General features: G+C 38.4%; 4 protein-coding genes and 1 long non-coding RNA gene across 15 annotated transcripts; 3 read left to right on the top strand and 2 right to left on the bottom strand.

The window, feature by feature from the left end:
- Positions 1-11,615: 11,615 nt before the first annotated feature.
- LOC112191347 (ABC transporter G family member 22) lies at positions 11,616-19,243 on the top strand. Of its 5 annotated transcripts, XM_024330657.2 has the most exons (12): positions 11,657-11,768; positions 12,319-12,418; positions 12,503-12,893; positions 14,804-14,874; positions 15,532-15,767; positions 16,024-16,179; positions 16,303-16,486; positions 16,749-17,057; positions 17,456-17,743; positions 18,052-18,336; positions 18,422-18,529; positions 18,660-19,243. In XM_024330657.2, the coding sequence occupies exons 3-12, from the start codon at positions 12,503-12,505 to the stop codon at positions 18,879-18,881; spliced, it is 2,250 nt and encodes a 749-aa protein (XP_024186425.1). In that variant the 5' UTR covers positions 11,657-11,768; positions 12,319-12,418; the 3' UTR covers positions 18,882-19,243. The 5 variants fall into 5 exon arrangements, with proteins under 5 accessions (XP_024186424.1, XP_024186425.1, XP_040371804.1 ...); XM_024330656.2 differs by lacking the exon at positions 12,319-12,418 and having other exon boundaries at positions 11,616-11,768; XM_040515870.1 differs by lacking the exon at positions 11,657-11,768 and having other exon boundaries at positions 11,778-12,418.
- Positions 19,244-19,389: 146 nt separating this feature from the next.
- LOC112191348 (prolycopene isomerase, chloroplastic) lies at positions 19,390-25,456 on the bottom strand. 5 transcript variants are annotated; one of them, XM_040515871.1, is made up of 14 exons: positions 24,762-25,456; positions 24,170-24,376; positions 23,939-24,038; positions 23,413-23,495; positions 23,225-23,281; positions 22,997-23,149; positions 22,795-22,873; positions 22,521-22,669; positions 22,277-22,411; positions 22,034-22,147; positions 20,990-21,118; positions 20,787-20,895; positions 20,437-20,549; positions 19,390-19,859 (listed from the first exon to the last, which is right to left on the bottom strand). In XM_040515871.1, the coding sequence occupies exons 1-14, from the start codon at positions 25,275-25,277 to the stop codon at positions 19,791-19,793; spliced, it is 2,013 nt and encodes a 670-aa protein (XP_040371805.1). In that variant the 5' UTR covers positions 25,278-25,456; the 3' UTR covers positions 19,390-19,790. The 5 variants fall into 5 exon arrangements, with proteins under 5 accessions (XP_040371805.1, XP_040371806.1, XP_040371807.1 ...); XM_040515872.1 differs by having other exon boundaries at positions 20,990-21,100; XM_040515873.1 differs by lacking the exon at positions 20,437-20,549 and having other exon boundaries at positions 24,762-25,455.
- A 16,367-nt stretch (positions 25,457-41,823) lies between these two features.
- On the top strand, positions 41,824-46,054 carry LOC112192942 (sucrose-phosphatase 1). 2 transcript variants are annotated; one of them, XM_024332890.2, is made up of 9 exons: positions 41,824-42,022; positions 42,368-42,434; positions 42,518-42,817; positions 42,973-43,074; positions 43,210-43,404; positions 43,575-43,865; positions 44,526-44,712; positions 45,490-45,536; positions 45,619-46,054. In XM_024332890.2, the coding sequence occupies exons 2-9, from the start codon at positions 42,375-42,377 to the stop codon at positions 45,712-45,714; spliced, it is 1,278 nt and encodes a 425-aa protein (XP_024188658.1). In that variant the 5' UTR covers positions 41,824-42,022; positions 42,368-42,374; the 3' UTR covers positions 45,715-46,054. The 2 variants fall into 2 exon arrangements, with proteins under 2 accessions (XP_024188658.1, XP_024188657.1); XM_024332889.2 differs by having other exon boundaries at positions 41,825-42,000.
- Positions 46,055-59,330: 13,276 nt separating this feature from the next.
- LOC112194761 (G-type lectin S-receptor-like serine/threonine-protein kinase RKS1) lies at positions 59,331-62,734 on the top strand. Its single transcript, XM_024334989.2, has 7 exons — positions 59,331-60,621; positions 60,752-60,880; positions 61,058-61,260; positions 61,412-61,622; positions 61,703-61,940; positions 62,164-62,314; positions 62,426-62,734. Exons 1-7 carry the CDS (start codon positions 59,331-59,333, stop codon positions 62,732-62,734), a joined length of 2,532 nt encoding a protein of 843 aa, XP_024190757.2.
- A 1,885-nt stretch (positions 62,735-64,619) lies between these two features.
- LOC112191745 lies at positions 64,620-68,409 on the bottom strand. 2 transcript variants are annotated; one of them, XR_002933103.2, is made up of 3 exons: positions 65,408-68,409; positions 65,191-65,317; positions 64,620-65,104 (listed from the first exon to the last, which is right to left on the bottom strand). It is a non-coding gene; the product is annotated as an uncharacterized LOC112191745 (long non-coding RNA). The 2 variants fall into 2 exon arrangements; XR_005808938.1 differs by having other exon boundaries at positions 65,191-68,409.
- Between the last annotated feature and the right edge of the window lie 3,003 nt (positions 68,410-71,412).

Here is a 71,412-nt window from a genome sequence, read left to right as displayed (position 1 = left end):
TCTAGGTCGGCGGTGACTTATTTGTTTCGTCAAATGGGCGCTACTGCCTAGTGGCAGGGTGAGACTAAGTGTTGTCGGATTTACTTTTCGGCGGCAACGTAGGAGGCTGTGCTAAAGTAGGTAATTATGCTATGTTGTATACAGGGTACATATCGAGTTTTCTTTCCGCTATGTCACTGCTATGTTAAAGCAAATGGAGTAGCTATTGCACTCTTTGCTAGTTGGTGCTTGTTAGAATACAAGTCTCCTGTAGAGTTTTCTGATATTATTTCGGAAAATATTCTAGATGCTTATGGTAATCAGGGGTTTAGGCTGAATGTCCCCCCTTGTATTCGACAGTTTCATTAATCAAGATTTGAGGACAGCCGCACCAGCCCTTTATTCAAAAAAAAAAAAAAAAAATCCCAATTAACCCTAATCCAATTTGAACCACACTACTAAATGCACTTTTACAAAGATAATCTTAAAAAGATGATCTAAAATATTAATGATTGATTTTGGATCATGAAATTATCATACACAACACTTAAAAATGTTCCTTTTAACTTTTCCAAGCATCGATCAAGACATGTTTTTATCAAAATTAATGTTGGCCCAGAGCACATGATACTTGACCTAACACACGCCTTCTTTTGCTATTACGCGTTTAACTTTTGAGCTTTCTAAACTCTGTATCACAACGACCTTTAATTCATCCTTCACTTTCAAGCCTTCTTTTTATTCGAGGATGGCGAAAAACAAACAAGAGAAAAGAAAAGCTTTAACTCCCTACCATTGACCCAAATTTCCTGCTGTCAATTTCACCTTTGCATTATATGGACCACTGTGTGAACGACTAATTTTTTCTTCTTCTTTGTTCACTATAATTCCTGTCACAAAATAAAACAGATAGGAACGTACAGGCTGGTGGATGAAGGTGTAGTCCCATATGTGATAGCCTAGCTAGCCTTTTGCTTGATTGCTCCTTCATACGGCACATCAAACCCTCGTGGGCACCATGCAATGCATATCATATCACGCTAGCTAGCTTGGTGTACGTGTATCGTGATAGCTAGCTTGCGAGCTTAACTTGTACCTGTATTTTGTTCACTTGTACCTGTATTTTGTTCACAAGTCAGATGCTTATCACTTCCATCTTGTGCAACTGGCATGGCTAACGTGGTTCATTGCTAATTATTCTAAATTCAACCACCAGTTTAAAATGAAGTTTTTATCCAAAAGATCTTGGTGCTGTTGGCAGTGTCGGCAAATTTTCAAATTGTATTTCTCTTCTCGGACTACAGTTAGTATTGGGTAGAGAATAATTCTGAATTTGCTAACTAAACGTACAACAAGGAAGATCCACTTCTGATCGATTATAGGATATAGAAGACTATCCTACAATTATCTACATAGAACATGTCCACACCAACAAGTTTCTCAAATCTTTAATTTTCTATTTTCTTTTGATTAATATGATCTGATCAAGTACCTAATTTAAATATGTTATGAAGGATATAAATAAACAATTGTGAATATTTTGTTTGGACCGAAATATCGCTCTCGCCCGGCGGCGGCCCTAGCATCTAGGCTAGCCTTTTGGCCTCGCCGACACCGCGTGGTATGCTACCGGACAAATGCTAGCGTTAGGGGAGCTCTTATGAGGGGCATTGCTTGGGGTTTTTGCAAGTTGGTTTTGGCTTCAGGTTTCGGCGTGAATTCTCTGAGATGTGGTGGCTACACGGTGTGGGATCAAAGGTCTCGTTTTGCAGCTTCCTGGATTAGCGACCTTCCGGGAATGGTTCATTTTCTATGGTGGCGTGGATAGCCGGCGTTGGATTGGGGCGAGTTCGTGGTGACACTAAATGTGGTGGGGTGGTTCCTAGTGATTTGGGTTGTGGCAGTTTTGAATCGTGGCGGCGGGGACCATGGCAGAGCAGTCGTGGCATGGTCGGCGGAGCAACGCTGGAAATGCTCGCTAGTTAGCGTGTTTGGAGATGGAGGTTGGGCCTGGACCCAGCTAGGCATGATGGGCTTTGAGTGGGCTTCTCCTGTATTTGCCTTGAACTGAATATGTTAGGCCAATTTTCTTTTTTGCCCTAGGCCCATCCCTATGTTAGTTAGTTATGTCTAATTACAATAATTTTCTTTGTCTTAGGAAGTTAAGCACTTATGTGCACTCTATGTACCTCTAGCGCCTCTGGAGTAGTACCAAAGGAGAAGTCTCGTTATGTCTATATATTTGAATGTCTAATGAGTAGGTCTATTGTCTATGTACCATTGTTGGTACTACCACTATCTTCTTGTCTGTTTATAGATGGTAGCAGAAGAGTATGTAACGATCTACTCTGCCTTGTGATGAATATATAACACTCGATTTTGGTTTGATTTAAAAAATCAAGTACCTAATTTACTCTCCAAGTAGTTCGATATTCTGAGAATCTAGGTAAGAAATTCATTTAAAAGATGTCGGTCAATTTTATAATTTCACTGAATATATAGTTATTATTGGAATTCATGTTTCTGTCTTAATTGGTGTTCCATTGCAATAAATGATCGAAGAAGATTGAAACCTTTCACAGTGTCGTGAAGAGTTCAATTTTTTATATTTTTATTTTTTTTATATAGTAGACAATATCTTGGTATAATTTAATAGGGTGCGGCTATTGCCACTCTACCATTTTATTTGTTCACCCTACAAATATTTGAATTATTGAAAGACTATATTACCCAAATGCAAAATGACTAATAAGTACACTAATTTTCTAAAATTTAAATCTTTAAGGAACACTAAATACATAACTAATTAAATATAAAACTACTTAATTTCTCTTCTGATAACATTAATCTTCATCTTCTCCATCCAAATTTCAATTTATTACAATTTTCTTTTTTTTCTTTTTGTTGCATCCTCATCATTAATTTGTTATTCAATTCACAAAACTATTAGTGTTAACTTCATCAAAATCTTTATAATACCTTTATAAACACCAAAAGTAAAAAATTTAAAACATGAAAAAAAAAATCAATTTTTTTCTATTGCTCTTAGTAGCACATACTAACAATGAAACTGAATGGAAAAAATAAAAAAAATAGAAGTAAATCAAATTATGATTTTATTAGGAAACTTTCATATATTTTAGGACGTCTTTTTAATTGATATAAATTAAATGAGAAAATTTCGTTAAACAAAATTTCTTTTTTAATTTGATATGTCATATGATGGAGGATATTCTTGGAAAGATAAATGGGTTGGATAAGTAAATCTAATAATTGAAATTAAAATGTAGGGTGAACAAAGAAAATTATAGGGTGGCAATAGCCTTACCCAATTTAATAATACACTAAAATATTCATTGCCGATTTAAGGCCGTGCATTTTAGTATTAACTTGTGTCAATGTGATCGGGAGACTCTAGAATGTTCCACTAAATAGTTTACTATTGTGGCCACCTGCCTCAGTTATATATATATATATATATATATATATATATTATTTTTAAAATATTTTTTGTTTTTATTGGCAATTTGGCTCAATCAATTGCTTAATTCTGTCTTGTTGTTGGATCCATTGACGTACCAGTCTCTCATATTTTGAGTGAGGATATTTCATTTTAATTTTGATGCTTGTTGTGGTGGTTGTAATTCCTTATTGAGTGCTGTAATTATAATCAATTTATAATTGGGAAAAAAATACAAACAGTACCCAACCTATGGCCGACTCTGAATTTTTGTACCCAAATTTTCAAAACTATCACTTTGGTACCTGAAGTTCGGACCCCGACCCAACTTTAGTACCTAGAACACTGTTGGCCGTTACGGAGTTAGTCAACTGTCAAACTTTGAGGGGTATTTTCGTCCTTTCACTAAATTTCTTCTTCTTCTTCAAGCTCTCTTCATCTTCTTTTTCCTCCTAACTCTGTCATCATCTTCTCCAGACCATTGGCAAAAGAATGAACCTAGAATTGGGGCAAATTAACTTCATTTCTTGGATCTGATCAGACATCACCCATCTTTCTCTCATTTTTTTCTTTTCTTTGGGCTGGATCACAATTTTTTTTTCTTTTTTCTTTTTTTCCACTCTTTCTCTCTTCTTCCTTTTTTCTTTTCTCTCTTCTTCTTCCTTCGCCTGCTGGTAGATCGAGGGTGGGCGCTGGTGGGCAGGCTGTTGGCTTGCTGCGCTGGGTGGGCTGCGCAAGCGCAGGCGCATGCTGGGGCAGTAGCGCGGAGGGAGATGTACGCGCAGAGGGTGAGGCTGGGCAACGCTCGGCCTGGTGTGCTGGTCTAGCCGGTTGTGGGGCTTCGTGGCAGGGGTTGCAGCCGGGGGGGGGGGGGGGGGCTGGGCTGGAGAGCTGCTGGAGGAATTTTTTTTTTTGGTCGTTGATAATGGTTAGAGAGAGAGAGAGAGAGAGAGAGAGAGAGAGAGAGAGAGAGAGAGAGAGAGAGAGAGGAGGTAAAATATATATATATATATATATATATGAAAAGACGAAATTACCCTTCAATATATGCCACCTGTCAGACGCCGTTACTGAGTTAATGGCTTCAGGTACTAAAGTTGGGTCGGGGTCCGAACTTCAGGTATCAAAGTGATAGTTTTGAAAATTTGGGTACAGAAATTCGGAGTCGGCCATAGGTTGGGTACTGTTTGTATGTTTTTCCCTTTATAATTACAGTTTTATTAAAATGAAGGGTTATTATCACAAATGGTACCTGAACTTATCCTTTATTTTATCGATGGTACCTGAACTTCAATTTTGATCACAACCAGTACCCGAACTTTTCGACTTCATTTTAAATGGTACCTAAGGCCACCTTTGCTCACTATTCCGGCCAAAAAAGCCAAATTTAAAAAAAAAAATCAAGTTCAAGGCAAGTCTAATACAAAAAAATCATCACTATATATGATCGCAACCCTTGAAATCATCAAAAATCATCACTATGATCGCCTCACATGCCGTTTTTAGTCGGAATATTGACCGGAGGTGGCTCTAGGTACCATTTAAAATGAAATCGAAAAGTTCGGGTACTGGTTGTGATCAAAATTGAAGTTCAGGTACCATTGATAAGATTGAGGTATAGTTCAGGTATAATTTGTGATAATAACCCTAAAATGAAATTTACTAGCTTTGATGATAAAAAAAAAGATAATTTTTTTAAAAAAAACCTCACAACACACTCCACACAATTGCTTACGAATGTCATATAAGAACAAGTTGATTCTCGGCTTGGACTCATTATGTATTAACAAATTGTAAATTGTGGGTGTTCTTCGTTTCATCAATCATGCACAGTGGTATTACTGCATTAATGCTGTCGTAGGGTACGTGGCGTTGGCTGAAACAAGAGTAGTGGGACTGTGGGAAGTGGAAACCATTTAATCAATAAGAACAAAGATTTGTCACCTCTTAATTAACCAATATTTAGGCTAGCCGACCTATCGATCTAATAAGTAGGGAGGTAGAGCAAATGATGGAAAATAGATGCTATAACCTTTTGCTGTAGTTGTAAGGGAATGAAATTGGGGGCATGCATGTATGTTGAAAATTGAGTGCATTTGAAGTTATAGCAGGGGCCAATTTTTTTAGTAGTCAATAACCACAAGTAGACACGAGCTAGTGCCATTGCCACTTCTATCCCCAATTCACTCATTGCCATTGCTTTTGTCCATTCCCACCATTAATTTCTTCCCTCCCACTGGAGTTGATTGCATTCTACTTCTACTAAATAATAATGGAGCTTTGTATAATTTTTTGGTGCATAAATAGCCACCCGGCCTGATTGCATTCCCCAAAAACTGAAAAAAGGCTGCTTTCTTATCTTATAGTCCCTCAACCCAACGACAACGAAAGTGTGAGTGTACTTGAAGAGCAGTGAATTTAAATGGTTTAATTTCCAACTTTTCCATGGATACAAGAACAAAATCCTATTTACTTCATATGAGTTGGTAATGAACAAAATTACATTTTTATATGACTTAGGCTAAGGTTTTTTTTTTTTTTTTGTCAAGTATGACTTAGGCTAAAGTTGTAAGGGGCATGCTGAAAAGGATGTAAAAGAAGTTAAATTGGGGAATAGATAGGTTAGTGAAAGAACAAACTCGTAATAAAAGTTCATTGTTGGTGTATTTACAAATGATTGCACGTATTTATTTATTTTAGATTTTGTGTTATCAGATATCATATCATATTCGATTATTTTTTTCCGTTGACAAACAAAAGATAAGAAAAATGAATTCCAGCTGTGTTTTTTTTTCTATCCAATTCCTTTTGTGCTGGCTTTGTTTCAGCGGAAGTGCCTTAAATTAGCAAAACATCTCACCAAAAAATAAAAAATAAAAAAGGTTTTCTGTGCCTTGATGTTGAACTTCATAATTCTTTTCTTTCTTCTTCTTCTTTGCATGTGCATTGCACCTGCTGGGGAGCCGAAAGGACCAAAAAGGATGAAAAAGATTTGCTTGCGATATACGTGATCTAGAACCCCACGTGGCATTAGCTCAAGAAAAGCTGCATGGCAGTTTGGGTAAACGTGTCATGGCATTGTGGTTAGTCCCCTTCGTGGCCCTACACGTGGCAAATGATATTCACAGCTGCTGGATGTGGTTAGTCGTAATAGTTCCATGCCAGTGAAACCCTACCTGCCAAAAATTGCTAGCTAATAGCCTAATACGAACAGAAGCATCGTCGAAGCTTCAGATGGATCACTGTAAGTCTGTAATGGCTAAGCTCACAGTCACGTCTTTCTCACATGGATTTCCCTGTCCGGGAGGGCACCGCCCATGCCATTTGGGCGCTGGCTACCTAGCTGCTGTATATAAGGATCTATCTATTATCCGACGAATTATTCCTTAATTTATCTGATATCATTATCAGATCTATAAAGATCCATTCATGTATCTTGATTAATTAGGCTGCTAGAGGAGTACGTCATAATCTCGATTCAAACATGCGACGGAGCTAGGTTATATTAAGACGAGCTAAATTGAATTTAGGAAATTCACTAGCACGACGAACTTGAATATAGACTTAGGGTTTAGATTTCAAGGTTATTAAGTAAAATTATATTAACGAGTTTGAATTAGACGAATTTGCATATGGTGATCCGTCTGTGATTCGAACTCCAATTCAAACATCATCCCATAACCACCACCACAATAACAACAACAGCATTTAACCAAGTTTAACTGCATAAACTTCCTGTTTTGAAACCCTAAAACAGTTATGACGCCTAAAATCCTCATTTTCAGGAGTTGGGAATGAAATTGAAGCGAGCAATATACGTTAATTATGCTGGGGCAATTGTTTTGGTTGCCACGAGGCAAGGATTTGGTGGACGAAAGGAGGTGGAGGGTGACCAACCATGGAACAAGCACCTCTAGCCTTAATCCTTATCACCATCGCTTAGTCCACGACACCCCCAAAAATGTCCTTTTGGGGGGACCACTTTTTGTCCACACCTATTTTCTTCACAGCTATAAACCAATGGTCCATCTTCATAACAGAAGCCTTCACTAGGAAATTACTGCCCTAGCCTTCATTCTTACAAAATATATTATTATTTGCTATTATATAATATATCATCCTCAAAAAAAGAAAAGAAAAAAGAACAACCACTCTTCGATTTCTCACTACAAAATTACAAATCACATTTTCATCTATTTAGAAAGCAGGGATAAGGTTATATCCATGTTGTTTGTGGCATGGATTATATTAATTATGTAAGACTTATGTGGACTTCAGTACAATATAAAATTTATTAAGCATATACAAATACAAGAATTAAGGATGGTACAATATTACTTTTTTGATTTGTTTGGATGAGTCGATGAAAACTCTCTCCCAACCTAGCTCTCTCCCTGCTAGGGTTTGTGACCGCCGACCTTCAAGGCTGACGGCTCTACACCTTCTCCACGGCTTGTCCTCGGAGATCTTTGTAGTTTTAGGTTTACTCTTACTTCTTCTCTTCATTGTGGTGGATGGTGCAGCCGTTGGCCCTATCTTGACAGAGGTTAATGGCGATATTCATCGTCATGATGGATTTCAGGCTGGGATTGGATTATTGTTTGGGGATGGAGATCGATATGGGGCAGACTCTGTTCCTAGTTTCTTGAGTTGGGATGTTGGCGACCATGAGTTGCTCTTGGTTTTTCCTTTTAGATTTATGGACTTTAAGGCAGATTGGTTGACGACATCGGTTGATGGTGGTAGTGGCGGCTTGTGGGTTCCAGATATGCTGGGTCGTGACTCTGACGGGGGCAGCTATTTAGGGGTTATAGGCCACAGCGGTGGTTTTGCTGCATCTAGGTGTTGGTCGCAATTCTCTACTCGTGTCGGCGCTGGGAGCAACGATGTAGATTGGGACAAGGCTACCCTGTTAAAAGGTTTGGATCCGCTCGGTGGTGATGGTGGCAGTGATCGTGCTGTGGTGGTGGACGACCAAGTTGTGATAGCGGCACCGGTGACATTGCTGCCGTCGATGGAGATTCTGTGCATGCAAGGGTTTGCCATGGTTTGGAATATTGGGCCTCAAGTGGGCCGGATGGATTGGGTCTCTATGCCTCATAGTGCTGTTTAATTTTTGTTTGGGTTGGAAAAACCAGTACCTTAGTTGGAACCTTTTTATAGAAGCTTCGAGGTTTCTAGGTTTTTGTTAGAATAAAAGTGCATGAATTTTCCAAAAGGTGGGTGTACTAGGGATTTTATTCTTCTACTAGAATAGGGTTTCATGAGGTTTTAAGGAACGATTCTTCCTGTCGACCCCATAGGGGTGTTTCGTTTTTGTATTGCTTGCTGAATTATAATGAAAGGGATGACCTATTTCCATAAAAAAAAAAAAAAAGGATCGTACAATATTGACACTATCCAAAATATATCACAATGAGGATTGCGATTAAGCATCGTAATATATATTAGAAAAACTAAGTATGAGGTACATTAGGAATCTCTAATAAGTGGGATTAATAATGAACATCAGTTTCTATATAAAGTTAGGTCTTTGCCCTCACAATAAATACCAGCATTTATACGTTAAACCTTATTATAGACAACATAAACATATTCCTAGGGTAGATTTCTTCATTGTGAGGGCAGGAGAGTTCATCACCAAGTAAGTGTTAGCTTTTAAACCCTAGCTTTTGTATTAACTTATTAAGCTAGCTTAATATGATGGTTGTGTCTCTTTGATAGTGTGTGTGAATATGTATTGATCTAAAAATTAATCTAACTAGGGTTTTTATTAAAGAAGCAAAAGAATTGGGGAAAGATATTCGTTCTGGACCTTTCTTATTTTATTTTTATTTGCAACAAGCCTAGTACGAAAATCTTTCCTTTTTTGTTGTTGTTGTTGTGTTTCTTTTTACAAAAGCCGTAAGCATGCAATTTAGTTCCATTGATTTCTAGATTAATATGTTATGATGTGATACCACATATAAACATATTCCCTAAATTTATTACGAACACGTAGTAATCAAAGAAGTACAATCATCATACTTAATAATGCCAATACAGGAACCAGGGTCTATAAGCACTTACTTCATGCTATTGCTTGTCGGTGATGAAAACTAAATCTTCTGCCCTCTCCAACTGCCCTATCACATTAGAATAATATATAGTTGGAAAAGGCCTTAGATTACGTACCTCAAAGCTGTTGAAGAAAATATAAGGAGAATGACAAGGCAAAAATAGAAAACCATGATCGAATTCCTTGATGACCCTGAAATGTGATGGAAATGGGAGTTTGAGAGAATATTGCTTGAAGAGTTGAAGAGGAGATAAGTGCTTATGAACCCTAGCCTTTGTGTTGCATTATATATTAAGCATGATGATTGTGAGTCTTTGCTAATATGTTTTCACAAATTTAGGAATATGTTTACAATTTGTTCCCACCTCCAATGCTTTTTGAGGAACAAGCCGTATTCCTGAAAATAAACAGAAAAGTGAGTGTTATATAAAAATCTTCCTTAGAAGAGATTTGTCTTCCTATGGCATTCTTGGATTAGTGGGCACATGGAGGAATAGAGGCATTCTTTAGGCTGAACAAAACGGTACCAAACATGCAAGCACCAAAACGACAACTATATATTATGTGAGCTACATAAAAGCTACGTTAGCTAGGGTTGAGTGGCATATATGCACATATATAATCCCATTTTTGAGGCTCCATTTATATCTATAGCTGACCATGGCATTGTTTTGTTTTACGTCATTGAGCGACTCCTAAGGCTTTAGGTCAAAAGAGCATGAATTAGCTAGGTTTATATGAAAATATATTTCTACCAATGTTAAGGAACAATCAGTATATTCTTACAACAATGTTTGTTAACTAAGATCACTACATTATGATATACAATAGGAGATGTTGTTAACGCTCTCATCAACCTATAGAAAAAGCTTGTTAGTTTCCTACGCGCACATGAAAAGAGCAAAAGGAGTGTGGATTGACGTAAGAGAGTTTACGTTCCCCACACCCTCCTAACAATTCTCTCAATAATACATATGCAGAGCCAAGGCAAATTAAATTTCATCTCCTACTCTTATGATTGACATAAGGAGTCCGATTGAATTGCTTCCACCAACCTGTAAAAGCATCGAATTGTGCCTTAAAATCAAATACCAGAATCGAGCTAAAGACATGCATGATTATTAATTGTGTCTTCTACGGAATTGGCAACAAAGATAGTATCAAATTCGGACATGAGAGCCGTCAAGTTACTCCGCTGGGTTCCATTATTGCATAAGTGATCTAATCTCATAACTACCATTTTACAATATTCAGGTGTGTGCTTCCATCTTAAAAGCATCCATACGACTTCAAGTAAACAGTTCATTAATTTTCTCAGTAACAAATAAGTCAATTGTAATGGTTCAGATATTACAACAATAATCTAAAAATCTAACTCCACTCTTTGACTATCATCTTTCATCTTTGTCTCGCAGTCCATGAGTCCATCCTGTTTCATCACTTGAATTTTTCCCACTAAACTCTACAATTTAAAACTTTGAGAAAAATATGTGTGTGTGTGTGTGTACACATATTGTGCAGATCGAAGAGTTGAACTTTGTAGGCACTAACTGGCCGGAGAGTAAATTCAAATATGTACGTACGTACTCATGACGTACGTATTGAATATCAACGACAATAATGTACTTACTGAAATGAATTCCAATCGAAATGGGAAGAACGTACGTGCAGTGTTTTTGAGCAAAACAACAACAACAAAATAAAAAAAATTAGGGTTCCCTTTGAAACAGGTAACTGAGACTAAACCAGGACCTCATATCAGAGGCCCTCCCAAATTCTAGCAAACAAAATTGATGGCTTTGTCGCATTAGACTACTTGATTAGGCGGCACATACAATCATCAGTCCACCACTTGAGGTTAAACTTCATCAATTTGTATAGCTTTGTTAATTGATTACTCATTGCAATTCTAGCAGAGCTTAAACAGTCTGATCCCACACAGAAAACAATATCAGCAAAATTCCACATAGTACAGCAACAACGAAATCGTCCGGACACGTGTACGACAGTGATGCATCAGTAGGAGTAATTATGAGTATGACTGATGATATTGCTCCATCCATTAATATTTTGGTGAATTATGTGCGGTTGAAGGGGTTGTTGGGTCATTTAGACTCTTCCCTCCTTGATTGCTTTGGTCCTTTATAAGGAGTGGGATGCAACCCACAAGTTGAGATCATGCATTACAACTCCCAGACATATCGAAAAGTAGCTCTCTCTTCTCTTCTAGCTAGTCATTGTCTTCTCTGCTAATTTTCTTCCCCCGTTAAGGTATGGATATATATACCGGATAATACGTACTTCATCTTTTTCCTACCTTCAATCATTTGGTATTGGACTTTGATTTCAATAATTCCTGCCTCACTACTATGTTTAGTATACTATGATGCAAACGCAACTAAACTTTCCCACTATTTGATTGCATTTGGATCATGGATTTCATTTCTTCCCTCTCTTTCAACTTTCTCAAGCTAGTGTTTAATGATGTCAGCCAAGCCAACTATTTGTTTCTCTTCTCAAGTGTTTAATGATGTCAGCCAAGCCAACTATCCTTTGCTTGATTCTATTAGTTAAATCTCTAATGTTTTTCATATATAAGACCTACTTGAGCACATTGTAGAAGATAGTTAGATGAGGTTTCTAGCTTCTACTTGGGAACCACTCCCTCCCTCGTCTTTTTAGTTTCTATGCATTTTAAGAGAAAAGCTCCCAGTAAGTGTTCTCATTCAATTTCTGGTAAGAACATTAGTGATCTGATTGCCTTTTCCATTTTGTGGTCTGGATTCCTTTGCAACTGTACACCATTCAATCTATTTGGTAGCTTCTGCACCTACCCCATCGAAAAGATTTACAAAAGGGTACACAAATAATGTGAAAAAGGACGGGCTGTCAATTTATTATAAGACTCAAGTAGTTAAAAGGTAGTTATTTCGATAAATATTAATATCACATGCATGCACATGAACTTCACTTTTACATTTTTTTTTTTTTTATTGTTGTTGAAGATGGAAAAACTAAATTCATCTGGGTTGGCAAGAACCAAGTCCGATCAACTGGTGGAGTCTGTGGCAGCTGCCTTCAAGTCACCGACGTCAAGTGAAGCCGCTGCTGTGGCGGCAGAGGGCGGCAGCGGAACCCTCTCAAGGAAGTCAAGCAGGCGCATGATGGGAGCTTCGCCAGGGCGTGGCAGTGGCAGTGGCAGTGCCAAAGGTAGCACACACATAAGGAAGACTAGAAGTGCTCAAATGAAGTTTGAGCTGGATGAATTGAGCAGCGGCGCCGCTTTAAGCAGAGCCTCGAGCGCTAGCTTGGGGTTCTCATTCTCCTTCACCGGCTTTACTGTGCCCGCTGATGAAATTGCGGACTCAAAGCCTTTTAGCGACGATGATGAAATTCGTAAGTACTTACCTACTAAGTTAGCACATGCAGTACAATATGCCGCTGGAAGAAAACCACAATTAACCATAAATTGAATCAGATTTATGCCACTACAAGAGCTAGACGACGGCCCAATTCCAATGGCAAATCTTTTTAATTTCACTTCAAGTAAATCATCACATGGATGCACATGTTTTTGTTTTTTGTATTGATCATATATCCATGTTACTCTCCACTCCCAAACTTTTTGTTTCTCATCACGTGAGTCCTTATCAGAAGAGTAACAGAGGATTGTAACTTAATTTACCTCTCCTCTTCATTTTGGGTTTAAATATAAATGACTAGCTTGAATAAACTAAATTTTATCAATGAAACATATATTATAAGTTTTGGCCTTTAGGTCAGAAAGTAATTTACATAAGTTTTTTATTTTTATTTTATTGCTTTCATCCAATGGGACAGTTTATATTTAATTTTTAATATTTTTGGTTTTTTTTTTTTGGTAATAATATTTTTGGTTTTGAACTATGACTTAATAATCCAAATATAACTTTCTTGCTCTGAGAGATCCGAATTTTCTTTGGATGGAGACAAGTAAAGGATAAAGGATATATAGTGAGCTTTCTAGTAAAATGATTGGTTAGAATTACCTGTTCACTTGGTGGGCATTAAGAAAGGCCAAAGTTGCTGACTCTTTGATAGAATGCACTCAATATATGAAGTTGTAAACGGAGAAATGGCAGATTATGACTTTAAAAAAAAGTGAAACAGGGCTTTACAATGACCAGGATGTGTGAAGAAATTGGACCCCAGTGCTCCCATAAAAGAGGAAAACCTTTTGGCTCCTTTCACCCATTGATTATGAAGCTTTCTTTTTTTTTTTCTGATTTTTTTGGTTGATTATGAAGTTTTTTTTTTTTTTGATCGAAGTTGATTATGAAGTTTGAAGGGGAAAAACAAAACCATCTTAATCCATACTTACCAAAAATAACATTTACTCTTATTCACATACACATTTAACAAATGATTGTTTGTTTGTTTTTTTTTTTTTTTAAGAGAGAAAAAGAATGTCTCTCTTTGATTTTTTTAATAATGATATATTTATTTATTTAGTTATTTTAAATATTAATGGATCGGAACAAAACTTTCTTTTATAGACCGTATTGATATACTTCACGTTTTTTTTTACCGGTTGATAAACTGCATAAAACAGTACTAGGCCGGTAGGACATATTTAATTTTTCACCTACCAGTTGCTTTTTTTGGTCCTTTTTCTGAATATCTGTCCTCCTATTTCCTCCTTGGAACGTCAGGATTGGATTGCTTTGAGAGGTTAAGGACGATGTTCATGTCGGCATCGTCAATCAATTAACAACTGTTTTGCTTCACATCATATACTCCCAATCAATATGCATGTGTTGACTCATATGGTTCTTGTAGTCTTTATACGGGCCCCAAATATAGGTGAAACGAATCTAATCTTGAAGACTTAATGATGGGATTACCTAGTTCTTATTAGAAATTAGAAGTTTTAAACCATCTAGTGAATTACTTTCAGACCATAGGCTTACCCCTATACCCAAGTAAGAGTATAAGACCACCAAAAGTCTTTGCTTAACAGTAAAATAGTGATACATAATAATAATAGCACTTGTCGGCGGTTGTTTTGATGGGACTTTCCAATTTTTAAAACTAGAAAACAATTAAATCTGAAAGATGTCATACCAAAGAATTACATATGAAGTTGAAACGTAGATAATTACATGCCACTCATCTTAACAAGTATCATGGCTTTGACATAAGAACTGTTTGTTTTGATCACTTTATATTTGTACTGCTGATAGTGTTTTGATCACTTCATATTTGTACTCCTGATTGTAAAATGGTAGTCTTTAACAAAGAGATATCAATTTCAATGCATGCTGCAGCCGAAGATCTTGAAGCCGGCAACCGAAAACCAAAGTTTCAGACCGAACCCACCATGCCGATTTATCTCAAGGTTTTACTCCCTTACAAGTGCTACTTACAAGTTACCTAGTTGCCATGTATATATGCTTTTCTTGTACTGAATTCCCAAAAAACCATTGAAACATATGCATAATCTACCGGTGTTCAAACCTGTGTGAATTCGTCACTCTCTAGAGCAAAAAAATTGATGTGATACTTACTATCTATTTGGACAGGAAGGGATGGAGATTGAGATGTAGACATCAAGGGCGATCCATAGAACATGGCTAGCAATATTAGCATGGTCAGGTTCAGTCTTGTACAGGGTTATCATTCTATATGTATGACTTTGTATGTACAAGACTTGCCCTTCTTTCCAAGCCAAAAGGTTGCTACATATGTAACATATTCATATAACAGAATCACATAAAAAATTGTCGTAGGGTCACAAAACTAGTTTAGAAACTTGCATTCAGGCTAGGAAGCTATCTTCATTTGTCTATGAACCACTGAGTAGAGGCTCATTTTTGAAACAACCAATAAAAGAAACCCCAAAAGCATCAAAGGAAAGAAGGCTATGGACGCTCATATATCTTCCTGATAAGTAACTGTCTTTCTTCATTTTGCAATAAATTCTAACTAGTATGAGTATCTAGTTCCGTTTGCAATCTATTGAACAAAGGCTAATTGTTGCTTTGGTTTATTTCAGTTCACAGATGTGACATACAAGGTCATTCTCAAAGGAATGAGGACAAATGGAGAGAAGGACATCTTGAATGGGATCACTGGTTCAGTAAACCCCGGCGAAGTTCTTGCCCTGATGGGACCATCAGGAAGTGGAAAGACCACACTCCTTAATCTGCTTGGAGGCAGGATAGCCAGAGGCAATGTCAGTGGTTCAATTAACTACAATGATCAGACATATTCCAAGTACCTAAAGCGCAGGTATTTTATGCATCTAAAACGAAGTTTCGTGCTTTGACCATAATGAATAGAATATATGAGGAGCAATAGCAACTGTGTGGACAGGACTTATAAGCACAAAGGATTTGGTTAGTCTCCTGCAACCAAAATGGTTTTCCATTGAAAACCTGCTTGTACTGTTCACCCAAGCGTGCTACCTCAAAGAACAAGGACAATAAAATAAATTTTTACATGTGAAGTGAATATGTGAATCGGAATGACATGAAACATATGACAGGATAGGATTCGTGACTCAGGATGATGTTCTATTTCCTCACCTGACAGTGAAAGAAACATTAACATATGCAGCCCTCCTACAGCTGCCAAAGACATTGACAAAAGAGCAGAAAAAAAAACGAGCAGTCGACGTCATCTATGAGCTAGGCTTAGAGAGGTAAGTACGTTATCTACTTGCTACTGTAGGTCTAATGCCTATAAGCATATTAGAAACAGATATCATGAAGAACATAATACTGATTTTGAAAGGTAATCAGCAAAATTTCTTCATATTGCACAGGTGCCAAGACACTATGATTGGTGGCTCGTTTGTCCGCGGGGTTTCAGGTGGAGAGAGGAAGAGAGTTTGCATTGGCAATGAGATCATAATCAATCCTTCCCTTCTGTTTCTTGATGAACCAACCTCCGGCTTGGATTCAACAACTGCACTTAGAATTGTTCAGATGTTACAAGACATAGCAGAGGTATGTTAGAATTGACATTCCGAGAGCCACTCCTCAATACACCTCTATTCTACTCCTTGTAATTAACCAAGAGTAAAAAAATTTTAACATTACAAATATAATTTTCGAAAGGATTGAAAAAAGAAAATTTGAAATGCCAATATCCTACAAAAAACCAAGTAAATTATATATCAGGTAGACAAAAGATCTATGGAGTAATCAGTATTATGCAATAAAGATAGCAATGCATACAATGCAAGCAGTAATTACTTTTGTATGGCAGGCTGGAAAAACAGTGGTGACAACAATCCACCAACCATCCAGTAGACTCTTCCACAAATTTGACAAGTTGATTCTTCTTGGGAAAGGAAGCTTGCTCTACTTTGGAAAAGCATCAGAAGCAATGGTTTATTTCTCATCCATAGGATGTTCTCCACTTATTGCCATGAACCCAGCAGAGTTCTTGCTAGACCTTGCAAACGGAAACATTAACGATGTTTCTGTACCATCAGAGTTGGAGGACAAAGTTCAAATGGAAAACTCAGAAGCTGATACAAGAAATGGAAAGCCATCTCCAGCAGTTGTGCATGAGGTATAACCTGATTCATCTTTTAAATTTTTAGAACATAGGAACTCAAAAGGAAAAACTATCCAATGTCCACGTATCAGCACTGGTTACTCCATACCGACTTTGATTCTGGACGACAATGTAACTCCCCACCCCACCCCATCCCTGATGTCAGTGAGATTTGAACTACCGACATATCCAATGTTTGCAAAACTTGGGAACCAATTCACTTTCACAATTAGTATGCATGTAGAATGCACTTAGAGTACATACCAAGTATTTAAGCATACAGTGAGAATTCAAAAATTCAATTTATCATCATTAACTTTCACACAATTGCTATGTGCACTATAAGAAATTTCATATATGGTTTCCAACAGCAGCATCAAAAGTACTTATCTAATGTTTCAATTTGAATGCAGTATCTTGTGGAAGCCTATGAGACACGTGTGGCTGACGAGGAGAAGAAGAAGCTTATGGTTCCTCTTCCCCTTGATGATGAACTGAAGTTGAAGATCTCTTTTGCCAAACGAGAATGGGGAGCAAGCTGGTGGGAACAATTTTCTATCTTATTCTGCAGAGGAATTAAAGAACGGAAGCATGACTATTTCAGCTGGTTGAGAATCACCCAAGTTCTTTCCACTGCAGTTATTTTGGGTTTACTATGGTGGCAGTCAGATAGCCACACTACCAAAGGACTGGAAGATCAGGTAAATCATTGTTTCTCTACATTCATTTTCCCGCAAAAAGCACTATCACTTAACTTTCCACCAAAAGAAACATCACTGGTAATGGAAGGGTTCTAAACTTCTAATACAATGAGAATATTCTAATCAAGACCTTGAAATGGAAAAAACAAAAGCATTATCATGAAGAGAACAGTCGCATAAGATTTCTTCAAACAGGAAGGGGGGTGATTCTGCAGAACATTTCTCAATAGATAAATTTAACCGGAAGATATGCACTTAATGAATATAGAATCAGCTCAAAGCCTCTTATACTTTACCCAAAATTGCAGGCAGGGCTACTTTTCTTCATTGCTGTCTTCTGGGGATTTTTCCCTGTCTTCACAGCAATCTTCACATTTCCTCAAGAAAGAGCTATGCTGACCAAGGAACGAGCAGCCGACATGTACAGATTAAGTGCATATTTTGTGGCTAGGACTACAAGCGACCTCCCACTTGACCTATTGCTTCCTGTACTCTTCCTTGCTATCGTATATTTTATGGCAGGCTTAAGGCTCAGTACTGAAACCTTTTTCCTAAGCATGCTTATAGTTTTCCTATGCATTGTGGCAGCTCAGGTATGCTTTCTTTCATTTACAGGTTGAGAAAACAGTGCTGAATAGAAAAATCATGTTTAACTAATTACAAATGCACACAAAACAGGGACTTGGATTAGCTATTGGAGCTACATTGATGGACTTAAAGAAGGCAACAACTCTGGCTTCAGTAACTGTGATGACATTCATGCTGGCTGGGGGGTTCTTCGTGAAAGTAAGCATCCAAGTTTTTTTGATATGATTTGACTCCAAGAAACAATATATGCAGTGATAGAAATTATAATATGGTTTGACTGGAGTTAAACAAGATAATTTAACACAACACCTAAACTATAATGTTGCAGAACGTTCCGGTGTTCATATCTTGGATCCGCTATATGTCTTTCAACTACCACACATACAAGCTTCTTCTGAAGGTGCAGTTTGAAGACATAATACCCACCATTAATGGGTCCAGCACTGATTGTAGTTTAACAGGAGTTGGTGCTCTTGTAGCCATGGTTTTCGGATACCGATTATTGGCATACCTTTCTTTGAGGAGAATGAAGCTTCAAGCTGGAGCGTAAATTTGATAAAAGAACTCTCCAAGGAAGCCTAGATCTGGACATACTATGTTCCCCGTCCTTTTCTTCTTCCTTAGAAGCTATTTATGAAACATCAGCCTCAAATTAACTGAGGAAAACTTGTGAGGCCATTGATCTGGAACATCTAGTATTGTATGCAGTTTGTCTCATATGTAGGTCAAAGTCAAATAGGTTGTTTATCTGCGGTGTAAGCCAATTCTATACAGGTAGAATTCCAGAGTTTTTTTTGGTGAACTTGCTCTAGTGGTAACAAGTGAATTCAGAAAATAATGTACTTTGTGTATCATGTTTAATTGACAAGAACTCGTATTATAACATCTAATTCATGAATGAACTTTATCAAATTCAGCCTAGACGGAAAGGCAAGGGTACAAAATGAAGGAAAAAGTTCTTTAAAAGCATTTCATAGAGTCACCACTTGCACGTCTATATTTCTTAAGAAATAAGAAATAGTAATAAAAAGAAATATTAGCTACTAAATGAGTAAATATGGCAGGAAAAGATTGAAGATCAAATAGCATGGAGCTCCCTGTATAGTTTTTCCGGAGCAATGTGTATAAACTTCATCTTAATCATGTAAGAACTACAAAAGGTAATTCAACTGTGCCAAAGTTGATAACATGGCTACTGCCATAAAACACTCACTAGGCTCTAAAAAAAAAAAAGTATAAAAAAAAATAGGGAGAGCACATTGAACCTCCTCAACTTACTATATAACAGTGATACTTACAAGTTACAAGCAAGATATGCCTACCATTCCATCCATCAATATGCCCCAAACCTGCTACTTATAATTGTCTTTACAAGCATCAACCCAAGCAACATAATGCTTCTCCAGCCAAATTGTCAAGCTGCACTTCAGATTGTATTCCTGTATGACAAAGTCTCATGCTAATGTCCTAAACCACCCAAGTAGTCCAAGAAGGGCAGCATCCAGTACTGGAGACTTCTTCTCAAGACCTATCAATGAATTATTATTCAAAAGTACTTATTAGCGGTTTTATTTAAATCAAAACCCCAAAACTTTGTACCCTTTATTTCCACACAGAACCAATATATATATATATATATATATATATATATATATATATATGTATGTATATATATATATATATATATATTTTTTTTTTTTCAACTAATTTTTTTTAACAAAAAAGATACAGCCACCCTGATCTAATGCAGCAGCCTCTGACCAGAGAGGAGGAGACACCAGGAGGAGCCCATGATGCCTCTTTATAGTTCAGAAAGAGCAGACTGGAAGCATCCATGGCGCCTCTTTTCCATGCTTTAACGGAAGGGAAGAGATGGGGAGGGGCAGTGGCAGGGAGAGGAAGGGAAAGAAGAAAAATCAGGGGTAAAATAGAATCACTACAATTGCAAACACAAGGGTAACTGAGAAAGTGAGGAATTAAATAGCCTCAACCTAGTATCACGGTATAGAGATAAATGTTCACACTCTTCAAGTATACCAGATTTCACATTGCACCTTATTATTCAAAAGTTCCAATTGATACCAAAGTTAACAAAAGTAACATACCCAAATTGTGAAATGTGGGATCAATGAGATATGAGTGAGGGCGATGTGGTCTTCTACAAAAGGAACCCCACCAAACCCAAATGTTCCTTGTTCCTTTGACGAGGAAACTGAGACTTTTTGAACAATGAGGTGCAATTAGTATATACTTAAGAGGGTGCAAAATGTTATCATCACTCTATGGATTAAAAAGGTTGATTGTTTGTGGTAACATCACTTCTAGTGTTGTCTCATGCTATGAATTCAAAAAAAGTAAACTACTTTCCATCTAAACTCAAAAGTAGTGAAGCTTTTAGTAGAAGACAAGTTGCAAAAGTGATATGATTTCACATGGAACTTAGCCTTGAGAATACCTATATCAGCAGCTACACGATGAGCACACATTACTCCTGAGAAGGATACAGCTATAACACCTTGTCCCGGAAAGCAGCTATCACCAACACAGTAAAGACCATCTATGGCCTGCATTTTTCATCATCACATGGCTCAGTTGGTGCAGTACGCTAAAAAATTCATAACTACTAAACCATTCATTCGAGAGTGTAACCAAACTTACTGTTGTGTTGAATGGCATTCCCAATAAGCCCTTAGGAGTTCTGCGTGGTAATGGTCCATAAGTACCCTGTTCACGAGCCAGGTACCGCCTGTGTGTCTTTGGCGTTCCCACCTGACATGATTGGAGAAACTTCTAATGAATATATCAAAATTTAAAAACTAAAGTATTGACTTATAGAAGGGAATAAAATCAGCTTCGGTAAGCCCATAGACAGTAGGTCCCAGAAAATTAATGCCTGAGGACAAAAATTTTGAAGAAAATAAACACATCATCATCAATCATAAGGAGCTTTATCTCAAAAGAGCCTCAATACCAATGACTCCATCTCAACCCTTTATAATTCTTCTTCACAGGTTGTGAACATGAGAATAATGATGGCTTACTGCCTCCCACAACCATGTACATGCATTCATAAAATCTTATATATGCTCTACAACAACTGGCTAAGTGGAGAGGGAATGGAAGAGAACAGTCAAAACATGCAACAATACCTATCAGGACCCTCTATAAATGTTAAAACCTATATTTCATTTAGGACCTGTTGTTGTTACATTTTCAGACCTGCAAAAATCTTTACAAAATCAAGGAAATAAAATGCACTACCTATAAAAGTTAACAAAGGTAGAACCTTGGATCTCTTACCTATAGATGAATTTCAGATTTCCTGACCAAAGAGGTTATTTTTTCACTTTGTAAACATTTCAAATACAACTCAGCAGCAAAAAAGATTTAGCCTCTCAAACCATTATGTGCTTTTTTCGCTTGTCTCGCTTTCTATTTCCTTACTATCATTTTTTGTTGTGTGAATATTTGCAGGGAAGAATTGGATAAATCTAGAGTCTCTTGTAATCAGACTATGATGAGTGTCTTGGGGGTATCTTTTACTTGTATACATATATAAAAGAACCACTCCAAGAATCAAGCCTCTTAAACCATTTCCTAATCTGTCTCTCCTTTTTATGTTACAACAGTCACAACCTTCACCCTATTGTCATGTATCTGAACGGCTTTGATTTTCTTAGTAGTGCTAGGGTACTGCATTACCTCCTTAAAAACGATAGATGACATGAGCCCTGGAAATAGTTTTTTCTCTAATCTGCTAATGATTTCATCTGCCACACGCTCCTTCTTTGCTTCATAGTCCTTTCGAGAGAGTCCCTATTATAGACATCAGCACCTCATAAGCAATTCAAATTTCACAAACATTGTTACCATGAGGGGTTAGGGAAGAGGGTGGGGAAAGGAATAAAGATCAACCATGTTTAATTTTCAGAAACATATATTTACCTCCCAGTCCTCAATGGAAGAGGTTGTAAATATGTGAAGAATATGCCGCCCTTCTGGGCATAACGATGGATCAAGAATAGTTGGAATGCTTAAAAATATACTTCCGTATGGCTCCTCTAACCTTGCCCAATCATCCTGGAAAAAAAAGAACATGAGGGATGCAAGACAATGAGGAACACATGAATTTATACATGTACAGAAAAGTTCCAAGCAAATGATCTACTGAAAACGAAAACATAAGCACCTCAAGCACAAAATGGTGGCAATCTGTATCTGGTGGCAGAACATCATATTTCACCCCCATGTGTATGGAAAGAAAAGATGGTGCCTTAACATAAAGTTTCTGAAAGTTTTCCTCTTCTTTTGGAAGGTCTTCTTCTTTTAACAGCTTTCCTAAAAATATAGTTTTAGGCAATAAGATTCCTTTTAAAGAGTACAAAAAACAAAATCAAACAGCAGAGCAAACAGCAGAAGATAAGATCACACTAATAAATGCTCAAACTCTTTGCCACACGAACCAAAGGTATCCCATCTTGTAGCATTTGATATTATGGTTTTGGCAAAAAATTCCCTCTTGTCTGAAAGCCTTACTCCAACCTACATGTGAGATGTGACATAACCAAAATCAATTTTTTTCTTTTTATGAATATAAAGACTATATATTACGACATAGCATATATATCTTAGCAATCACTCATCCAAGACTAAATTTGAACTCACAGCTCTACCCTGATCAAGTATGATGCCAGTAACATTGGCCTTGTAAAGTATCTCACTGCCCAGCTGCACCAGACCTTTCGCCAAGGACTTTGCAATTCCCCCAACGCCACCAACAGGGTAGTTAATTCCACCATAATGCCTGTCACACATCACCTATTGAAAACATAAATGAGGAAACAAGAAGAAAATACACAAGATATAGCACAAAAAGCTGCTACAAAAACTAACCATGCTCGCATTGATCATCGGTGTCTGCAAAGCCTTGACCGTGCTCACAATAAAACACTGTAGATACAAAGGTAAAACTATTTCTATGAGATTGAGAGGAAGCCATTTTCGGACCACCACAGTGCCTAAATGAATTAATATAAACTTGTAGATAAGAGGTTCAATAAGATCAAACAACTTCATCCCACCTCCGCATCAATGAAAGACAACAGTTGGGGATCCTGAATGTACCTACGAGCTATGTCCCCAGCATTTTGAGGCAAATAATAGGCTGCAATGGATAAAGTTCCTGTTAGCATTTGTGAATACACATAACTTATTAATACTAGGAACAAAAGGAATTTGATCTGATTAAGTGACTGCAACAGATTCTATTTATGACCGATATCTAAATATATTTCATGTGTAAATAATCTCAACATTCAATGACAACCATCTTGCAGTCAACTGCTCTGCATCCCCATGTTGGAGAGATTACGCTTTTTAAGTTTTGGTAAACTCTCTTTTGAACATCAATAGATTTGCCAGATAGCTGCAAGCATCAGGTGAATCAGGTATGCAACCCTTGATCAAATCCTCACAAAACTCATAAATCCTGTATATCCAAAAGATATTCCAGGTAGAGCGGGAAAACAAATCAAAGGCTAGATATATCTGCACGATGTCTGTCATTAAGTACTCAAAATTTACAGCTATGCGGTAAAACCATATTACCTAGTGTCAAGCATTCAAGAGGCTTCTGAAAGAACTGTCCAAAAAGATAGATAGGCTCTTCAAGTGACTTCAGTTCCAAAGAGTTCAAGGCATTGAAAACCTATCCATACGCAGACAATCTACTATTGTAAGTTTTGAACCACAAATAGGACAAAAAAAAACCCAAAGGAAGAACAAATCAAAACCTAGCAAAAAACAAATCAAAGGAGAAGAAAAGGCAAAGAACAAAACCTTCCAACATTCACCGAAGAATTTTAGGATCCCATTCTTTTCATGGGGAAATTTAGCAGTAAGTTCTGAAATAAATTCACTGTATTCTCTGTGTACTCGAACAGAAAGATTATCCGGTAGATGATAATGGACAGTAGTTGGATCAGGTATCACCTGCATCTCACAACCCACTGCTGCCAATGCTTGTGTTATCAAGTTTAGATTGCCCTGCCCACATATAGGAGTAAAGGCACTAAGAAAATTCCCAATTCAATGATCATGTACAACATGAAAGATAACAAAACTGCCGAAATTTAGGCTTAACAAAACCATGACAACATCTGCAGCATATGATAAATAAGAGCCTAGCAATACAAAATGGCAACAAGATGGAATATGCATCCACTAAAAAAAAAAAAAAATTAGAACCCAATCTCATTACAACTATAGAATTTCCACTTTTACAGTTAAAACATCCAACTGATTTTTCATGCCGCCCACATGTCCAGTCTAACTAACATTACAGGTATGTAATGATCATCTTGAACTCAAATAGCTACAAGTAAACCACATTGCATGTAACGAAATATCAAAACTAAACACAGTAACTGACCTTATCGCTGAAACCGAACATGACAGAAGACCCAACATCGAAAGTATAACCATCCCTCTCATAGTACCCAGAACTCCCACCAGGAATCACATACTTCTCCAAAACCAAAACCTTGGCACCCTTCACAGCCAACTGTGTAGCTGCAACCAACCCTCCAATCCCTGACCCTATAACAATAGCATCATATTTACTCTTCCCACCTGCCTTTCCATCACTCTCCAACACTTTATCTACGCTCAATGTTGAACTGGACCTCACTGCAAAGCTCCTATTTTTCGAATTCGAATATCTCAACCCACTTCCTTGATTCAATTTCCTTTTGGGTGTTTGAGTCTGCAAGTAGTCTTTAACATTGTAACATCCTAAAGTGGAAATCGGAGGTTGTTGACTTCTGGGTCTGGTTTTACCCAAGTGGGGACTCTGAACATGGCCAGATGACTGGCTGTGGTGACTGGGAAACTGAGAAAGGTGCATGGCAGGTGTGGAAGTGAAGCTTAGCAAGTGGGGAAAGTGCATGTTTGATTTGGAAGCAGTGCTTTTGAAGTAGTGGGAGAGGAGGAAGAGGTCGCTGCTGGCCTGCTGCTGTTGGTTAATTAAAATGGTGAGTGCCTGAGTGGGTGGTGATTCCACTTCATGATTCCTACAGAAGATGAGACAATGGGCTTTTTGTTTTTTTTTTTTAGGTAAACGAGGCGCGAGCTGTTTTTATAAGTGAGTGAGTCGGTTACAATGTTACATTGTATATGTTTGGTATCAGTTGGCCGTTACAAACTTCGGAGAATGTAATGTGAAACCCTTTTCTGGTTATGTACTACAAGCTTAGAGAATTTCTCAAATTTGCCAACCGATTAGCCATCAAACCGGAGGGTATTTCAAATTAAGTCCAACAGAGCATTAGGGAATCCAAAGTTTAAGTTATCGAGTAAAATTACATTACAAAGTTAAATACTCAGTCTAGTTTTGAGGTGATTAATTTAAAAGCAGCTTTAACTGTATTGTGAGAATAATCAGCTGTGAGATTAAGTACCCAAGTGTTTGGTAAGTTTTGCTTTTAGAAGTTTTGGGTGCTTCTATAAGCAGTTGCTTTTAAAAGTCATCGAACTCATGTCATACATAACCCTGGTAAGACCATATTTGCAGTTTCTCCTATGAGCATGTGTTTATTTTTAGAGAAGCGAGTGCCCTTAATGCTTTTAATGTCTGACACCTCGAGGTAAAAATGCAATATGGGTTATTGTGGATCGTTTGACTAAATCAGCTCATTTCTTACCAGTGAAAGCTACAGATTCTACAGATACACTTGGCAGTTATATGTTCAAGAGGTGGTTAGATTACATGGAGTTCCTCTCTCAATTGTGGCCTCTTCAGATATCACTATACAGTCAAACCAAGTTCCATTTGTGCAATTTCGTCCAAATCAGCAACCTCAGTTTCGTGCTTCACAACCACAGTTTCACCCTCAGCAGCAGCAGGTTTATGCACTGCAACAATAGTATCGTGCACCTTTTCAACCTCAGTTTTGTGCTCCACAACCACAGTTTCGTCCTCAGCAGCAGCAGGTTTATGCACCGCAACAATAGTATCGTGCACCTTTTCAACCTCAGTTTTGTGCTCCACAACCACAGTTTCGTCCTCAACAGCAGCAGGTTTATGGAGGCCAAATGTTCCTTAACAAGCATGACGACCAAGAAATCCTATTAGACCTAGAGCACCAATTGGCGCACGATGTCCAACACAGGGTCGATTGTATGTTATGAATGACATGGAGGAACAAAATAGATCTCAAGTGGTAGAAGGTACATTCCTCATATCTAATACGACAACTAGAATATTATTTGATCCTGGTGCAACACATTCTTTTATATCATTATCCTTTGCATCTATACTTGAATTGAAACCCGAGAGTATGAAAACTTCATTAATTATTGGGTCTCATTTGGGTAAAGGTGAAATTTTGAGAACATTTGTGTAACGAGTTTTGATATATGGTTGTCAAGCCTAAAGCTCTCAGTTATATTGTCAACCTCAAAGAGATGAAACTTTTGTGTGAAAACCCTTTGCCTAGTAAGTCTCTCTTGATTGATTCAACAAGATACGCTCCATGCATGTCCTTGGGGATCACCCAAATGGGGAAGGGGGTTGAGATCAGGTGTTTGATTCTCTTTAATGTAACAAAAAATTAAAAATTAAAAATAAAAACAAGATATGCTCCATTAGAATGTAGAAAGTTATAATGCGTACAATGCATTTTTGCTTCTTACAGCTGATTTTGACATCGAACAACATAATTGTCACAGAGAATTCATCAACTGCATGGACTTGTCCTTTATAACATGTAACATCAGCAAAGTGACATCTTGGTTCTCCTAGGCAAACCAATTCCTTTGTCTCTGAAGAAGGCTAATCCTAAATCCAAAGACTGTGGCTTGACAAGATAACCTTTGGGACGAAGTGTAAGGGAAATGTTTAAGATAAAAGACAAAAGATAGAAGTATATTTTCCCATTCTTCAGCAGCAGAATCTGAGACATAATCCACAATGAGCTTGGGTGCTTGTAAGTTGTATGTACTAGTAGCTATGTTGCTAGGAATCACAGGACAGGGAATCATTCTAAAAAGTAGGAGGACCTAGCAGCACATAACACCCACCATTAATGGGTTTAGCACAGACAAAGAAAAGACAAGTAAACTACTAAATTTGGGCAGAGCCAGATAGCATATGTCAATTTGCCCACATCAGTATTAATATAACAGTACTATTTACAAGTTACAAGCAAGATATCAGTCTGCCTTTCCAGAGAAATTGATACTGCATCTTATATGATCCTATGAAGATGCCCCAAACCTATTGCTTATTAAGCAACTTCATCCCAGCCAATTAGTCAAGGTGCATGTATATCAATTTTCCTCCCTGACAAAGTCTCACACTAATGTCCTTAGCCATCCATATAGTCAAAGAAGGGCATCATCCAATATTGGGGACTTCTTCTCAAGGCCTGTCAAAGAAATAAATAAATTAAAATTAATCATTAGTGGTCCTATGAATAGAGGGGATAGAATGAGACAAAAAATAGAAAAATCAAGGGTAAATAGGATCACTACAGTTGCAAAAACAAGGAGTAATTGAGAAACAAAGGAACTAAAAGTGTGTAGAGATAAATATTCTTAATATTTTGGCACTGTTTTTGCTATAAACTTCTATTAGAAGTTGAGAGAACTCATTTACAAAGATGTTGGTCACAAGGCAATCTTAAAATAAAGAAATAGGTAAATTGCAATTCACACTCTTCAATTATACAATGAGTTCGCATTGCACCTCATTGTTTAAAAAGTTCCAATCTCATCGCCTTAGTCAAGAAAAGTAGTTACCCCAATTGTGAGATGTGGGATATAACCTAAGACTGTTTGTGGTGATGCTCCAATTCATACATATTTGTTAGGTTGAAATCTATAAGTCATGATGCATGACATATGGAGTAGGAGGATTTAATCTTCTACAGAAAGAAATGGCACCAAAATATTCACATTGGGGTGACATGTTACTTCTTGCTATACTGAAGAAATTGAAACTTGTTGCACAATGCGAGGCAAATGTGAAAAATGGTCTATACCTGGTAGGTATATTAGCCCTAAAAAATTTGATTAGTTGATTTTCAACCTCAGTTTTAGTGTTGTCTCATATTGTGAACTGAAAATAAACAAATTTTTCCCATCTAAACTCCATATGGTTTCAAATTGAGTTGAGCCTTAAGAATACCTATATCAACAGCTACTTGATGAGCATACATTAGTCCTGAGAAGGATACAGCATTAACTCCTTGTCCTGGAAAGTAGCTATCACCAACACAGTAAAGACCTTCTATAGCCTGCATTTTACGTCGTCGCTTGGCTCAGTTTGTGTAGTATGCTATAAAGGTAATAACCAATGAACCATCCATTTGAGAGTATAATTGTACTTACTGTTGTATTCAATGGCAGCCCCAATAAGCCCTTGGGAGTTCTGCGTGATATTGGTCCATAAGTACCTTGTTCACGAGCCCGGTACAGCCTGTGTGTCTTAGGTGTTCCCACCTGACATGATTGGAGAAACTTTTCACGAACAAATCAAATATTAAAAACAGATACTTTGGAATCCTACACATATTAAAGCATTCATCTTGTACATACCTTCAACAATATGGAGGATTTGCTACATTACCAAGCATAAGTAACACACTCTTGGGGGGCCCACAAGCCATGGTGGGGCTCAACCGAGACATGCATCCCGTAGCCCAATGTCCAAGCTACACCACTGTAGTCAGAAGCGGCCAATACCTCGCAGGGAAGCCACCTTCCCGGCCTTGCCAACATGCCTCCACAATATGGCTTTCTAGACTAGAATAGTGGTTTCTTATCCCACATTGGAAAACATGAAAGGAAAGAGTCTCCCTCCCCTATAAAGGGAGACTCCTTCCCACTTACTCAACATCCCATTACATCTCTTGTAATCCCTTTGGGCCGCAAGGCCCAAGCACACTAGTTAAGCTTTCAAGTAGACGTAGTCTCCCGCTAAGGCGGGAGATAAACCACTATACTTCTTGTGTGTGTGTGTCTCTCTCTTTATTTAACGTTAATTGGACCCCTCGATCACTTACATTAACATTGGCGCCGTCTGTGGGAAGCCAACACAAAGGTTTCGCCACGTACCATGAACTTTGGCCCGTTAGCGTCAAGTCAACGCTTGGTCAACGCCCATAAGGGCCGGACAACGCCTATCATGGCTGGTCAACGACTGTTCAACTCGTGGTCAAGGCTGATAGGAGTGGTCAACGTCCGATCAACAAACATTCCCAGCTGGTCAACGCCAACTCCCAATTGGTCAACGCTACACCAATTTTTTTTTTTTTTAAGGTGCCAATTTACTTTGGGCACCCAATCTTCTCATTAGCTCATTGCTCTTGGCTGACAAGGGTACAAAGTTGCACCGCCAGCCTGAGTCCGCTGCTACTCATCCCATCTCTGTCAAAGAGTCACTGCTAGAAGTCTTCTCCTTGGCTCATTACGCTTGGTCAACGCTGATCAGAGCTGGTCAGCGCCAGCTCACAGCTTGCAAACAAAAAAAAAATTACAACTTTGGCTGCCCATTTACTTTGGACACCCATTTGCAAAGAAGCTTGAGGCGCCAGCTTTAGCAATTCACCTCTAGGCAGAGCCTCACTCCCGCTAAAAAGTCTCCGCCGAGCGCTAAGTCGCCGTTGGGTACTAAGTCTCTGCTGAGCACAAAAAAAAAATCAAGCGCTAAGTTACTCAAGACACCCAATAGTCTATTCTGGCCCAACCTTCTCCTTCTTCGTTGCATCAAGCTGCCCAGAAGTCTACTCTTGATCATCCACTGCTAGCAACAATCAGCGGCAATCTAAAAAAAAAAAAAATTGACTAGCTGCCATCTCGCGCTAGCCTTCCTACAGCTAGCATGGACTCCGCCAGCAAAGTCATGTTTTTATCATTCCTCGATCAACGACCACAACCGCTAGCGACAAAGCCAAGCTTTACTGCTGGGAATCATTTGCTAGGCAACCGCTACTGCACGGCCCAACGCCAGCCCACAAGCGACCCCTACCGCTAGTGATCTTACTGCCAAACAACCTCCGCTCAACGGTCAGCTCCGCCAAGTTACCTCGGTCATCATCCCACCGCTGTAACTTATGCTGAAACTTACTACTTTACTTGCATGATCAACCATCAACGGCACTCTCTTCCGTTAAGCTCCATCAAATGCAACCATCGGTCTTCCGAACATTGGTCTTGATGCAGCTTTAGTCTCTTTTGACGCAACGATAGCTAGCTCTGGAAGCAGCATTCAGGTTTCACTCTCACGCTCTTCTCAAAACACCATGAATTTTAAACTCAACCTGGCACTTGACCTTGTGCTGCTGACGAAGCACACTTCAAAGCTTCTGCATAAAAACGAGATAAGCTTTCAAAAATTCAAATCCTTACTCTCCGCTGGGCAAACCCGAAGCATGCGAGATATTGATTACATGCCTAATATTGAAGTACCATAGATGCTAGCTTACCTGCTGCATGTCATGTTTGCCTGCTTTCATGATCTGCTATTCTGCAAGTATTGTGCTACGTATCATATACAGGTCCTAGACTGAGCATCATCGCTACAATCCTCTCTTGCTACACCCACGATTCTATGGTGTTTCATCTTAAATTGAAAAATATACATGTTACCGTTGGGTAGAGCTTGCACACCAACTATTTGATGTTTTGCCTCAGAGAGACTGACCTATTTTGTTGCACACAATCTCATTCAATCACAAACCCTTCATGGTTCTTGAGAAGATTAGTGGTATTGGGTTTGTGTTTTCTTCAATTATGTGGGACACCTAGCATGTCTACAACAATCAAATAACAAACCTCCCACCACAGATAAGTCATCCTATCATTAATGCAATTGAAATTTCAGGCATGCTTTGTCCATGTCTGTGGCTGCTTTATTTCTATGACATGTGTTTGAGGCATGACCAAATGTTGGCTCACTACACCAGTTAGATACTTGAAACATCATGAACCTTACATGTGTACATTTGACTTGCTAGTTTACTGCATATGGGAAATTTGGCCATATTCATATGCAACTCACCGCTCCATACATAGCTCCCAAGCTTATAAACATATGCATGCATGTCTGCTAGCTAGCCATGTCTCAACGATTGGCCCATAGGACACATTAATTTAATTACTTGCTGCCTCGCGGTATAAACATCTCTACTTCATATTCATATGTCTTGATAAAATTCTATCGATCTCAAATGCATAGTTAACTTCATGATATGTATATATGCTCCCACAACTCAGGTTCCACTGAGTATTGTCCGCTTCAATTCAAGCACACATGCATATAATCATATATGTCCATGTATGTGGTCACTTTTCTTTCTTGGTCTATATATGCATGACCTACAGCACAACTGCAATACATATATACTTAATTGATGATAAGCTAGTCAACTATACAAGCTAGCTTTTAACTTATCAACTCGTTCCAAATATTCAATCATGGTTGCAATTAAGCATCAATGCCAAATTCTAAATAGCTTTGCTGTGAGTTTGCTATCTATCCTTCCTGATCCTTGACCACATATATGTCACATAGCTACATTATTATGTCTTTTTATGTCAATCCAAGCTCAACATTACATGACCACAAAATGGGTCAGTTCTCACTTTTGGATTGAAATGAGATATAAATTGGCACTTGCTCATACTTGCAAAGTTTAGACATATGGTTGTTATGTAGTCATAATAGCACAATACTTCAACACAATTACATGAAGTCTCAAATACATTAGTCTCAAATAGTTGCTAATCCTTTATATTATGTTAAGGACTCAATCACAAAGTATCATTTCAATCAATGAAATCATTGGTCATCTCCTATGGTGCTTCACTGATGCAAGGGAGCGTCATGCTTGGACAACTCCAAACATGATTTGGGTACTTATGCCAATGCCAACTCCATCCTACTCCAAATCGGCATAAGATAAGTAAAATGTCATATCTCAATATATGCTCTTTCAATTAGAGCTATTGCCATGCCCTGACATGCTTTTAAATAACTTTTAAAGCATGCTTATAACACATTATATATTTTAGTAGCACACCTACTATCTTACATACTATTGCCATGCCTTAACATGTCTCTATGATCTTTAAGCATGCCTACAAAAATACAAAAATATAATTAGCATCCACATTACAAGTACATGCTACACATACAATGTTTCTATTTAATTACAATTTAATTAAATAAACATGTGACCATCAAACAAACTATGCTATGTATAGAAGCTTGTGACACCTACGACTTAATTAAACATGGTCAGATAAACGACTTGCTTGGGTATCGAGCATGGCCACGACTTGCTTGGGCCACGCCCCGCATGCTTGCAGCCCCCTACCCGCTCAACTACACCCAACTTGCTCGAAAACAACCTAACTCACTCAAACACATCCAACATACTTTAGTTAAGCTCCAAGTTCACAATGCTTTATAGCTTTCATCGGAAGCTACTCCCAAAATTTTATATGGACACCCATCACACTTGCAATTATCTATTGTGCATGTTACATGACCATAAGATCCACATATTATTTCTTGCTATACTTATTCATAATTGTTCATACAATTACAAACATTACATATACTCGACATATAAACATATTGTCTAGCCTCCGGGCACCATACTTTGTCAAACTCTCCCCACAGGAAAGAAACCTAAACAGGTCTAGACTTGACGAGTCTATGGTCTACGATCAACTGCCAAGCGATAAGGCAACGCCTCATAATGACAATGATCGCTACGCGGCATTGCAATCAAGTTTTTCTCCTCTGGAAAAGAGTAAAGCGACCGGTTAACGCAGCCCACGGCATCTATTGATCCTACAGTTAACCCCCGACGCTTGGGTATCAAAGATTAGGTTCGCTACCTAACACCCACTGCTTAAACGCAACTCCCCTCATCAAACAATTTTCCAACCATATAAAGGTCTATAGCCAGGAGTGGGGGACTCCTCGGAGGGCCTAGCAGGGCCCTACCTGAAAGGGCATAAGCGTTCGCTCCGACCAATTCTAGATGGACGACGCACTTGCACTAATTATGCTCATAATAAGGCACAAAGCCAGGTTTTGGTATCAACCACACAAGAAAACCTCCTTGATTGGGGACTTGTACATATAGCCTAGCATAATTAGCAATGGTTACGTTTACGCCTCAGGGTATCACATTCGAGCTTCCCGCTCACGAGCTCTAACGCTCACGCCTCCGCGGCACCACCGAGCTTTCACGCTCTTGCCTCAGCGGCGCCGTAGAGCTTTCAGGCTCTTGCCTCAGTGGCACCCCCCGAGCTTTCGCAGTACCCTCGAGCTTCCGCTCACGCCTTCGCGGCACCCCCAGCTTCCTGCTCACGCCTTCCTGGCAACCCCGAGTTTTCCTCTCACACCTTCCCGGCACCCCCGAGCTTTCACGCTCTTGTCTTCCGGCATCCCCAAGTTTTACACTCAGATCCCCTCGACATAATACACATTAATGGAACATTAACTTCTTCTACCATTTGTTGTTTGCAACAAATCAAATTCTTTTCGCGTTCCATTAATACGAGCGAAAACCAAACAAACACAGGCGTTAGCTTATTCATCGTTCACGAATTACAAACGCTTGCTTTCATGGCACTCATACAACTTACACCGAGTGTAAACTTGTCAACTCCATCTCATTCGTTCTCTTTTGAGCACCATGTGCATCATATATATGCAATTCATATGCTTATTCGTAATATGTTCACACAACAATACACGTTCTTGAGTTTATACGTTATAAACTTATAATCGATCGTACTCGACGCCATTCACATGTATACATCAACATATGTATCATGCACCTCATACATTCGTATATGCCAATGCATATCAATGCAACTCACATATGTTGCCCAATACAACAAGCATTCTAGCTACATGTGCGCGCTTTTGTCTTTGTTATGCAGGTTAACGAGTCCATTCTTACTTACGGAGTTTGGGGACTTGTAGGGGCTAGGCGCCTCTCGGACGTTACTTGTGCTTGATGACATCATGTGTATAATTCCCCAACCAAGAAGCTCCTTTTACTTGGGGACTTCGGGGACTTATACATACCTCCAACAATATGGAGGATTTGCTACATCACCAAGCATAAGCAACACCCGATGTCCAAGCTACGTCACGATAGTCGGAAGCGGCCAATACCTCGCCGGGAAGGTGGCTTCCTGGCCTTGCCAACATGCCTCCACAATATGGCTTTCTAGACTAGAATAGTGGTTTCTTATCCCACATTGGAAAACATGTAAAGGAATGAGTCTCCCTCCCCTATAAAAGGAGACTCCTTGCCACTTACTTAACATCTCATTATATCTCTTGTAATCCCTTTGGGCTGCAAGGCCTAAGTGCACTAGTTAAGCTTTCAAGTGGACGTAGTCTCACGCTAAGGCGAGAGACTGAACCACTATACTAATTGTGTGTGTGTGTGTGTGTGTCTCTCTCTCTCTCTCCCTCTCTTTCTTTAACGTTAATTAGACCCCTCGGTCACTTAACACATCCATAGAATGGAATAAAATCAGCTTTAGTAAGCATATAGACAGCAGAAGGACTAAAATTCAAATATCAGATGAGACATTGACAAAGTTGAAGAATTTGGCTACTAGTTATTGGAAATATTTATACTTGAGTGTGTAGACTTTTTATTTACAATGATACGAGTAATATTGGCCTTATAAAGTATTAGCAAGCTATGGTACAGGACTTGGGATCCTAAATGAACCTATGAACTATGTCTCCACCATTTTGAGGTGCATAATAGGCTACAATGGATTAAAGAACTCCATTCCTTCCAAACGACAGTAAAACGAACATGGTCAGTGGGTTTAGAAGGATCAAAAGACAACCTGTAGAGGAACATTTGCCCATCCTGCAGCACAATAACCAGTATACCAACAAGCCATATTTTGATTGCCACAACAAGACATACCATCAATCTAGTAAGTTAGACGACCTAATTGGCGCCAAACAATCCTACTAAGAAATAGAAACTTAGCTAAATAACATTCTCATCCAAATCTCAATTCAACATCAACTAAACTAATTCTTAATAAGTTTTATCCCTTGTGTAGGTTGCCTTATCTGGAAAACTCATCTTTGTTTATCTTTATTTTCCTTTAATTGATTTTGTTAGTTTTTGATTTTTTAATTTCTTTGAAATTGATACAAGTTCTTTCGGTAAGTAGAAAGTATTTGTGGTAGTAATTAATTATTGGACTAGTTTGAGCATGTTGTACTTGTGAGAACTTGTCTCAGCTATTCATCTACTTTTTGCTTATAACTTGTTACAATTTCACCTTGTAGCTTACTATTTTGTTTTGTTTCTTTTTTTTTATTAGTTACTAATATTTTGGAAAGTTATAGGTACATATACAATTTCTTTGAGTCATGGATGAAACTAAATTAAGATGGAATGATCCATAGGAGCTTGAGCAACGGGGCTATTATAGGGAAGCTTGTCAATGATGAGAGTATTTTCATAAGCAACAAAGTTTTAATAGTGGAGGTTATCAATAGTGGAATATCCATGCTGAGGGTTCTATGTCTTCTTACAATGAATTTTGTGCCTTTGTGTAATTCTTTGTGGCATTTACCTTTTGAGTGCTCATTGAGATTTGAGTATCCGGATTTTATACAAGAGTATGAATACAAGATAGGCATGAAACAAGAGACTATAACACCCTAAGCATATTCTCAATAAAAAGAAGATGAGTCTCAAATATCTCTACTTGAAGAACTCAGTAATAGAACTTGACATTAAACATAAAAGATGATAGAAAGACAGAGAATAATGGATTGAAAATTTCACTATGTTCCTTATTTTTGCTGTATGATGTGTATATATTGCCTTTTATACAAGTATGGATGAGTCTAAAACTCTATAATGAAAGATTTACATTGTGCCACATATCAAATGTAAAATGTATGAAGCCTAGATAGGTAGTACAAGATATTTTGATGAGTTTGAATTGATGTAGTGTAGGTTAGACTAGGCTGCTCCTATCTTGATTATTCTGGCAGTATTCCATGTTTGAATCACTTTGATCATTAATTGTGTTAAGTGGTAACAATGTTGTCTCCTTGTAGTAGCTGCTTTGTGGCATTTACTGAGCTATGGTTAACAAGACCCCTCAAGTTAATGCTTGAGATTGAAGCTATCAGTTTGGAACTGAGTTGTTGAAAGTGTGGAATAGGAAGAGATTTGGTGAAGATATCGGCAAGTTGACGATGAGAGGGAATATGCTGAATGTGGATGAATTTCTTCATCACAAACTCCCGAATGCATTGATAATCCATCTTATTTGGCTCAATGTGTGAAGTGGTAGCAGTGTTGTCTCCTTGCAGTAGATGCTTTGTGGCATTTATTGAGCTATGGTTAACATAACCCCTCAAGCTGATGCTTGGGCTTGAAGTAATCAAGTCACGCATCAGCTCGGACTGATATGTTGAAATTGTGGAATAGAAAGAGATTTGGTGAAGATATGGGCAAGTTGACGATGAGAGGGAATGTGAATGAATTTCTTCATAACAAACTCCTAAATAGTGATAATTCATCTCAACTTGTTTTGTTCCGTTGTGAAAGATGAGATTTGTAGGTAAAGCAATTGCGTTTATGGTATCACTGTAAAACTAAGTTGGAGCACGAAAGAAAACTTGTAATTCTTAGAGAAGAGAACGAATCTAGATTGTATTAGCAATGACATAGGTAAGGCACAATACTTAGCCTAAATGGAGGATCTGGCTACTATGAGCTGCTTCTTTACACTCCGTGAAATTAAATTGTTACAAAAAAAGATGCAGTAGCATGTTGTAGACATTTTGTCTATGCGACAACAACCTAATTTGCATCAAAGTAAATGGTAAGGATTGGGATGCCCTTTTTGAGTTGGAAACCATGATCTGGAGTTTGAGATACCTTAAAATCCTCTTTACTGCGGTGAAGTAAGGAGTGCATGGATTATGCATGTGTTGACAGAATTTGTTCACTGCAAATGCAATATCAAACTTCGTCTATGTGAGATATTGTAATGCACCTGCAAGTAGGATCTAGAAAAGGATCACCACTGGTGGTATCAAGTTTATAGGAATTAGTTGTGGTAGAATATGGTTTGGCATTGAGCATGGCTATTTTGTCTAAAAGATCATGGATGTCTTTGCTTTATGAGAAACATAAGCCAGAAAGTGTTCTGGTGGCTTCGATGAAGAGGAAAAAAAATGGAGAAAGCTAAGATCTTTAATGACAAATTGTTACCTTAATTGATTGATCAGTTCTTGACAATGAGGAAGAGATGTGCCCATGATGAGATTGTTATTGACATAGACAAAAAATGAAGGTGATGGTTGCATCAAATTTGAAAAAGAGAGAGAAGTCCAATGTGGAAGCAATGAAACCCAATGAGAAAAGATGATAGTTCAATTCAAAATACCAAGTCCTTGGAGATTGTTTGAGGTCATAGAGGGATCAATGTAGCTTGCAGACATGATAAGGTTTTTGGGATCTACAAACCCAGGAGGTTTGATCATATACACATCTTGTTGAAGATGACCGTGAAGAAAAATATTGGAAACATCAACTTGCTTAATGAACTAGTCATGTTGGATAGCAAAAGAGATAATTAGCCGAATTGTGGATGGTTGAAAGTCGATGCCTTGTTGTTGATGGAAGCTACAAGCTAGCTTTTATATATTTCGATAGAGCTATCTTGTTTCTCCTTAATCCTAAAGACCCATTCAGCCCATGAAGTTTATATGTGGAGAGAATGGTATAAGGCTCCATGTTTTAGTGTCCTACAAAGCTTTAATTTTTTTATCCATAACCTGCATCCCACAACTATGTTTAGCAGACTGTTTGAAAGTGGTATGAATAGTTGGAGGTGTTTGGGGACCGGTGATAGACTTGAAAAAATGATTTGGTTTTGAAAATGTTATTTTTGGACCTTGTTTTCATGCGATGTGGGATGAGAATATGTTTAGTTTTTGGCTTAGGTAATGGAGACTGTTCGATGGGTTAAATGGGTGTGGAAAGAGACAGATTAGGTTAAGGAAATTGTGGTAAAGATGGTGGAGAAAGCCAAGAGGAAGGAAAAGATGGTGGAGGTTAAGGAATTGGGTGTGGAGAGATTATAGAGGTAAAGAAAGACAGGTCAAGGTAGAGGATGGAGGTGTTGGTGGAGGTTGAGTGTAAGGAAAGACAGTTTCATCAAAATATTATGTCTAGATATATACTCTTTGTTGGTGTTGGCATCTAGAGCAGTAGCCTTTGTGCTCGGTTGCGTAGCCAATGAAGATGCATTTGACACTTCTTAAAGCCAATTTTTTAGTTGTATAGGGACAGAGCCAAGGATAGCATGCACAACCATGTGTTTGAGAAAATGGTAGTCTAGTGGCAATGAAGAAGTTTTTGGAGGAGATTGATGTTGCCGAGAGTTTTTGAAGGTAAACAGTTGATTAGATAACAGGCTCTGTGAACAACTTCAGCTAGAAGTGTGGAGGTAGATTGGATTGAGAAAAGAAAGTTCAAGTAAGTTTGATCAAATGCCGATGTTCCTGTTTGGCCAAACAGTTTTGTTCTGGGGTATGGGGATATGAGAATTGACAATATGTGCGTAGACTATGACTAGAATTGAAACTAAGCTTGCTAGTAGGAGACTGAAAGAAAGACAAAATATTTTGTAGGATTTGAGCTGAATGATGACTAGTACGCTTATGCCAAAGATTGATGGATGTGGAGATACTGAGGAAGGTGAAGGGTGGATGACAATGGTGGCAAAGGTAGAGAGGATATAAATTTTCATTAATACGGCTTTGAACAAGAACCTTCCTCATGGTAGATTCCTTGACAATGCAACCATTTTCAGTTAGAATGAAGTGACATCTATTGTCTTTAGTGAAATTAGAGATGGAAAGGAGATTATGAGAGACATTAGGAACATATAAAATATTGTTGAGTTTAAGAGGTGAACCCAAAAGGGTGGAAGAACCGAGTATGAATGGTGACGCTACGAGTGTTGCAATGAAAGAGCCACAACTGGCAATGGGCATTGTGTCCCCATTGGCTGTTGCAATTTGATCACCACCAGTATAGGGAGTGAGAGAAGAGATGATGCTAGGATGATTGGTGCTATCACATTTAGGTCAATTGGTAGAGATAGGAGAGGGAGATATGGTGGTGAAGTGGTTGCTATAGCAGTGAATCGAGGTGGAGGAGCACGGCCTTGAAAGACATAATCCATTATGTGGAAGCAAGTGATAGTGGTGTGGTTATTCCAACCACAAATTTGGCAATGGATGCTAGAGTTAGGAGCAGAGGGTCACTGGAGTTATAGTGTTGATCGGAAAAAAGGTTAAGCTTGGAAATTAGTGGTTCACGGCTGGAATGGACGATTGGGATTGTAGTTTAGGTTTGAGCTTCTAGGTTGATGTGGTGGAGCATTAGGCCGGGTTAGGTTTAGTGAGGTGGAGTATTGAAGGATGCTAAAATCTTATTTTGAGAATTATGATGGAGGTTGAGAATCAACTCTTATTGCCTTCGTAGATATTCCACTTCCTCGCTGAGGATGTACCCATGGAGCTCTTTTAGCATGATTGGCTCAACACAGACGCGAATTGATGTAGCAAAGGCATCATCGTTTGCTGGTAAGCCTTGGAGAGTGTGAGCGACTAAATTAAAATCATCCAGCTTTTCTCCTGCATAAGCAAGTGTCAGTGAGTTCTTTGAGTTGTTGGACGTAGGAGTTCATGGTCATATTGCTCTTTTGGAGACTTTGAAGATGTCGCTTGAGTTAAAGTACATGGCATCTGGTGAGAAATTCAAGACAATGCTCCAAGGTGGTCTAGAGGGCATTGGTTGTCAGCGCGCTCACCTAGAAAGGAAGAATAGCTTCAGAGAGAGCTGTTGTGAGCCATATGCAATAGATAAGGTCTCTCTTTTACCAATAGATGTAGTCAAGAATGATGTTTGTGGTGTTGGATATAAGCATAGGAGGGCAAGACCTAGATATATTAGTAATACTTAGAAGATAGTATTGTTGAAAGACTGGAGTGATGAGTAACCTCCAAAAGACATGGTTGTTGGTTGGGAGTTTGATGGGAACAAGAGTTGAAATTTGTTGAGGAGAAAGAGACGGGTTAAGGATTTCAGCTGAAATCTCATGTGAAAGTTGAATAATGGGTGGTTAGGGAATGTTTTCAACCATGATTGTGTGCTAGAAATGATAAATAAAAGGGAAAGGTAGGGACTTTTGAATCAATGATTTTGATTGTGTGCTGGAAGAGGATAAGAGAATTTGATGATTAAGATAGATAATTTGATGATTAAGACAAGCCTATATTTTAATCGTTAGATGGAGGCCTCTGATACCACAATGAAACTTGACATTAAACATAAAAGATGATGCAAAGACAGAGAATAATGGATTGAAAATTGGTATTGTGTTCCCTTATTTTTACTTTATGATGTGTATGTTGCCTTTTATACAAGTATGGATGAATTTAGAGCTCTACAATGAATGGTTTACATTGTGCCACATATCAACCTTAAAATGTATGGAGCCTAGTGACTAAATAGGTAGTACAAGATATTTTGATGGGTTTGGAATGATGTAGTGTACGTTAGACCAAGCTGCTCCTATCTTGATCATTCTGGTAGTATTCCATGTTTGAGTCGCTTTGATCATTTAATGTATGGAGTGATAGTAGTGTTGTCTCCTTATAGTAGCTGCTTTGTGACATTTACTGAGCTACTGTTAACACTCAATGCCAAGATGGAAGCCTTCAATAAGAAATGAAGGCAAAGATTGATGGTTTTGCACAATTTTAGATAGACAAAAGGGCTTACTATTGAAGATAATCTTGAAGAAGATGATGAAAACTTTAAGGAGGCAGATGCAACATTTGAAGCTGTGCACCATAATTCCTCCACCAAAGAGACCGAAACTCAAAAAGAGCACCAAAAAAAAAAAAAACTATTTACACACATCAATTTGGGTTGCCACAAATTAAACAATGCTGTATAGTGAGGTTCGTACTAGGGCAGCAGGTCCATTTGGAAGGCGATTCTCACGCAGACAAAGCCTAATATTCCTACTGCTGCTTCGATAGAAAGCTATTACTGTTTGTTTCTGAAGCCTTTAGGGATTGGATTTGACACCAATAAGGTCATTCAGTTAGGTTGTGCTTGATTCGTGACTCTCAGAGATTGGCTCCATCTGGGTTCTGAGGAAGAGAGCATATGCTCACCTCCTTATCTCCCTCACAAATTCGTTACCCTTCAAATCAAACTCTCTTTTTTCCCTTATTTAATCAGATCAACGGTCATCCTCGTGACAGCAGGTTCCTCTCGCAATCGCAACCGCCAGCAACACCAAAGTGGCTCCCCCACAACCACATGATAAGCTTCCACGTGTCCAAGGACACATAATTAAGTGTTTTTGGCTTTACTCCCCACAAAAGAAGCGCCAACGAATTTGGATCCAATTCCCTTTAATTTCCATTATCGCTTCGTTCGGTTTATTTTTACCTTTCAATCCCTCACTCCTCCTACTTCATCCTCCGATTTCCCCAAAACCTAATCCCCAATTTTCAATCGCTGCGATTTGAATCGCTGGTCTGAACTTTACAGGTGATTTTCTCCCATTTTTACGGTAATTGTTTATTGATTCTGTTGATTAGAGTTTCAATTTCTGCTTTTGTTGATTGTTTAACTGTTTAATTCTACTCTCTGCCGGAATAATCGATGATTCTAGCTATTGAATGTTCTTCTCTTTCGGGATTTTACTATATCGGACTCCGATTTGAAGACTGTTTCTTTGTTCTTCAGTTTTATAGAACTTTGGATTTGATTCAGGAATGATCGTAGTCAGGAGATTTTTCTTTCGAGCACAGTGACCAATTTTATCAGCAAATGCGCATTTTTTTTTTTTTGAAGTTGGGATAATTGTGGTGTTATTGTTATAAACTGAAAATGAGGTTTTTTGTTTTGGATATAGGATAATCATGGATCGGCTCAAGGCTCCGGCTCGGCTAATGATAGTTTCGGATCTTGATCATACAATGGTAGGTTTTTTGAAGTGATTGTGAGAGTTTGGTCTTGCTTCATTCCTTTTTCTGAAGTGGATTTGTTGTGAATATGTTTGCAGGTTGATCATCATGACAAGGAGAATCTTTCTCTTCTCCGGTTTAATTCTCTTTGGGAAGCCAATTATCGTCACGACTCGCTGCTGGTCTTTTCAACTGGAAGGTCACCGACACTGTACAAAGAATTGAGGAAAGAGAAACCTATGCTGACTCCGGATATAACAATAATGTCTGTGGGAACTGAGATAACTTACGGTAACGCGATGGTTCCAGATGATGGTTGGGTTGAGGTTCTAAATCAGAAGTGGGATAAGAACATTGTCAAAGAGGAGTCAAGCAAGTTTCCTGAACTTAAGCTTCAGGTAGAGTCTATAGATTATGGAAATTGAGCAGTGTCTTAGTTTTCAATGTGATTAATAATCTGATGGGAGTTGATTATTTTTTAATAAACTGATGTCAATAAAGAAATATTTTGTATTTCAAATCTCTGAACGATTGAACTGAACGTGGAATGCAGGCAGAAACAGAGCAACGCGCACACAAGGTTAGCTTTTATGTTGAGAAAGACAAGGCTCCGACAGTGATGAAGGCTCTTTCAGAGGCTTTGAAACAGCGTGGGGTAAGATACCATTGTTAGAGAGTGTCTTTACCTGTTTAATTGTATTATTTTTGCCAAAGCGAAACTCTTTTTAGGGTCCATAGCATGCTGTTACTTTTGTTATTGACCTTGTGTTGTTGCTCCATTTTTAAACAGTTGGATGTTAAGATAATCTATAGTGGAGGAATAGATTTGGATATATTACCACAAGGTGCTGGAAAAGGACAAGCTCTTGCATATTTGCTTCAGAAATTTAAGACTGAGGGACATCCACCTGTTAATACCCTTGTTTGTGGTGACTCTGGAAATGATGCTGAGCTTTTTAGTATCCCTGAAGTATATGGAGTCATGGTACATAGTTCCACTTGTTTCTCTTCAGATATTCTTTAATTTAATTTTTTTTTTTTTTTTGCCCAATCAGAAAAGGTATGTAGTTCACCATGTTCATTTGGTCTCTATCCTCATTCATAATGGGCTTGTCATCCTTTCTTGGCATCAATAAATTATTGCCAACCATGCAGGTTAAGAACGCCCAAGAAGAACTGTTGCAGTGGCATGCTGAAAATGCTAAGGATAACAAAAAGATTATTCATGCAACAGAGAGATGTGCAGCTGGTATCATTCAAGCCATTGGTCACTTTAGTCTAGGTCCAAATTTGCCCCCCAGAGATGTTACAGATACTTCAGACTGTACGCTGGAAAATGCGAACCCTGGTCATAGTATAGTGGAGTTTTTCTTATTCTATGAGAAATGGCGACGTGCAGAAATTGAGAATTCAGAGATCTATCTAGCCGGTGTGAAAGCCAATTGTGTATGTTTCATATCCTCATGAAATCAAGCGATCTTATAATATTTCATAATTTTAGGTTGTCAGAAGAATTATCATCTTTTCAGTGTTAGATTCTGACATCGTTTAGAAATGCTTCTTGTTATCATTTTGGTGATTCAATAGTTTATGTTATTTTTATATTCTGTTGAGAACCGACGTGAAGTATTCTGGGATCACATGAGTAGCATGCTACATATTTACAAGGTTCAAGATTGAGCTTTTATTGTTTAGTTGTTAAAGAAGACGGTGAGCTGAAATTAAAGAACAAAAGATTAGGAGTCGTATGTTTGGAAAATGTGCAAAGGTTTCTACATATATGCTCATCTTAGTTTTTCTTCAATGCATGTTGCATTCTCAAATCTATAGCGTTTTCACGAAGGGATGTTGTTCCTTAAAACTTATAATGTAACCTGTAAAATAGTTTATAATTTGGTTCCTATTGACTAAAATAAGAATGTTGTGGTTGATTTGTGTATTGAACTTTTTGACTGAGCAGACTTTCTCTGTACTTTTTTTGTAGAATTAGAGGGGCATTGGATATTTCTTTTTTATAATCATTCCACATAATAGGGGCCTTTTTGCATCTGAATCACCCAGGTGTTTATCAGTTACTAATCGATAGTTATGTTTTCATTGGGTCAGTGTCCATCTGCTACATATGTCCATCCTACTGGCAACGAGCAAAGTCTTCATAACTGCATAAATGCTCTGAGAGGCTGCTATGGAGACAAACAGGGAAAACATTATCGAGTTTGGGTAGATCAGGTTTTACCAACACAAATCGATTCAAAGACGTGGCTAGTGAAGTTCGATATGTGGGTATTATCTGGTGGGTCTCTCTCTCTCATCCTTCTGTTTGGGCAACTCAACATGTTTTTTTACTTCATTCATCTTGATGATGTGTTGGTTTTAACTTTTAATGAGATTACTATCTTTCAATTCTGGCTCCTCTGGGTACTCGTAGAGAAACTGAAAAAATATTGGTAGATATATCAACAGTTTTGGGTTTTGTTGGTTGTTGAGAGGACTTATTACTAAATGCATTACATGATCTGAGTATCAGAATAAGTTCACTGAAGCATAGTTGGTTCGGCCAAAACTGCCAAAGTATAATATGTTCACTTATCTTAAAAAGCTTGATATGCCATGGCCTGCCAGTATTTGTTTTATCAAGTAATCTATCTTACTTTTTGCAGAACAGTATACACTTCTTTAGATAATTGTTGACTCTGAGATTTAGGGTAAATTTGTATTGCCAATATGATGACTAATTTGTTTTTCTAATGTCGAGTCATTTTGCCAAAGGAAATGCAAAAATATTTTGAATTCTTCGTTTTGAAATTGGACTTCTGTTTACATTTAATAAGCTTTCTAGTCATCCCAAAAGCTTCCCTTAACGTTCTCTAGAGCTGTTTTGAATTCTATTTAAAAGCATTTATATTCTATGTAATTTCTTCTTTATGATTTTATCATTTTCATGGCGAATTATTTGGAAGGGTAATCATACACAGTAGGGAAAGTGTAGAAAATATCGTGAACTGCTAGGTTTTCTCTTGTAAGTTCTTGCAATTTTCTACTGTTCTTTTGACTTTACCCCTTGTTGTAGGTGAGGAACAATATGCAGCAAGGGGGACTGCTATATTTTCTTCAAAGGTAAGATAGGAAAATTGCTATTGGGTTCTGTCCTCCCGTAGTTGCACTTGAACATTTCCTAACATGGTGCATTGGATTTCAGGGTGAGAGTCCTTCAGATCAGCTCACTTGGATTCGTGGGCATCAGACATGGATCAGAGGATATGAACCAAAACAAGTTGCACCATTTTTCGGCTAAAATGTGCCCACGGCTTCACTTGAAAGGCGCTACTACAGTGCCCTAATCTCCTCTATGAAAATAATTTGTTATAGGGTTGTGCATCTTTAATATTCAAGTTTTGATAATTCACATGTAATCATCAGCTACATGAAGATGGCCAAGTCCATGATTGATTCAGTATAAAATAATTGTAAGGCTAATACTCGTGGTCTATAATCTACCGTCTTACTTCAGTCTTGATAAACACTATTCGAACCTGAATGTATGACAGGGAGAAATGACGATGATGAGAAAGTAATCCTTGTACATATGCATATCGCCATGGCTTGTAGTTTGTTGAGCCATATGTTTAAATTCATATTTGATTCGTAGTTTCCTTTTTAACTTTTTGATTTCTGTTACTAGAAAATGTTTTGATACATTGAAGCAAGAACGAGCTAAACTTGAATGGTTGAATTAAGGCCTTGTTTGTTTCCCGGAAAATGGGCATTGGGAAAGGAAAGTGTTTCCTTTCCTGTGTTTGGGACAGCCATTGGAAGGGAAACACTTTCCCAAATGAAGGGAAAAAGTGGAGGAAATCCATTCCCTCCCCCCCCTCCGGATTCACTTTCCCATGGGAAAGGAAATTGATTCCTTTCCTTTCCCACCAACCAAACATAGCCTAAAAGTGATGTTCTGTTATGATAATAATTATGTAGGAGGGTTGTAGAGTGAGTCGTAATGTTCATTTATTCTTATACTGAAGATTATTGTTTGAATCTGATTTGAATCCGGTCTCCTCCGGCTGAAAAGGAACTACTAAATATTTGGATTGAGATATGAAATCTTTACAAGTTTTCTTTTCCTCTTAAGTTTAAAACATGGGGCGGTGTATGATAAATTTTGGATAAGTAGACGAGCGAGAAAGTCGGGAACTCTAGCAACACTTTATTGGAGATAAATGTCTTATCCCTAATGGCTACTTATGGTTCCCCCTAATGGCTACCTGTGGTAAACCTCATTGCTCCACTCAATAAACCCTAAACGAAACATACGTATGGTGTGCCAAATTTTCTCGAGATTTTATCTATTTGAAAGGAAACATATAGTGCGATGACAGCATTGTGTCTACGGTTTCCTTAACAAAATGCATTATTGATGAGCGATGAGTACTGATGCACAGAAAATCTCCGAGTCCCAAGGACCCAAACTAACCATGTTCACACACACACACACACACATACAAATGCACATTCCCAAAACCCTTTCTCAAACACACATGTGCATTGGTGCTTTTCACATTTTAGCTTTGCGTGACACAGGTGCAGTAAACCGAGCACCACACGTAACATTCCTCAAACCCTACTTCCCACGTGGCGACTCAAAGCTGCTCTCACCCACGACACGTATGAGATAAAACATAACATATTTCAAATTCAAAAACCCTTATCTACTATCCCACTCTCTCCCTTTCAAATCCAAATTCCAATTCTTCCGGCACACTCTTTCTCCTTTCCTCTTTTTCCTTCTTTATGTATGGGTCTGTTCTGGATCTCTGATCTCATAAACTGAGAGTGAGACCAATAGTAATAGGCATCTATGGGGCTTAGGATCGTGTACGGAGTTCTGTTCCTGTCAATCTCCTGTGCAGCCATCAAGCTCCTCCACCTTATGCTCCACCCAGTATTCTACCTCACCACCTGATAAACTTATTTGAATCTGCAGCAGGTGAAATGGGTTAGTCAGAAAACGTATACTTAGGGTTCCTTTGGGATGTATACCAATTGGGTTTCTATTAGTTTTTTTTATTGGAGTGTTTGTTGTTGTAAAAATATGTACTGTAATGATTGAATGTTGGTCCTGATGATATGTTAAGTGGGGATGAAAGTGTGTGGTGGTTGATTTTGTTTGGTGTAATATCATGGGGTTGATTTCAGAGTTTTTGCTCTAATTGCTTACTATTTACGTGTTCATATATTGTTTCTGATGTGGATTGTGGTGCTTGAACTTTATGAAATGGTGGATGGGGATCATGAGACATGAATCTTATGATCGTTAGGGTAGCAATATTGTTCATTGGAGTCATGGTTTGGTGTTGATTGGACATTGGACATTCATGAATGTCCAATTCATTGGCGCCAGTTGGTGCAATAGTGAAAGAGCCAACACATCCTGAGCTGATTCTCTATAAATGCCGCATCACACGTCTCAAATCAGGTATGATTCTGTGATCTGGCACGGTTAATGACTCTGCCAAAATTGTTCGAGCATCGGAGGGTCTAACACCAGCCCCTTAATCCTACCTTTCTGTTTTGCAAGTTCTCCATGGCTACCTCTCAATTGCTGACCCATCTCTGAAAAGCACTACAGCAACATGGCCGATCTCATCTACTTTTGGTCTTGGTGGATGGTGATGGATGGTGGCGAATGAATTGATGGGTTGCGACGTGTTTTTTTTTTTTTTTTTTTTTTTTTAAGAAACAATGAGTTTTATTCATTAAATATGATTTAGATCATAGAATAGGGCATCTGAAATAATAGTCAAGCACTCGGTTTGAGTAGAAGGATTCAAAACCGAGGCTGAGCAACAGAATTTGCGTGTCTATTTACATGAAGAAATTCAAAGAAACATAAATCCTTGATATCATGTACTAGGTTACTTAGTAGAGTGGCATGGTCACCAACCAGAGTAACAGATTGTATAACAACAACTTCTACCTTTGTCGCTCCCAATTGTTGAACCATCTGCAGGCCATGCTGGATAGCTAGTAACTCAACGTGAAGAGGTGACGTAATAAACTGCACTTTACATGAAAAAACAGTCACACAGCCATAAAATTACAGTGTTCATCACACAATGCTCCACCAACACCTCTATGGCAAATATCATTAAGGAAAGGCTCCATCCATGTTCATTTAGATGATACCGGAAGGTGGTGGACTCCAAAACCGGATCCTTGAACCCTTCTGAATCGCTTAAGCAGCAGCACAAACTTTGTTAAACTCCTCCAACCAACTCGTGGCATGAGCCACCAGCGCTGAAGTGGTTCTATGTTGTCCATTCCATAGTTATTCATTGCGGTTTCGCCATAAAGTCCACATGAGTACTAGCAGCTGACCAGAAGCAGAGGAAGATAATTAATGTGCTAGCCTTGTCCAATAACTAGTTCCATCCCATAACTAACAGCATAAACTTGCATGAGGAAAAAGACCAGCACGCTGTCCAGTTTAACATGGTTGTAGGGGATGAAGCCAACCTAACCTAGTCTTTCACTAGATCTCTTGAATGCCATAAAAAGTTGTGCATTTCATGAACTTGAGCAAATTGACATGGTAATTGGTGACAAGGCAAACTTGGGCGAGAGATGCAGCCAGATTCGGAGTTTGAGATTGGTGATCAATCATATCTCAAGGGAACTGATGACCCATTTTGTATACAACTATAATTGACCCTAGGGGGGTGTAAACAAACCGAGCCAAGCCGAGCATTTGGTGCTCGGATTTGGTTCGTTTTCTATCAAAGCTTAATTAGCTGTATTTGAGCTTCACTTCCTTGTTTTAGTTCTCTTAATAGTTGTGTTTGAGCATTAGGTGCTTAGGTTTGGCTTGGTTCTGTTTCTTGATGAGCTTGAACTTCAGCATGGTCAGACTTAATGATGAAAAAACTATTTGAGATCAAAGAAAGAAATTTTTTTTTTTTGGAGTAGAATTTTTATTAAAAAAGAGAAAATGAAGAAGGTGTTCAAGTAAATTCCTATTTGTGTGTCTAGGCCCAACCTTAGGTTACTTGACCTAGTGGTAATAGGGTTAAATTAGAATGATCTAGATTCCTATTCAATGTATGATTACCTTTCCTTATATGATTCGGATTCTATGCATTGTAATCCTCTATATAAAGAGGCCACTATTATCAATGAGAATACACAGCAATTTACTCTCAATTCCGTTTCCCTAAAACACGTTATCAGCACGAAGCCGTAACCCTGAAACAAATAGCCAAACCTTGATTCAAGAAGCTAAAAACCTTGAATCCGAATACAAAACCTTGAACCCTTTTCTGCCACTGCCACACAACTTGAAACCCCTCAATATGAAGTTTCAGGAACCGGAAGAAAGATCACAAAAACCGGTCTAAAAAGTACAGAACCGGCCTATTGATCCTAGTCCAGAAAAACCGGCAGAGAGGAGGAAAAAAAAAAAAAGAGGAAAAGAAGGAAGCCCAAAAGCCCTGAAGCCCTGAAGCCCAGAGGCCCACAGACGCAAACCCACCACTACGTCAGCTTCCAGGACCCACTGCCACTTCAGCTCCCAAGGATCCACTGCTGCGTCAGCATCAAGACCCCACTGCCACGTTAGCAGCGGACCCAGAGCCACGTCAGTGATGGTCAGCACCAGTCAACGCCGGTTGACCGATTCCAGTCAACTTTCGGGGCACTTTTCGGGCCACTTTTTGGTGACTTTTCCGGGCACTTTTCTGACCAAATTTTCCAGCCACCTATTTGAAGGTATTTTTTACTAAACGTTTCCGTTTTTTGAGTTTTTATTCAATTTCTCTTCTTTTTCTCGGGGACTTGCAACCTCCCTTCTTCTACCCCTCTTTCTTCATCATAGGGGAGACCAAATTAAGCCGAACTGTGGGGGTTCGTGCTCACTCCAAGCTTAGAGCTTGTTGAGATCTCCAAACTTAGAGTTTGTAGAGAATTTATGATCGACCATTTACGTCATTGTTTTGATCTAATCCAATACCTCTTGGAATTTAATTTCTTGGAAACGATTACGCTCATAAATTCCTAATTTCTTGGAAGCGATTACGCTCAGGAATCTTATATGTTTTCGTGGTAACCTTTTACGCTCCGAAACTAACCCTTTTTCTTGTTCTCTTTCAGGATGAGTAACATGGACAAATTGTACTTTGCTTCATTGAGAACAACTGGCTCTGGATATCACAGGTGGGTTTGTGATGTCCGCCAGCATCTCAAGGCCAATGGAATCCTGGATATGATTCTCGAGCCTTGCCAGGACTTGCTAACTGTTGAGCAAGCTTAAGCTTTGGAAGCAAATAGAGCAGCCTTAGAGGCAAATAAGGCGAAAGCCATCATCCTAATGACTCGTCATATGGATGATTCGCTCCAGTATGAGTGTATGAATGAAGAAGACCCCAGAAGGTTGTGGGTCTCACTCGAAGAAATATTTGGCAACGTCCGTGACTCCCTGCTTCCTGACCTAGAAGTGAGATAGCATAGCCTACGCTTCTCTGATTTCAAGTCAGTTCTTGACTACAACTCGGAAGCACTTCTCATTAAATCCTTAATGGAATTCTGTGGTAAAGAAATCACAAATGCGGTGTTGATTGAGAAGACTCTCTCTACCTTCCCCGTCTCTGCATTGATGGTTGCTAAGAACTATCGAATCGATGTTACTGCAAGACGGATCACAAGGTTTCATGAGCTCATTGGAGCTATGAATGTCACTAAAAAGCATGGCAACATCCTTGTAAAGAACTATAATTTTCGAGATCCATGGAAATAGAGCATATTCCGGAATCCAATTATAGTCGCACCCCTAAGAGAAGGAGTCAAGAGCGAAACCCTAAGCTTAGGGATACATTTAGACGTTCTGGTCCATATAATCGCTCTACTTGGGAAGGTAACCACCAAAATAGGTGAACACGGAACCGAAGAGGTCAACGTGGAAAGAGAGAGGAAGGCAACGCCTCTGGCCATGTTGGTGGCGCCACCAACACTAAGAGCCATCTAAATGACTTTTTCAAAGCACCTCAATCAATGGAGTTTGAGCCAAGAGATGTATGTTCTTGATGTGGAGTGTCTGATCATTGGGCACACATTTGTAGAGCTCGTGAAGAAATTGTCACCGCATACAAAGCATATTGTGAAGCAAGAGAAGCTCACTATATGGAACAAGAAGATCAAGAATATGATCTAGAGTGAAGGGTTAAAGACTACAAATCTGGCTGGGATCAATAGATCGCCAATTCTGCTTAGTCTTTATTTTTCCAAGAAATGTAATAGGCAATTGCCATATACTTTGTAGTAGATGTCAATGGTTTAGTTTTTCTTCAAAGTAGGCTCACCCAAAGTAAGTGTGATGTTTAGGAAGGTATGAGATTAGTGGTACTTAAGCAAGCTTTGCTCCACCGACATCTCTCTACTCACCTGGACACATTTATTTTGGAATTACCGAAAGAAGTTAGATGACTACCATTGTTTTGCATTAGCTAGCATTTTGGATTTCTTTGATCAAAGAGACAATGATGTAACTCCGTTGGCTTATGAATAAAATTTCGAGTTCTTCTCATGATGACTCAATTTTGATTCTGAGCATATTACTTTTGTGACTACGATGGCTGGGTTAAATACTGTTTAGTCCCTGTACTTTTCCTCTCTCATCGTTTTAGTCCCTGACATTCTAATTTAATCTAAAAACTCCCTGACCTCACAATTTCCCTCTAATAGGTCCCTTTCACGTCAAATTAGGAATTGGCTTTGGGTGAAATGTCCAATATACCCCTATATTATTTCTTTTTCCTTTTTTTCCTTTTTAATTTCTTTTTTTCCTTTTTTCTTTTTTCTTTTTCCTTTTTAATTTCTTTTTTCTTTTTCTTTTTTAATTTTTTTTTCTTTTCGTGCTGCCTACTTTCTCCTTCCTCAACCCACCAATCCCATTCCGATCAAACTCCACAACCCATCTGTTTCTCTCCCCAAGTTGAAACCAAACCCAGCAAAAACCTAGCTTGGCGGTGTATAGATGGACATCGAGCAAAAGCAAGAGGCAAGGAGCTGATCGATCACTTCTTCACCTTCTCTGAAGCCATCTCCCTTTGTTGTCTCTTAGCGGATCAGCCCTCGTCTCCATCGTCGCCGACGCCATCTCTCAACATAAGCAGATCCCAATCAGTTCGGAAATTCGCCGCTCAACCACTCCCCTCTTGTTTTCACAGCCTACTTCTCTCTCTCCCAATCAAATCCCACTTTCTCTCTCCACATCAGACCTCAATTTGGAAACTTTTCACTGAAAACTACCATTTTTTCAGACTCTGAGGTTTTTGGGTCTTGCTCAAAATGGTGATTTGGATTTTGGGTCTGGTTGAAATGGTGGTTTTTGATGGCCAAGTTGACCAAAACCAGAAGTGAAGAAGAAGAATAGTGATGGAAAAGAAAAATGGTCGTCGGCGTGGAGAACAATAATCGGGGTTTCAGGTCTATCTGGATTGGTTCGCCGACGTGGCGCTACCGATGCAACAGGATATGATGGTCATTAAAAAGGAAAAAGGAAAAAGGAAAAAAAGGAAAAAGAAAAAAGGAAAAAAAGGAAAAAAAAGGAAAAAAAGAAATAAAAAAGGAAAAATAAAAAAAGAAATTAAAAAGGAAAAAGAAAAATAAAAAAAGGAAAAAAGAAATAAAAAAGGAAAAATAAAAAAAGAAATTAAAAAGGACAAAGAAAAAAAAAGGAAAAAAAAGAAATTAAAAAGGAAAAAGAAATAACAGAGGGGTATATTGGACATTTCACCCAAGACCGACTTCTAATTTGACGCGGAAGGGACCTATTAGAGGGAAATTGTGAGATTAGGGAGTTTTTAGATTAAATTAGAATGTCAGGGACTGAAAGGATGAGAGAGACAAAGTACATGGACTAAACAGTATTTAACCCTTAATTTAAGGACATGGCCTAGCCCAAGTTCCCCCTGCCAAATGACACATTGATTACTGTCACAAAAAACTCTCTACGCTCCTAGGGCAAATCGCACCTATGAATTGCCAACGGATTCCATGCGAAAACGCATGTAGAGAACGGAAATGAGTTCCTTTGCAATACCTCTAATGATTGCGAACAAATGCGCATCTTATAGAAGTTTATGTGTCTCTCTAGTGGACTTTATGTCACTATTCGAGTTATTAAATCCAATAAAGTTATGAGAGAAGATCTCTTGGATTTAGATACATATTGGCTTTGTCACGATAGGAGAGGTCATCCTGGTCATGATATGGTGATCCGTCTACTAAAGACTTCACATGGACATCTTTTCTATCGAGTGAAATGAAGCATGAATCAAAAGTTGATTTCTGGACTAAGTATGACCGAAGCTATTGCCTAGGGCACCGCCTCCGTCCACCACCAACCTTGGGCTGACACAGTCCCTATCCATGACACCATGGATAGCGTCCATCATAGTGATGGCACCCCAGGTGATGCTGCAATCACCAACTTGCTTCCAATATCGTTTCAGACGCTCAAGCCTAACCAAAATTCTCATTGGTTCCTTTTAAAGCCTCTCGCTCGTTTTTCAAAGCCCGTTCATCAGGGAAATTAGGACTCAGACCGTCCTATGCAAATGATATGAAAATACTCATTATGTTCTTACATAGAATCCGTAGGGATTCTGTGGACTAGTTCAACCAACTTGCGGATATTTAAATATCTCATGATATTGGTTGACAAGCAAACACGCAGGTCACGTGTTGTGCCATTGTCCACATGTAAATGCTGCTTATGCTACACTTCTAGCACATATCATATGACAATGAGCTCACTACCCAGATCATCCTCTTCCGCCAATTGGACTTGACAATGCTAGAGTTTACATCGAAGACTTTCGATGGTTATTGCATTGGGACTAATGTTGGACATTATATTCCCATGAACACACCCAATTAATCTCGCGCAAACGACTACGATGGTAGTCTGGACATTGGTAATGCGCACTAATTTACTTATATCCGCTTGGGGTGATGCAATATCGCATGCAGCTATGCTGATTCGTCTACGACCCACCGCCACTCAATGTACCTCTGCGTTACAGCTAGTGACTGGGTACCAGTATCGTACTTACGCAAATATGAGTGTGCCTTTATGTGCCAATTGCGCTGCCACAACGCTCTATAATGGGTTCTTACAGACGAATGGGCAACTACGTTGGATTTAAGACTCCAACAATTGTTCGCCACTTAATACCCTTGCAAGGCGATCTCATTACTGCTAGATTTGTGGATGTCACTTTGATGAGACAGTCTTCCCGTTGTTAGGGGGATATAAGAACACGGATGTTCAGCAGGAATGACAGGAATTGTCGTGGCCTGTCCCCATTATGTCTCATCTCGATCCCTGTTAAAGTGACGAGATCACACAAATATACTGCAAATATGCCTGCAAGGATGGACGTCCCTACGAGAGGACGTAGCGCCACCCTACATGGAGGTAGGCATGGCACCAACGCCAAAGAGAGTGGCACTCTGGCGTTACAGGCCATGGCCCCAGCTAGGATGTTTGGCACATTCCAATCATTTGATCATCAAGACTCAAAATCCGTCTCATGACAATCTTCCGGGTTAGGGTTATCATTGGGGGACGCCTCAACGTTAGAACCTATTCCTGAGAATATAGAGCTCTATGAAAATTACACTAGTGTACATGAGACGTGGCATAGAAACTCCATCATAATTGTTGATTTAGTTGCTCATTTCATTGCGCATGAGTTTGTTGAGTCCGATGATATCGAACCACGCTTCGTTGATGAATGAATGCCAACGTAGAGAGATTTGGCCTAAATGGAAAGATGCGATCCAGGTTAAGTTGGATTCTCTAACGAAGAGGAAAGGTCTTTGAGCCAGTGATGCCAACACCTCCTAACATAAAACCTATTGACTAATGGGTCTTCATTAGAAAGCGTGATGAGAAAAAGAGATGGCAATCTCTCCTTATGGCGCAAGGCTTCTCACAAAACGCCCTGGAATCGACTACGATGAGACATATTATCTCGTAATGGATGTCATTGCACTTCACTACCCTGTCAGTTTGGTAGTTTCAGAATAACTGAACATGCAACTTAGAAAAGTGGTCACTATGTATCTATATGGGGATCTAGATATGGAATATACATGAAGGTTCATGGTGAACTTTATTTACCCAAGTCAAGTGGCTCTAGACCACGGAGCTCCTTTACAAAGAGATTGAAATGCTCGCTAAAATGACTACTTGATTGGGAAGGGATATGCCCACGCATTTCCATAACAAGTTTCGGATTCCATCGCGGTTCATGTTGGACATGATCTTTATTAGAAGCCCTTAAAGAGTTAAGGAAAACCGCTGAACACTTCAAATACGAGTTTGAGATGGAGGATTTTGGGAAAACACGATTATGTCTCGGTTTGAAACTTGAGCATCGTGTTGATAGATGCTTAGGCATTTTGACAAGGTCAAACCTTCAAGCACCCCCATGATCATCCTTAGTCTTGATCCTGAAAAGAATCATCTTCATCTGAAGGATGATGACGAAGATGTGCTAGAGGCAGAAGTGCCTTACTTGAGTACAATAGGCGCATTATTGTACTTCACTCAATGCACAAGACTGGACATCTCATTTGCAGTAAATTTGTTAGCTAAGGTATAGCTCTGCGCCAACGCGACCCAATTTGATTGGTGTAAAAGATATCTTTCTGTACTTGAGATGTACGATTGATATGGGTTCGTTCTATCTCTACAGAGAGATGATGGATTCAGACCCATCACACACTAGGAACGCCGCCAACACTGGCCTGCGTCCACTATCCCCATCCTAAAACGACATAAGTGTTTTGGAAGGTTTTGCTGATGTTGGGTATCTCTTTGACCCATACAAAGGTCATTCCCTGGTTAAGTGTTCACCATGGGAAAAGACCGTGATATCTTAGAGGTCAACATAACAGACCTTAGTCGCTATATCTTCGAATAATGTAGAGATTCTTGCTCTTCACGAAGTGGTTTGTGATTATATGGATTGGATCCATAATTACGCATGTTCGAACAATTGTGGTTTGAAGTCTACCACAGATGAGCCTACGAGCATTTAGGATAATGCTGCTTGCTTTGAACAAATGAAGCAAAGGCTATATCAAAAGCGACAACACCAAGGATAATCAGCAACAACAGACTCTCCTCAAGATCAATTTGAACTAGATTCAATCTGAGGACAATATGACAGACTTGCTCACTAAGTCATTGCCTAAATTCTACTTTCGAGAAACTTGTTGATAGCATCGTTTACGGAAGTTATCCGAACTCCAATGATCGTAGTCATTTGGGGAGATGCAGACATCAGGGGGAGGTGTCTACATGTATGGTCTCGAAACGTGAAGGGTGTGTTGTGCTCTTTTTCCCCTTCGACGGTGTTATTTTTGTCCCACTGGGTTTTTGTTACTCTGCAAAGTTTTTAGTGAGGCAACGAGAGAAGCACCGCATTTGGGCGACACAAGGGGGAGTGTTCAAGTAAATTCTTATTTGTGTGTCTAGGCCCAAATCCTAGGTTACTTGACCTAGTGGTAATAAGGTTAAATTAGAAGGATCTAGATTCCTATTCAATATATGATTACCTTTCCTTGTATGATTCAGATTCTATGCATTGTAATCCTTTATATAAAGAGGCCCCTATTATTAATGAGAATACACAACAATTTACTCTCAATTCCGTTTCCCTAAAACAGAAGGGGAATAAGTGTCAAATTTTGTAATACCTTAGACATCAATAAGAAAAATAAAAAATTAAAGAAGAATATCTTAATTTGTCTCTTATAGCCATGCCCGTATTTTGCTAGTAGATTCTAGCATTTTGAGCCATGAACCAAGGACTGAAATATCAATATTTTCGCGAATATTTCTCAAATAAAATCCAAGCAAAACTGACATAAACAGGTTTTGAACCTGTCTCCTTCCTAAAGCAAGTCAGGAAGACGCCCCAACCAACTGAACTGACACTCATTCTGGTTCTAATACACTTTTATTTTTATTTTTTATAATAGTATGTATTTTTCATGGAATAGATTACTGATTTCTTTAGACAATTAATTTAAACTTCTAAGATATAATTTCTAGAAAATTTATATTTTTAATTTGTTGACTCTAACATTTCTAAATAGTTACAAGATCTCCAAAATACTTTTGCCACGTTTTAGTAATATTAATTCGTTGGTATCTAATTGAATAGTTCTACAACTTTACTAAATCTCTAATTATAATTATAACTAGTACCGAATATTTTTCTGGCGGCAGCATATATACTCTTAATTACTAAAATGCACTATGATATGAAGGTTGTTCACCATTTTTTTTTAAAATATAGTAGATAATGAAACAAATAAGTAGCTCACAAAGTTTCACTTAAAATTTTGATAATTTTCTCTCAATTTCCACCACTTTTTTTGAAAATTTGTCCATATCGAAATTTTCCCGATATTTTCTTTGAAATTTCTATTTTTCAGACTATCGATATTTCCTCAATACTCGATATTTTGGTCATTGCCATGAACAATCCGCAATGCAATAACTGTCTTGTCATCACAACCCTCCAATTCATACAATCCAAATGCTTTGTTAGAAAGTCTACATGTATAATTTTCTATCTGTATCTAGAAGTATGTTGCACTCCAACAAGATAGAAGTTATTAAAATTTGATTAATCTTGACTTTTTGAAAGAAAGATGTTAATGAAAAATAAGATTCCTTCAACTATACATAATACATAAAACAAAGTCCAAACGTAGTTTGGGGTCATGACTTTGTTTGCCTCTATGGTTTAAAAATATCTAATCTTGGTAATGTAGTTTGATAAATCATCTAATCTTAGTCCAACTATTAGATTTTGTTAGTGAGACCCTCATACGTATAGCACAAGTTGGGGTGATTTTGTCTTTTACATTTAAAAGACAGTAAACCATTCTTTCTTAAATAAAAAATACAAAAAATAAAACCTCATAATATAAGAAAAATGAAAAAAAAATAAATAAAAAAAGAGGATAAATGAAGAAGAAGAAGAAGGAACACCCTATTGCACTACTGCCATAGCGCAACAGCTATGGAACAACACCACTGCACCATATTATCTTTCTCTTTCTTCCACCTCTCCTTGCTTCTTTTTCTTATTGGTTAAATTATTCTTCTCTGTTCTCTTTCTTAGTTTTCTTCTTCTCTCTTTCCCCATAATCAGCTTTTGTCCTTCAGCAAAAACGGCAAATTGACAAAATTTTGTTCGAAACTGATGAAGAAGAGGAGGACTAGTACCAAATCATATGAAATTTCAATTCTGATGACCATATTCAGACTTTAATAAAGGAAGAATGATTTTCACCTCTGAATCTAATTTTGGGTATGGCACTAGGGGTAGGATACGAATGCAAGTGCCCGAAAAAAATCTTGCCGCCAGTTAAGGGAGTGGGTTTTTACCGATGGTGGGGCTAGTAGTTCTGGGTGATTTTTATTTTTTTAATTTTTTTTTAAAGATTTTTTTTTCTCTAATAGTAAAGATGAACATTAGGAACAAAATTTCATATAGAGATCGTAGCCTTACCTAGTGATAGTTGGACTGAGATTAGCCCTATTTATCAAACCACATGATCAAGATTAGATATTTTTAAATCACAGAAACAAATACAGTCATGACCTCAAATCACGGGGACCATTTATAACATTTGCCCTAAAACAAATTCCAATAGTTGAAATTACAAGTCAATCTAACTGGAAATGAAATTGACTCATACAAGACAATAAGAAAATCCCTCCGTCAGAGTCTTTCCTCAATATTTAATTATTTATAGCATTTAAGATCTCAGCTACTCCCTCCAAATCAATCAATCTCAGCGTCACTGAGGTAGAAAACTAGAAACCCAACCATGAATTCTATTCAATGGTCTATGATCACTGCATTGCTCATCTTCCAAGTTCTTTATCTCCCTTCTTGCATTTCCATTGATTCCATTATTCCAAACCAACCCATCAAAGACGGCGACGTTTTAGTCTCGAGCAAGAAGCTCTTTGCGCTAGGGTTCTTCAGCCCTGGAAATTCTTGCAAACGTTACGTTGGAGTTTGGTATAACAAAATTCCAGAGCAGACCATTGTTTGGGTTGCAAATAGAGACAACCCTATCAATGATTCCTCTGGCCTTCTACTGATCGATGCAGATGGAGGCCTTGTCATATATGGAAAGGACAGAAAACTCCCTCTTTGGTCAGCTAATGTTACTCTCTCTTCTCCAAAAAACTCCATGGCCAAGCTGTTGGATACAGGTAACTTTGTTTTGTTTGAGAATGGCCGGAGCCTATGGGAAGGGTTTGATTATCCCTCAAATACAATGCTTGCCTTTATGAAAATTGGGCTGAACAGGCGATCCGGGTTCAACCGGTTCCTAACTTCTTGGAAGTCCCAAGATGACCCGGGAACCGGCAATTTCTCATTTAGGATTGATCCAAATGGGTTTCCGCAGCTGTTTTTGTACAAAGGTCAAGCTCCCTGGTGGCGGGCCAGATCTTGGATCGGGCGATGGAGTCGTGTCCCCGAAATGACTCCTAATTTCATCGAACGACTCAATCTTCTCAACGTTAGTTTTGTGAACAATCAAGATGAGTTATCCGTCATGTATGGCATTAAGGGCAACTCAATCTTCTCAAGGACGGTGCTTGATGAATCGGGAATCATCGAACGATCCATATGGCAAGATCAGGAACACCAATGGATCAAGTACTGGTCTGCCCCGGTAGATATATGTGACAAATATGGAAGGTGTGGTCCAAATAGCAACTGTGACCTTTACAATGCTGGTGAGTTCGAGTGTACATGCCTACCTGGGTTTGAACCAAAGTTGATCCATGCATGGAACTTGAGAAATGGCTCAGGTGGGTGTGTGAGGAAAAAAGGAGTATCCGTGTGTAAAAATGGAGAAGGGTTCGTGAAGGTGTCACTAGTAAAGGCACCAGACTCATCTACCGCACGTGTAAACTTGACCTTGGGTCTAAAAGAATGTGAAGAGGAATGCTTAAGGAATTGTTCTTGTATGGCATACTCGAGTGCAGGTGATCCGCAAGGAGGGAATGGATGCATGACTTGGCATGGGGACTTGATGGATACAAGGACTTACACGAATGCCAATCAAGATTTATATGTTCGAGTTGATTCAATTGAATTAGGTAATTCTTCCTTCTCCTTTGTTAAAATCTTATATTGATTTACATATCATAGTAGAGGGTACATTTTTAGTCTATTCTTACTCATTTTCTTAAGTACATTGTGTTAATTTTTCGCCATATATGTTTGTAGCTAAATATACAAAGAAGTTGAATTGTTTTCATAGCAAGAAGGGAAAGCTAGCAATTACGATGGCATCTATTTTAGTGTTCTTTGCTGTGATCTCTATCGCATATTGGTCCACAAAGATGAAGAGAAAAGGTAAGTCACTATGTCAACAGGTTGATTTACCAAGATAAAATTTTCAGTTTTTATCGTCGATCAATTTTGCTCAATTTGAACCTTATAGCACACTAAACATAAATGCAAGAATTTCAAGCTGCTTTAAGAAAAACCAATAGTTAACTTGAAATTCTTCGTTTCTTTAATTGTTGACAGGTACGGAAAGACAAAATCAATTTTCATTTGGGGCAATCACACCTTCAATCTACTTGGAAGATTTTCCTAGTAGAACAGATCCTAATGATAGCAGATTAAAGTCGGATCTACCTTTCTTTGATCTAAGCACCATATCTGCAGCCACAAACAATTTCTCTGATCTAAACAGGCTTGGAGAAGGCGGATTTGGCCACGTTTATAAGGTAGTTGTCCTCAATTAGTGTCTCAATCAACTCCAACTCAGATTGTTGTTCACCCTTTTCTGAATGCACTATTTGAATGCATTATCAGGGGCTGAATTATCATACTAGTAGTTTCTAGTACAATGAGTAAGGTTATGAATTTTCATTTCAGGGAGTGCTTTCTACTGGAAAAGAAATAGCCGTGAAAAGACTAAGCAAAAATTCTGGCCAGGGAAATGAAGAGTTCAAGAATGAAGTTTTGCTGATTGCAAAACTTCAACACAGGAACCTTGTGAGAATCTTAGGCTATTGCGTTCAAGATGAAGAGAAGATGCTAATCTATGAATACCTGCCTAACAAAAGCCTGGACTCTTTCATTTTCAGTATGTTTTCCTCTTGCTGTAGTACCATAAATTAAGTTAAAGCAAGCAAGAAAGTTATATAATCTAAAAACATTTTCCAGATGAACCGAATAGGACACTTCTGGATTGGACAAGACGCTTGGAGATTATCTTTGGCATTGCTAGAGGGATCTTGTATCTTCATCAAGATTCGAGATTAAGAATCATCCATAGAGACCTAAAAGCCAGCAATGTTCTACTGGATTATGATATGAACCCCAAAATTGCAGATTTTGGTATGGCTAGAATGTTCGGAGTAAACCAAGTTGAAGCAAATACAAATCGTGTGGTTGGAACATAGTAAGTTTCCTCCAATATGATCGATATCATACTAAAACTTGGTCCTAATTAGTCATGTGTTATTTCATTTCCTCCATGTTATGACCACAAGCTAAATGAATGTAATCAATTTGAAAACACAACCTCACCAACTACACAATCCAAAGACAACAAATTTGGTTAACTATATATTATATAATGAGAGAAGTTTTCTTAATAATCACTTTTCTTTATGTTGTCATAGTGGTTATATGTCACCGGAGTATGCGATGGAAGGACTATTTTCAGTGAAGTCTGATGTATACAGTTTCGGTGTTCTGCTGCTAGAAATCGTTACTGGTAGAAAGAACACCGGTTACTACTATGATAATCCTGACTCAAATTTGGTTGGACATGTAAGCATACAAGCTAGTCTAGCTATATTCACAGTCATAGATCATGGCTTCATGAGCCTACTCAATTAGTTTTGATAATTAACTTGATTCTCTGTTGTAAATGGTTTTCAGGTTTGGGACTTGTGGAAAGAAGGTCGAGCCTTGGAAATCATCGACACATCTTTGGGTCAATCCTACCCCATAAGTGAAGTTCTACGGTGCATTCAAATCGCTCTCCTGTGCGTGCAAGAGTACACAAATGACCGGCCAACCATGTCAAAAGTTCTGTCTGTGTTAGGCAACGATGCAGCTCTTCCTTCACCTAAAAAACCTGGATTTATGTTGAAGAGAAGTAACTATACCAGTGGAGACCCTAGTACTAGCAGTGGAGATGCTAATTCCATAAATTATGTTACATGCACTATAGTTGAAGCTCGATAAAGACTGAGGCTCCCTCTAAAACCTAGCTTGTGTGTTAAGCAAAAGTTTAGTATTAATTTTTTATTACTATAGAAAAGATTACCTATAAATGCCTTTTATTATTAATTGTGTAACAAAAACTATATAGAAAAACATGTGATAGTCAAGCTCAAGCTTAATTTGAGCTATCTCGTAACTAAATACGAGTTGCTCACGAGAAGAACATACTACAGCTCAAACTTGGCTTGTGTCATATTAAAAGCCCAGCTCTAACAAGCAAAAATCGAGCCGAACTCGATTCGTACCCGAGCTGTATCAAGCTGATTTACAACCCTAATTGATCCTGGAGTGGTTGCTGCTGCACAACTTCCTGATGAGTTGGGTTTGTCTTGAAAACTTCAGAAATCTGAGCACTAAATTACAATCATCAGTGGCCACATGAAAAACAATGCCCACCATCTACCACCGCCATCTTGAAACCCAAGTCGTTAAGCAACACCTTGAAGAGCTTGCCTTCTAAGTGGGAGGGCAGATTCAATTCAGCATAGTAATCCTTTTCCTTCTTTCCTTTTTAGTGCTTAGTTTCAACCCATGATCCATCCAACGGGACTTATGTTGCTCGCTGCAGGTCAATCATATTTCCAATAATGCACTATGGTGAAACAATATTAGGTGCACTGTGAAAAAAATTAATAAATAAAAATCGCAGCTCTCCCCTGAAAAATTGAAGAGGATTGAAATCTTGAGTTGCTTCCAACTAAATCTGCGCATTTGGAAGAACATCTACACAGTTTTCTTGACACCCGTGTTGATTTTCTAGAGGTGCTAATTGAGGGATTTTAGCAGTTGGATGTTATGCCAATCGCTCACAGCTAGCAACCAAAAGCACCATAAACTATAGGGTTATTATCACAAATGATACCTGAACTATACCTCAATCTTATCGATGGTACCTGAACTTCAATTTTGATCACACCTAGTACCTGAACTTTTCGATTTCATTTTAAATGGTACATAGAGCCACCTCCGGTCACTATTCCGACTAAAAACGACATGGAAGGCGATCATAGTGATGATTTTTGATGATTTCGAGGGTTGCGATCATATATAGTGATGATTTTTTGGTAATAGACTTGTCTTGAACTTGTTTTTTTTGTTTTTTGTTTTCTTTTTTGGCCTGAATAGTGACCAAAGGTGGTCTTAGGTACCATTTAAAATGAAATCGAAAAGTTTAGGTACTGGTTGTGATCAAAATTGAAGTTCAGGTATCATCGATAAAATAAAGGATAAATTCAGTTACCATTTGTGATAATAACCCTAAACTATAATTACAAACTTCAATGGCCAACAATTATCAATGAACATGATGTAGAAGTGTACCCATCGTAATTGAACGGCTCAATAAATTTATATATACGAAAGAATCATTTGGTTCTAGAAATGAACACAGATGCATAATTAAATGGTATACAAATGCACTTCCAAACGTGAGCATCACTACAAAATCAAAAGAAGCATACTATTTCATCATAAAGCCTACTATTATGGGCAACCTAATCTCATAGTTCCTGCGCACTGAGAGGACTTTGATGCTTGATACATCTTGGCAGACAAAGAAAGAATTATAATCTTATCAGGAACGTCTCTTGTTTGATGACATCACTTTATTCTGTTCAAAGGAATTTTAATTATCACTCTGTTGGGTAACCCTTTCTTGAGCAGAAATGATTTGGGGCATTGTCATACCCCCAGAAACAATGATCTCTGCATTATGGAGAGAAGAAAACCGTTATATTGATGCATTCCCCTTTTCCAGTACACAAACCAACTCAAATGTGCCTCTGTTAAGTGCAACTGCCTATATAATAACTACATAGCACAACTATATGAACTGGTACAAAGAGTATATCTAAAATCATGACATGCTTTAGATTTCTCTAAAGGGAGAAACTGGAAATGTAATGGAACTTCTCTAGCACATCATCAACTATTAAATCTATACACAATATCTAATTTGAGCTTTATAAGTACTGAAGAAACTGTTTTGCCCACTGTTTCAGCTGGGCAGACCTGAAGTGCAGAGAGCTCAACCACGTCTACAACAAGAACATGGAAGTCATGGCGGCCTAAAGTGCTCTAGAAGAGCTGTATTAAGGGCCTATGCTGTCAAGGGCAAAACCACCCACAAGGAATACTCAGCCCAGGTAGTTTCTTGCAAACAAAAATTTAAGGACCTATGCTGCCTTTGCCCTCCCCTTAAATTTTTCCTAGTTCCACCCTTGTATGCTGCCAAAAGCATGGGTCTTTACCAATTAAACCATCCCTTGTGAGAGCCAAGGATAATAGTAAATAGCATTGCAATCAAGATCACTGTATACGATTTCACGTCCCCTAAAAAAAATCAATAAACAAAGAGACACTATGGTCACAAACTCACAATACAACAATTTGGTAAATTGAAGAAAGATAAAACATACCTATGCCTTCTCGGATAGACAGATTTGGTCTTATGATATATTTGGAGTCAACGAGAAATATTTCACCTATATATAGATGATTTGTTGGGACAAAAACACTACATAACTCTTCATATTCATTATCTCTCTGAAAAGAAAATAAAGAAGAAAAAAGAGAGAAAAACCACATATTAGCAAGTGTTTGACACATCAAACTAAAAGACAATACTTGACATACTTGGTGGCTGGTCAAAAACTCCAAGCCCAAAGTCATTTTTTTAGTTGGAGTAAAGGAAAAAGATCCTCCTAATGTAGGACAGCATTTCTTTGCAGGCAAACTGTATACAGAATAATAAAGCAAGGAAACATAAGAAATCGGAAGAAAACTAGAACCAAATAGTATGAAATCCTATTACCATATAAGTCTCAAGTAAGGTGTGCACAGTCTTTGGCATGTTTTAATTGATGGAATATTCCAATACAAAAGTATCAGACCTTAGAACAAAAACATTATCCAATAGGATCTTCTCTTTTGTCTGGTAAATGATATGAATGAATGATATACAAAGTAAGGACATATTTATCTTCTGCTTTCAAGGCCCACGTATCAACCAACTTCTACCAGAAATATATCAGCAAGGAAAGCATTTAAAGTTCACCAGCTGGGAGATTCCCAGGGCAAATCATTGGTCCCATATACCCAACAATATTCTATAGATGCTGATGATGAGAATGCATCTTCAATGACCTTCTATACCGAAGATGGAACAACCACATCAATCAATGCCCAACAGCTTTGACATGGGTAACCTTTATAAGGGCCTTTCATAACAATTTCTAAACCACTGCTTGTTTCTTAAAGTATTTTTATTCTTATTTCATTCTAAATGAATTGAAAAGTCAAATGTATTAGAGCAAATAAATTTAACTCTATGATTTGAAATAAAGAATATCAACCACAAGACTATTTTAGACAGGAAAGAAATGAACAGAAACATAAAGATGAGAACCTGAAGGGTAACAGTTGATGTAATAAACCCAAAAGCATATTCGCCAACACGTGGGTGAAGGATAATTGCTACCTCTTTAAAAGCTGTGGTATTTTGGTCTGCAAGGAATATGTAGCTCTCAGCCCAAAATCCAAATCACGTATATACCTCAGAGTTTAGCTGAATCTAAGAACAAAATCTTTCCGAGTCCTGCCATTCCAACATCAAATGACTCCTTCTTGTCCTTGTCCTAGTCGTCATCTGATTCCATGACCATGTTGTAGCTTCTACAAAATATGATGGTGGCCGGAGAAAGGGAGAAGAGAAAGAATGAGTGTCTCAGCTTCTACAAGAACAGGTATTTTTATGTCCATCTTAAAAGTTGTATCCACGTTTTCGTCATATTGTAATGTTGAATCAAATCCAACTATAACCAGGAGTTTTTCTTATTCCTCTATCATACATGAGCTTCCATACTCCTGCTGCATCATCCCAGGAGCCTCTTGTCAACAACACATTTGATAGCAGTATGTAAGTTGCAGGATCATTTGGCACAGTTGTTGAAGCTTCGTTGCAGAACGAAGAGCAAGTTCTCTGTTTCCATGAACTAGGCACGCACTAAGTAGAGCTTTGTATACTGAGGCACCCGGCTCTATTGGCATGGTATTGAAGAAGGCTTCCACTTTGTGAAGGTTTCCAGCCCGACCAAAAAGATCAACTATGGTAGCGTAATGCTCCACCTTGGGTGGTTCAGGCAAATCATCATTTCTCATTAGATTGAAATACTCGAGCCCTTTGTCCAATAAACCAACATGGCTACAGGCAGTTAGTACAATCAGGAAGATGGTATTATCTGGTTTGACCTCTGTTCTTCTCATTTGCTCAAACAATTCAACAGTCTCCTTCCCAAATCCATGATGTGCATAACCTGATAATAATGAATTCCAGGAGACCACATCATGTTCTTTCATCAAAGTAAACACCCACTTTGCATCATGGATGGCACCGCATCTTCCATACATTGAAACAAGCCCATTCTGAACACATAAATTTGAAGCATGTCCACTCAGGAAGATGAGAGCATGGATTTTCTTTCCCTCTACAAGTGCTGAAAGAGTTCCTGCTGCTCTTAAAATGCTTGCAAATGAGAAAAAATCCACAGCAACACCAGCCTGCCTCATTTAAGAGAAACACTTCAGAGCTTCCTCACTGCTCCCAATATTACAAAAACCCGCAATTACTGCATTCCACGAGATTTGATCCCACACTGAAGCACACGAGCAAAGCGCACGGAAATCCTCCGAGCTACTATTAGACTCTGAATATACGGTCAAAAGGGTAACCACAATATACACGTGGGAATCAAACCCTTCTTTCACTATCCGGCAATGGATTTGCCTGCAACAATCCCAAAAGTCCATGCTAGCAAATGAACTCAACAAACTATTATAAGTAACATAATTCGGCTTGAGACCCAACAGCAGCATTTCTTTCACCAAAGTCATTGCCTCATCAGCCTGCCCACTCTGCGCGCACCCAGTAACCATGGAAGTCCATGTCACAACATTCCTGTCTCGCATTTGATTAAACACCCGCCATGACTCTCTAGCAAATCCCCCATTTTCAAGCCCAAACCATGCACCTGAGCTCCAAGCTCTTCAGCTTCTAACTGTGCGCAACACACCAACACCCCCGAAAAGCTGAACGTCGTCGGCGGTTCTGTTCCGACCACCGACCTTTAACATGTCCAGAAACAAACGAGTTGCTCTGAGTGGCGAACCAGCTTGCAAATAACCAGAAATCAAAGAGTTCCAAGTCATTACATTTCTGTGAGGCGTTTCGTCGAACACCTTCTGGGCATTCCACGACTTGCCACATTTGCCGTACATGTCGACGAGAGAACTGCATATATAGACATTCGAACAAAAACCCAACTTGATAACAACGGCGTGAATGGAACTACCCACATCGAAAGAAGCCGATGTTGCTCAGAAAGACATGATTTTGGTGAGGTTTTGAGGGGTTGGTGAAGACACCAGACAAGAGGTTCAAACCACCTAGTTTTGATAGCTTCTGGGTGATTGTCATGTTGATATTGCGTTTTCATATTGCCACCGGGATCAAGTCCATTTTCTTAAGCCTTAAACGAGTTAAAGAGCATATGCTTAGTTCATAAGCATTTTTCTTTAAGTGAGAGCTCGCGAGTCCAACTCTATCGTTTAGTTTTTGTATGATTCTCAAAATGAAGCTTATTTCATACTTGATACAATGATACATATTGATAACGATCTCTTAATGAAAGAGATCCCTTAAAAATTTACACAAGTGATCTACTCATATAAAGCTAAAAACTAAACGATGGAGATGTCGATATGAATTAAAAAAAAAAATTCAAATTTAACGAGTACAACTGTTAATCATTTAATGCTTAAAAACTTAAACTTAATATTTAATGCTCAAAAACTTAAACTTAATGTGGATGCAGCGATTGATAGCAAGAGAAACAAAGCAGGAGTTGGTGCAATGTAGTTATAAGGATTAAAAACTGTTTACTCTCTCTATACTTATAGGGTTTCATTGTTTCAGTCCCTAACCTTCGAATATCACCTAAAAAGTCCCTAAACTCTCAATTTCCTCCCAATTAGTCCCTACCGTTAAAATTTTCTGTTAAAGTTGTCAAAAATGTCTATTATGCCCTCACTTATTTTTTTAAAATTTATTTTCTCTTTTTTTTTTTTTTTTTCTTTTCCATTTCACCTCTTGAAGGTCTGTGGATTGGATCCATCTTGATGAGGAGATGAATAGAAGGATGCGAGAGAGCCGGAAGAAGAAGAGGTAAAAAGAAAAAAATAAATAAAAAAAAGAGGAAGATAAATTTTTTTTTTAAAGTAATCGAGGGTATAATAGACTTTTTAGGGAAAGATAACAGAGTTTTTGACGGATGCTTGACGGCAGCGACCAATTGGAAGAAAATTGAGAGTTTAGGGACTTTTTAGGTGAAATTTGAAGGTCAGAGACTGAAACGATGAAATCCTATAAGTACAGGGAGTAAGCAGTATTTAACCCCAGTTATAACTTATAAGAAAAGGAAAATGCTTGATATCCCAAATTTTTGTACAAAATTTAGATCCCAAATGATATGGTGCAGCCATATCAGCATTTTGCCTTAAATTCTACACATGAGGTGGAATTTAACTATTTTTATTTTATAGTTCATATTACATTTAGTCTAGGGAAAATTTCGCAAACAGTACACCAAGTAAAGACTACTAATAATTCTTATACATAAAGTTTCAAACCAATCATTTCGGTACACGAAATCTGAAACTCGACCCACTATCAGTACACAACGTCAATAATGCTGTTAATTTGACACCCAAATATCTATTATGTCCTCAATTGTTTTTTTTTTTCCTTCATTTTTATCTCTTTCTTTTAGGTCTGGTGAGGTTGGGTTTCGAAGTGGGTGAGCTCGGAGTTCCGTCAAACCCCGAGTTCCGTCACCGCTGTTAGAATATATTGCAAAAGTTAAATCAGGGATTTCCTTTTTACCTTTAGGTTATTAGAGTGTTACACTTTATTACACGGTTATTAGGTTGTTACACACAGTGTATGCATGTGCTGCAGCTCATCTTGTCATGTGGCTAGAAGATAGTGGTCTCTGTTACTTAGTTGGTTAATTAGGCTTCCTATATATATACCTTGACCTATTCTCATTGTAACCAAGCTAGTCAATTACGTCTCATATATAAAGAGAGTTTCTATTTCTCTCTCTCTTTTCTCTCAGTTTCTTCAAGCTTGTTCTAAGCTTTCAACCGCCACACCCTCTAAAACCCGAACCCCAAAGTCTCTGCTTTCTTCTCCCACACAACCCAAGACTTCACCTTCATTTCTCTCCATAAAAACCCATCTGGGTCTTTCCCACCTCGTCATTTCGTCCATGACCTTCACCCTGATAACCATCAACGCTCTATCAACCCCTTCAAAAGTCTCAACATCTTTAATAGTTTCGTCCAAGGCGATCGAAATGGGTTTGGGTTGAAGATTCTTCAGTCCTACAATGGCCTCTTTCTGTGCATTCCATTTTCTACACACAAAAGAAGACATCATCATTCCATCTATTTTGGCAATCCCACATCACAATATCATTCTATCTATGTTGTCAATCCCACCTCCAACCAATTCTTGGCTCTTTCGCCTCCGAGGGCTGGGAAAAGCACAGAATTCGTGCGATATGCTCTAGCTTTTGACCCTTCCAAATCACCTCATTACAAGGTGGTCCGCCTTAGTACTACCCGCAAGCACAATTGGGTGCACCAGGTGGACGTTTATTCGTCTGAGACTCGATCTTGGAGGCTTCTCGAGACGCCTTACGCCTCCAGGGACCTTGAGATGCACTTGGATGGCAGGAGCAAGGAAGGAGCTGTGTACTGCAACGACGCGATTCATTGGATGAAGAAAAATCAGAAAGAAAGAGATAAAAACGAAGGAAACAAAAAAAGAACAGAAAAAAAATTATTAAAAAAAAAAAAGAATTGAGGGCATAATAGACATTTTGGTGTCAAATTAACGGCATCATTGACGTCGTGTACTGATAGTGGGTCGAGTTTCAGATTTCGTGTATCGAAATGATTGGTTTGAAACTTATGTATAAGAATTATTAGTGGCATTTACTTGGTGTACTGTTTGTGAAATTTTCCCTTTAGTCTAAATTAAAAGTTAAAATCTATTTCCGTCACCATTTTTTGAGAATCTCCTCCACCCCCACCATACCAGTGAAAGATTTCAGCCGCCATGAAAGATTTCAATCTCAACCCTTTAAATAGATAGACCTTCTCTTTGCCACCTATTCTATAAACCAACTATTTAACAACATGTCTTCCTCATAATAAATATTTTAGTTTACGTCCTGGACTCTCTCAATCTGCACTAACATTGTGATTGCCATCTTATCATTTCCAAGTCCCCTTTGCCTTCGTAAGCTTTCTCCATTTGAAATTTCTGGTGAGTTTTTTATTGATTGGATTTTGATTGAAGAACTAGCTGCACTTTAATATTGATTAGGTCTCTGGTTTTATTTTTCCAATGATACGAAACATGAATCAATTTCACATATCCTTACTAGTGAATTGTCAATGGGGGTAGCCTTGTACGTGGTTATCTAAACAATTCACCAACAATTTCAAATGGAAGCCTTCAAACACGTATGTTCTTGACGGTGTAAATCCTTTTCTCCTCAAGACTAAAGAATCGG

Source organism: Rosa chinensis, chromosome 3 (genome assembly GCF_002994745.2).
Source record: "Rosa chinensis cultivar Old Blush chromosome 3, RchiOBHm-V2, whole genome shotgun sequence".
NCBI classification, from domain to species: domain Eukaryota; kingdom Viridiplantae; phylum Streptophyta; class Magnoliopsida; order Rosales; family Rosaceae; genus Rosa; species Rosa chinensis.
Note: the sequence above shows the minus strand (reverse complement) of the source record. Positions and strands in the feature narration are given on the sequence as shown.

Coding starts and splice junctions, on each gene's coding strand:
- LOC112194761 (XM_024334989.2), top strand. CDS start 59,331: ATGAATTCTATTCAATGGTCTATGATCACTGCATTGCTCATCTTCCAA. Junction 60,622..60,751: donor AGTTGATTCAATTGAATTAG/GTAATTCTTCCT, acceptor ATATGTTTGTAG/CTAAATATACAAAGAAGTTG. Junction 61,261..61,411: donor GATTTGGCCACGTTTATAAG/GTAGTTGTCCTC, acceptor TTTTCATTTCAG/GGAGTGCTTTCTACTGGAAA.
- LOC112192942 (XM_024332890.2), top strand. CDS start 42,375: ATGGATCGGCTCAAGGCTCCGGCTCGGCTAATGATAGTTTCGGATCTT. Junction 42,818..42,972: donor TTCCTGAACTTAAGCTTCAG/GTAGAGTCTATA, acceptor CGTGGAATGCAG/GCAGAAACAGAGCAACGCGC. Junction 45,537..45,618: donor CTGCTATATTTTCTTCAAAG/GTAAGATAGGAA, acceptor ATTGGATTTCAG/GGTGAGAGTCCTTCAGATCA.
- LOC112191347 (XM_024330656.2), top strand. CDS start 12,503: ATGGAAAAACTAAATTCATCTGGGTTGGCAAGAACCAAGTCCGATCAA. Junction 12,894..14,803: donor TAGCGACGATGATGAAATTC/GTAAGTACTTAC, acceptor TGCATGCTGCAG/CCGAAGATCTTGAAGCCGGC. Junction 16,180..16,302: donor TATGAGCTAGGCTTAGAGAG/GTAAGTACGTTA, acceptor CATATTGCACAG/GTGCCAAGACACTATGATTG.
- LOC112191348 (XM_040515871.1), bottom strand. CDS start 25,277: ATGCACTTTCCCCACTTGCTAAGCTTCACTTCCACACCTGCCATGCAC. Junction 24,377..24,761: donor TGTTCGGTTTCAGCGATAAG/GTCAGTTACTGT, acceptor ATATGTGGGCAG/GGCAATCTAAACTTGATAAC. Junction 20,896..20,989: donor GAATGCCATTCAACACAACA/GTAAGTTTGGTT, acceptor TGAAAAATGCAG/GCCATAGATGGTCTTTACTG.